This window comes from Prosopis cineraria, unplaced genomic scaffold (assembly GCF_029017545.1).
Source record: "Prosopis cineraria cultivar Desert tree isolate PC_DT_omini unplaced genomic scaffold, ASM2901754v1 PC2, whole genome shotgun sequence".
NCBI lineage: Eukaryota > Viridiplantae > Streptophyta > Magnoliopsida > Fabales > Fabaceae > Prosopis > Prosopis cineraria.
Window position 1 is genome coordinate 8,941,874 of NW_026555333.1, and position 51,942 is coordinate 8,993,815.

Here is a 51,942-nt window from a genome sequence, read left to right on the forward strand (position 1 = left end):
AAGCTAAATTAGAGTTAGCAACTATTAGTATCAAAGGAATTAAATGTTAAACATGACACCTTTGCTTTCATGGCAAGATGAGCCATGAGAGTGACTGTGGCATTACTCGTATTATTTTCCTCAATGGAACTAATTGTTGAATTGATGAGAAGCAGAGTGATGATACCTAAAAAGCCTTGCTAGTCGAGGGCTTTCCCTATAAACAAAAGTTTAAGTAACAATTAAAATCCTTAACAATGAAAGCATTAAAGGCTTGAAGAAGTTTTTCTAAAAAGTGTAACAACAAGAACTTTGAAAGTTGGAAAAATTTACCCCTTCATTGGCAAGGACAATTGCCATTATAGTAGTAGCCTTTATAACCTATGATAGAAGATTCCACATAAGACCCAAGAACTTTAAAAATTTTCTCTCTTGAAAGATAATTTACTAAAAAAATAAGAACTTTTTATTTTTTTTACTTGACTTTGATTTAAAAACAGTGCTGGGAGAAGGGAAAGGTATGGGATAGGATGAGTTTTAAACCTTTTTCTCTTCAAACTTGTTATAATAAAAAATGGTAAGTCTCTCATCAACTTTGCTTGTGGGAAAAGGCGATGGTTGAAAACTAAATAAGAGGAAATAGAAGTAGCGGAATTGAAAGAAGAGGAAGGGGAGAAGAAATCAACAATCAGTATGGTGAGAACCATTTGGTGGCGAGAAAGTGAAAAAATGTTCAGCTAGCGCTGAAGCTGCCTTGTTGAACCTTAGCTAGTGATTTTATGGTGGAAGTCAATTGTAAAACTCCTTACTTAAACTTGATTAATCTTTGCAAATTGAGGTAATCAAACTATAAAGATTGCCAAGTGGTGCAATTTTTAAAAATGGAGATCTTAAGTTTTCATAATTTAAAATATGCCCATAGACTTTTATCATTCATAAATTAGAGTTTAAGATAAATGTGGAAGCATATAATCCAAAATAAACATGTATTTGAAAAAGAAGTGAGGAAACATCAATTTTTAATTAAAACTGCATGTGCATCATGACATACTATAGATGCGTTATGACTTATCACCTTTGTGTCATGTGTCATGGTGAAATACACGAGTTTGACAGCATTTTGCTGTCAAATGACAACACTTGGGATGAATTTCTAATGCTCCCTAAATCTTTGTTTGACATTTAACCGAGGTGATCTAGGTATTAATAAATAGCTTTTTTCTAGCTCTATCTCATGGCACTAACTTCACAATTAAATTATTTTTTAATTAAAAGTTAGACACCTTTTTTACAAATATCACTCTCTTTTTACATAAACACATAACTAGGGTGCCTAAACCATGACACAAGTGCCAAAAGCCTACACTAATTTTTAGACCACACTCAATGATCTATTTCAGACTTACACAACACACACAGTTGAATAATCACACCTAAATGAAAATTTCCATGCTCAACCTCCTTAATTCAAAAAAAACATAAAGGGGAGATAATTTTGCATAATTCTATAAAACAATCATCAATGTCCACCATATATATAAAGCCCTACTTTTACTAATGTTTTAGCTCTATTTAACATTACATCCTGTGACATCCCAATTTTAATCCCCTGATTTATTAAACCTAATTAGGGTAATTAAGTTAGTTAAAGTGGTGTGTGGTAAGGGAGGTCTAATAATCATATTTAATTATATTTCAACCCTAATTGTAGGTTCGATATTAAGATGGGCCACCTGGGCATCAAAAGGAGAAGAAAAATGAAGAGTGATGTTGCTATGCCACACGTCGCGGTGTGAAGATTGTCCACCATGGCACACAAACACTTCTAATATAAGGGAGGATCTTTTTGTGCCATGAATTATGGCACATTGTGCGTCTGCCACAGAACATGGCCATTTTCTATAGATATCAATTATGAAAATGAGACAAAAAAAGAATGAAGAGAAAAGAAAAAATAGAGAGATATGTTAATGCTCTGTTAGGGTTTGCTTGTAGATGACATTGGGAGTATTTTGAATGCTAAAAACACCTAAAGTAAATATCACACTCATTAATTTCCCCACTTCTTCCACATTTATAAGTTTATAATTAGGGTTTGATAGTGAAAGTGGATTTTTGGTCCATATGAGTTATAGGTTTGAATTTATTGACTCAAATGGAGTTAATGAGAGTAGATTAGAGTATCTAAATCTAGGTATAATGAGTTTTGGTGTCTTAAATTATTGGGCACCATTAATATTTAAACATCTCATTTATTATAGGTGGTCGAAAGATTGTGATGCCATTAGTGAGAATTTAATGGTTCATTAATGTTATTGAGAATTAAAGATAATAATTAAACCTAAAAGATAGGCTCAAATTCTTGTGGAGTGAATGTTGGGCAATTTAGAAGTAGAAATTGAGGGTTTAATGCTTGAGATGGTAATGTTAATGAAATTCAATTTGGTTAATTGTAATATTGGGCTCTTGGTCACCTATTAGATTAGAAATTCAAGCTTAGAAGCTAGTAAATTAAGGGATAAACTTTTAACCTCTCAAAGGTTTGAGATAACCGGGAGAAACCCTACTTTAGGTAGTTATATGTTAATTGATTATAAATTTATTTCTAATCATAAATGTTGCATGCATAAATTGATTCTTAACGTGAAAGCATGTATTAGCTTCAATAGGTATATGAAAATTTGAATGTGCATAATGCTATTTTTGGTTTTAAATACAAATGTAAAATCAAAATGGTTTTCAGACTATGAACCTGCATATGCCTTTAGAAAATAAATAGGATGATTGTGTGAGATAGATGTGTGTTAATGAGAAATGGATTTTGAGATAAGTAAGAATAATGTTGAGAAAATGATGAGAATACATACTTAAGTAGTGTATAGTCGTGAACTTAACATCATTGTTGTCATAATGAGTGAACAAAAATGAAAATGTGAAGATGAGTGAGTATTGATTATGACATGATCAGTGGTGGGAGTTCACCTAGCGATTAGGAGTAGAGAAAAATCCATATGATATTTAGGCTATCCTCTGGTGTACGGGGTATAGCATTATCCCACAGTTTGTCGAGAGACTGTCTCATAGTTTGTCTAGGGACTAGAACCTAACTATCTTCACCGATTCAATGAGGAGAATAGTCTAGGGTGTGAGACACTCCAGGGATTCGAGAATGGGAGAAGCTGTGGTCCAAGAGTAAGTCATGTGATCTAAGGCCAGGTTACACCTTACGATTGGTGAGTTTAGGTAGTCTAATCATATGGACGGAGCCCTATTCAGTATTATAGCCCACGATTTTAGTCTGAAAAAATAAGAAGGATATGAGGTTAGTTGATTATTGCTTGAGTAAGCATATGACGTGTCACACGTGTTAAGTTATGGCAAGTTAGCGTAAATAATGGGTCAAGGTCACATATCTAAGAATATGGTGACAATGCACCTAGTATATGTAAGTTAAAGAAATTATTAAATAATAAATGACAAGTTGTGATATGTGTGAACATGTTTTACTTACCTGGTTTCTTATGCATGTACTTGTTTTATAATTGATATATAATTACATAGGGTAGGCTCTACCTTAGTTACTGAGTGGCTAAACTCACTCCTTTCATTTAACACTTTTCAGGCTCTAGCTCTGATGCTAAGAAGGAGAAGGCTAAAGAGGCTAGGAATTAGCATATTTCTTTTTGTATGCCTCTAGCTTAGTTTATTTTGTGTAATAGTATATGTTTGCCAATTCTATGATGTATGTCATCACACTTGCATTATTTTATTGTTGGAAATGTTAGATTTATATTTTGGGCCCTGAATCTTTGTATATGTTGATATATATATTTGTTAATAGGGCTAAAATACTAGTACAAGTGTAGAAATAGACATTTGAACATATTTTGATTGTTTTAGGTGTAAAGTAATGCCAATTTACCTCCTTCTCTATTTTTAGTGAATAAGGGTTGAGGAGTAAATTTCTATTATACTGTGGTTTTAATGTGTGTGACATGTTGTACTAGTAGTCCTGAGTACAATGGACATGGTTCAGGTGTTAGGAAAGGCTTTTGGCATATGTTGAAGGTTTTGGACACTCATTTTGTGTGAAAGTTGTGAAAAGTGGTTAAAATATATTTGAGTGTTCAACTTTTTAGTGTGAATTTTTTTGAAAGTGAAACCCATACCACTAGTTAGCTTATGTAAAGAGCTTTCTATAGACATCTAGATCACATCATTCGGATGTTGGATGGAGAATCAGAGTGCATCAAAAGTTCCTTAATTCTATGTCAAATAATAGCAGAATCAATTGAATTTTCATGCAACATGCCACGGCACATGGTGCACAAGCCACGGCACAGCGTGCACGAGCCGCGACGCATTACCTTGTAACACAGCACAAGTTCTATTTTTCAACCATTTTGACTCCTTTCACTCCTTTGAGGTATCCCATGCCTCTGATATGAAGGATTTTGACTTATTTAAACTCATTATTATTTATAAAACTTGGGATCCCTTATTTTTAAATTAAATCTTGGTAATCACTCTTTGGGTCAATCCTTTGATTACTATGAGTTTTATTAGTTAATTGTGTTTAGTAAAGTGAGAATATTACACATCCTCATCACCAACAACCCAGGGCATGAAATACATTCAATTCATTAAGATATGAGTACAAATAGTTTAAATGGATTATGATATCCTAATTAGCAAATGAAAAATCCAAATACCCATAAAGGTAAATCTAAAGGCCTACTGATAGGTTTTACATAGGATCCTAGGCCTTTGGTCATTATCCTCGATCCTAATTCTATGAGCTAGGCCCTGTAATATTGAAGAGGAAGGGATAAGTATAATTACTTAGTAACCAATGTAAATTTAGTCTATACAATTATATATCAATTAATTATAGTTGTAAATGGAAATAACTTCACAAGCATCATATGTATATATTTCAAATATAGCCTCAGTCATAAAACTAACAATCATGTGACCCAGCATAATCATATATTATCACATATATTTTAAAAATACATATCTTGAGGTCGTAATAATAACAATTATGTGATCAAAAATATAAATGCATGATCAATACCAATCTTATACCCTCTTGATATCTCTGATATAAAATTGGTGGTTATTTAGTAGCTACGTTCACAACTCAGACTAACCTAGCCTTTCACTCATGAGAAGTTATTGGGACAGGGTAAACCCACTCACTTGTGATTCACAATTTTTTCCAATATTAACAACCATGAAGTGTCGTGCCTCTAATATAACCTTAGATTCGAGCCCCTCAAAGAATAAGTGGGACAATCCCCAATCAATTATAGAACAATGGCTACCTCTCAATTTCAACAGCCAGCACTAAGGCAAGCTTCAGATTCCAATAATAGGTTGCCAACACTACGTGAATTTATCAACTTACTCCTCTCTCTATAGGAAAACTTCCCCTTAATGATCATGCTTTGCATATATTAACACATAGTATGCATAAATATAAACAATCATTACTTATAGTGAATGATCTTCATCACACTTCACGTAACTTAATATGCCCAACGTCATATTCTTTAATTTTCATAGATACATGCTTACTTAATGGCATTCTCATATATATATATATATATATATGAACAACACACAATCTATTACTTTACCAACTTTGTATCAAACAAGTTTAGAAACACTAATAAATTTCAAATTAATCTCTCTAACATATCATTAATTAAAACACAAAAGCATAAACTAAATTTTTTTAGTTACCTTAAACCTTTGAAAGGTCAAAAGTTTACCCCTAAAAACATAAATTTCTAAAGCTCTTCAGAAGTTTGAATGGTGCCAAGTTAATTAATCTACAATCCAATCACAAAAATATTTTCATGCTTAATCAACCTTTCAAACTTACATACAATGCAATTCTCCCATTTTTCAATGTACCCATTAAGTCCATTATATTTCCTTAACTCACATTACCATTAATAAGCCATTAAAGCTCTATTACTAACATTTCAACTCCTCTAACCACCATCATAAATGCAATTTTTAGATATCAATGGAATTTATCAACCAACAACTCATAAAACCATTAATGCTAGGTTTAAATAACCTAAACAATTCTCAATAACTTTATTTAAGTCAATTAGTTTAGACCTATAGCTTATATGGATTGAAAATCACTATTTTAACTCAACCCTAACTCTTAAACTAGAAAACATAGAGGAGGAAGAGAGGGCATAAGGGACTTACCTTTGATGTCAGGAGGCTCCAAAATATTTCTAAACCTCTAATATAGCAAGCCCTAACAGAGCATAAGATGTGCTCCTTATTCTCTCCTTTCTTCCTCTTTGTTTTTGAGTTTTGATGCAGAGTCATTTATAAAAAAATTGATCATGCACCATGATGCATAGCACAGAAAGGCCATCCCTCGTTGCTTGCCCTCTATATGCCATAGCGGATATGCTTCAAACCATGACATGTGGCATAGAGACTTCCTTTTGATGCTTGAATGACCTGACTTCACTTTATACTTATGCTAAGGGCTGAAATCACATCCCAATGCGTAATATCCCAATTTAAATTTTAGTAGTTAATTTGTATTGATAAAAATTTTGAAAAATATTTAGAGGTAAGCAAATTAGTAGAAAATGATTATTAAATCTAATTTAGGATATAATTCTAAATTAAAAAAATTAATTAATTAATTAAAAAATATATTATTAAATTATTATTATTATTAAAAAAAAAGAGAAAGGTATGAATAAAAAAAAGGGAAAAAGAAGTGAACTTTCGGTGCTCTCCCGGTGCAATGATTATGTTTATATAATAAAAAAAAAAGAAAGAAGAGAGAGGAAAGAGGAAATAAAAAAAATTGTGGGACCCACATTCATTTTTAAAAAGCCACCGTTCTCTTCTCATTTTCCTTCATTTCCTTCCTCTTTTGTGTGCGATCAGAGAGAGCATCTGTGAGCGTAAGTCGTCAGTGCGAAAGATCTGAATTTTTAAGATAAGAGTTTTTAATAGGATATTTAGGGTGTGATTTCAAGCTTTTCAAGATTAAGTATGTGTTCTAAAAATTTTTCTTAGTCATCCTTCCTCTTTGATTTCTGATTTTGTGGTGGTAGAAAATTTAAGATCTGGAAAAGGAATGAATTTATGTTGAATAAATATGGTTTTTGAGGTTGTTAGTAGTATAATAAATATTCTAGAGTATAAATTTGTTAATGATCTTTGAATTTGTGGCTTAAGGATCAAATCCTAGACTAGATTTTTATTAAATTTGAAAATATATGTTGAATTATTGAGGTTTAAATGATTATTTGGGATGAGAAATGAATTATTATGGCTATAGAATTATGATTCTAAGCTTGAGACTCAATTTTCAATTTTTGGGTATTTTAGGTAAATAAAAAGAAAATTTTGATAATAGAAATTAGTTTAGAAGTTGATTTTTAGATTATTAATGTTTATTGATGAGTAAAAGAGGAGTTAAAAATTTTACTTAATAGTATTAACTCTAGATTTGTATTAAGATTGAGATTAGGAATTATGTTATATTTTTAATTCTATTATTAGAATTATTTTATTAGTTTCAAAAATTAAAACTAATATTTATAAATAATATGTTATTTGTAGATTGTGTTGTTAGTGAAGATTGTAGTGGGAGAGAAATTGTAAGGAATAATTTATTGAAAAAGCCACGAGGTAACCATACTTTTAATTTATGATTTGTGTTACTTCATGTTAATTGGATGATTATTGAGAAAATTATAAATTTTGTAATATTGTATAATTGTGTAATATTATTATGAATTTGTTTGATTATTGTGGGAGGTGTTGGGAGACTTGCTATTGTTGTTGTATTTATGTGCCACGTGGTACGCCCCTATTGGAGCTCAATAGGTGGCTTGTAAGGGCTCGGGCTAATGTACCTTTGGCCAGGTAATTTAGCACCGAGTGAGGGCTACGGCTTGAGGTAAATGGAGGGATATAAGGATGGTTGTTTGTGTGTATTGTAATATTTCTTATATTTTGTTAGAATTATATTATTTTTGGTTCCCACTTAATAAGCACACACTTAACTCTTTGTACACACTATCATAAATTGGTATTGGTTATTGGGGCTTTTGAGTCTCATTATGTGGTTAACAATTTTCAGGAGAAGAGCCACGAGTGACACGTGGAGGAGTCCCAGAGGCTTAGTGGCATAGATCCACTGTCTCTTTTGGGTATTTGATTTATGATTTATAATGTGTTATATTGCCAATATTAGAGCTTTTTGTTTATTGACAATTATATGAATATATAAATGTAATTATGCCTTTCAAACTATTTATATTTTTGGTACAATTTGGATGATTGTAATTTTAATATTTGGTTTACTTTGGACTTGTTAAAATGACATGATTATGAGGCCAAATAACTGGCTTGTTTTGAAAATTGACTAAATTAGTTATTTTACTTGTTGGGAGTATAAGGATGGACAAATGTGATTTAGCCTAATGGCATGTGGGAGGTAAAAATTTAGCTGAAATGTTATATTGTGCGAATTGAAGTCAATTATAAAATATTTTTATATTGAAATTATTGATATAAAATGTGTTGGGTGGCTGTAACCCAACTATGGTTGAGTTAAATTATTTAAAAAAAAATTGGTGTGTTACACAACGCACTTATTAGATCTCTCTAACCACATATCATATTAATTCATTTAATTATCTTAATTAAACTTAGTTAATTAGGTTTAAATTTTTTAGGATGTTACATTGATACCATCTCAACTCATGAGACAAGGTAGCACTGTTGATCAAAAAGTTGCTAACAATGATATCGGCAATGCAACAATGACTTGAATAGAGGGGCACAACCAAAGGGAGATGCAAACGCACTGAGGAGTGGATAGGCCATGAGGGCATTTTAGTCAAATGAGAAAGTAGTTAAATGAATAAAATAATAATCTTGATCCTTCAATGACATTTGGTCCTTGGAACCAATTTTCATTTTAACCTAGTCTTTTTAACCAATTTTGCCAACAATATTTCGCATCATTTTTATTAAAATGGATAGGTAGATATTACATCTTATTTAGTGACTAAATTCTTAGTATCATCTTCCATTAAAAAAAAAAAAAAAGGTTAATCCGTAGACTTTGGTCAGCAAACGGGGACCATCTTAGAAATTAGATTTGTTGAAAGTTTGACTTGTGAAAAAGAATGCAGAATACGCAAACTTTATTATGGGTAAATTATCTTTTAATAAAGAAATTTAAATCATATTTATGTAAATTTAAAGTCTTTAAATTTCTAAAATTTTACTGCAATTCATGAACACTAATTTGATATTAAATTTATGAAAAAAAATGATAAAATTATTCTTAATTTAAATTAATATTAAAACGTCACTACTTCACTTATTTATTGTATTACTTCACTTATTAATTTACTTACTAAATGTTATTAAATGTCCAAGTTAACTTATTTTTATTTTAAGTGTTTAAATTATTGTAAGATAACTTATTGATTCTTATACTGTATATTCATTTACTTAAGGATTATTATTCATTGTGCTATTTCATTTATCATTATCAGACTTTCGCTTAATTTTATTTTAGAAAAAAGAATAAATAAATTAAAAAAATTAATAATATTTCATAAGTAAATAAATAAGTGAAATGTGGTAATGAATAAATGAAATAAGAGAATTTCAATATTAGGACCAATTATATATATATATATATATATTAAATTTAATATTAAATTAATACTTCTGAACGGTGATGAAATTTAAAAAATTTGTGAACTTTAAATTTAAATGAATACAATTCGTTTATTGAAATTCTACCTTTCGAAAATCCGTTGTCTGGGTCAATTGTCAAAATTGAAAAGCAAAACCCTTGACTATGTCCGAACCAAATTGCGACCATATGATTCCCCATTCCACACGCTAACTAGACAAGAACAGAAATTAAACAACTATCGCCCAAAGTCAGTGTCCACCCTTACCCGTGTAATGGAATTAAAATGAGAAAAAAAAATGTAAATATAAATATAATTGAAAGTAAAACAAACCCAATCAACAGGCAGCCTCCAAGAGATCAGAGCTCCTCAAGCTCTTGTTGGACCTCAATTTGCTGTTGTCTCTCTTCCTCTGGTTTTGATAATCTCTGATAAAAAAAGCTTGAGGAGAGACAAACCCTTCGACCTTGCTGCCTGATTTCCATGGAGGTCTACGACAGATCTAGGCCTTACGGAAATGGGCAAACGATGCAGATAGAGAGCTACTATGGACCACCTGGACCTTATGCTATAAGGAGCTACAGCACTTCTTATGCACAAACGCAGATGGGTTCTATTCATAGGGACTTGAAGTTGAAGAAGGGCAAGAGCATTTCTGGGTCTTCTTTTTCCAAGTCCTGGAGCTTCAAGGACCCTGAGCTTCAGAGGAAGAAAAGGGTTGCTAGCTACAAGATGTACTCTGTTGAAGGGAAGGTCAAAGGTTCACTGAGGAAGAGCTTCAGGTGGCTTAAGGATAGGTACTCGCGGGTGATCTATGGCTGGTGGTGAGTTGCTGGGTTCAATTCTCTGAATTTTCGTCTGTATCTGAATTCATGTTCACAAGTTTGAATTTTGTGCCGGTGAGGAGAATTCTAGACTTAAGGGTTATGATCAGTTTTATTTTCTGTAAGTTGGAATGCTACTTTGTCGGGTCCTGATCCTTCTCAAGGGTGATCGAATTATAGATATTTCCTTCTTTCTTCAACGCTTATCAAGCTTTGTTTATGTACTAATTAATTAATAATGCAAAGAAAAAAGCTTTAGTCGTGAAGAGATTTTTATGTTTTATTTCCATGCCGTTTCGCCTCTTTCTTTCTGCTTCATGTTTGTAAGAGGTGAGACAGCACTTGACAAGCTATATGAGAGTTCTTTGCTTTCGTGATTCTGGTTGTTCAAGGTAATTCAATTAATTGATGATATTCCATGTTTCACAAGTTTTAAACTAGAAGCAAATATGCATGCCCTTTGCATTGATGGCACCAGAGCACCTCCATGGATGTTACTATTGCCTCGTGATTGTTGGCGATATGGATCTTTAACATTAGCCATGCATATCCTGTGTGTCCAGAAATCTCCATAGGGTGTTTTGACTTTTGAGGTAGTTTCAGTCTTGATAGACATAATCTGTCTTCTTGCCATAGACTTCTTGGGCATAAATTTCTGATAAACTTGTGAACCTAAGCTGAACAGAGGTCATCTCTTGGGATCTTATTGAAGAGTGACGCATGACTTATTTGGTTTCAATGAAGGCGTTTATGGTGTTCTTTGAGTGATCACAAAACTCTCACCAAACAATAAGCTCAAGCTAAACCAACACCACCATTGATTACAGAACTAGCTGTGCCACTGCTAGGGCTTCCTTCGCACTTGCTCTATGTTGACAGCTATATCTGTGTAGTGTGAATTATTTTTTGTGGAATTCCAGATCAATTTTTCACAAAGTGAGGACATGCAATGATTCTTCGGCTCCAGACTGTCCTGTTATCTGTATAAGCATTTTGCCGTTGCCCTCGCTTTGTTGCAGAAAGAGTGCAACGCCTAATAATTATTGAAATAACTCACGCGCCAGCTCATACGGACGGACCACAAGCCAATATGCTCAACACTGCTTTTCATCGTATTTTGCCTCTTCTTCTTCGTCTTGATGCTTCAATTAATAGCTGTCAGTAATGAATGGAATGCTTCACTTACGTTTCAAGCATTTATCAGAGTTTCTTCCGTCTTGGAGGCAAATGTAACGCCACCCAAAAAATTTTGCTGTAAAGCTTGGGGGCTTGGCTTATTATAGATATACTCCGTCCATCCTCATATATAACGTATTTTTAAAAAATTTATTTTATTTTAAAATATAAGAGGTGACAATGATATTTTTAAATAATTAAATAATTTTACCCTTATTTTAAAAAATAAAATAAATAAATAATTATATATTTTTTTAACCACCGTCATGATATTAATTATAATATTATTAGGGGTAAAATTAAAAAATTATTATATTTTTATGTGAGTTTAACTAAATAACAAATATTTATTGGTGTGCAAAATTCAATTAAAAATATTTTATATATAAGAATGAAAGGAGCAGTATGCATATTTTGTTTGATTAGTGAGGTTGCACTTAGAGCAACATTTCTCTCAATAACAATGTCATAACATAATGCGGAAACCGGGGCACCAAGGGAGGGGGGCCAATTTTACAGTATGCATTGACTCAAGGCCTATTTAGCTTATCTTCCAAAAGTACATTCAAATTATATTTAAAATATATTTTTATCAAATTTAATAAATAGTTAGATTTCCTAAATTACTTTTAATAGATGTAAACTGAAATTCAAGAGAGCATTAAGTTATTTGATTTTTTATTAATAACAACAATAACAATAAGCTTTTATCCCATTAAGTGAGGTTGGCTACATAGAATGTAAGACGTCATTGTGCTATATCATTTACCAAATTTTTAAAAATATTATTAATTGAGAAATCACGTTTAACAATTTTCAAAAGTATTTTTTTAGGCCTTCCTCTACCCCTCTTAACAAGGCTTAAAGTCATAATCTTCTCACTGGTGCCTCTCGTAGTCTTTTTTTTACATGTTCAAATCATCTCAAACGATTTTCTACCATTTTTTTCTTCAATAGGTGCTACCCTCACTTTTTCGCTTACGTGCTTATTTTAAATTTTATCTTTACGTGTATGTCTGCACATCCATCATAAATTTATAAGATAACAGATTATTTATATAAAATTTAAAAAATATCATCTATGTAAATATCAATATATTAACTTTGAAATTTTTCAATAATATTTTCCAAAAATTCAAGAAAAAAGCTTTGCAAAGAATATATAAAATTTTACGCTTTTATGATTTAAAAAATGATTATGATAAAAATTAAATGAAATTAATAAATTATTTAGATTTTCATCTACCATTGTCTATAGAGATACTTTTTTTGTGCTATTTATAAGTCATTTTAAACAAGTTTTATCATAATCAAAGAAAATCTTAAAACTCATTAATTTTGTCTAAAAATTTAATAACTTTTTAATTTTACTCCTATTAAATATACATTCTTTAATATTATACTCTCTCTATTATTTAATGAAAAGTAAAAGAGAAAATTTATGATAAAAATTTAATGATATGATTTGTAAATAGAGCTAAAAAAAATTTTGTTCTCCACTCAATAAATAGAACCATAAGGAATAATAAGAGATAAATGAAAGTAACTAATGTTGAAGAAGAAGAGATTTGTTTTTATTAAGTGAAAAGAGAACGCAAGCATGTAGGGATTAGCGAGGGACTTGGTTTTTTGCTCATCACTAGGACGAGCATTGATGCTTATTCTATAATGAGGTCTGGATCATTTAAATTTTTAAATTTAAAGTATCATTATATATTTTTATTTTATATTTATTAAAATAAAAATTATAAAATAATTTTAACAATTTTTTTATTTTTATCTAATTTAGATTTAATTTGGAGGATCTAATTTAATATTAAATTTTTTATAATTGATATATATTAACTATCTATATGTACTCTGTGTAGTTCATAGTAAAAAATTTGAACTATACAGATTAGATTTAATTTGAACTATACATAGTATATTTAAATAATCAATGTATATTAATTATAAAAATTTTAATATTAAATTAGATCTTTTAAATTAAATTTAAATTATATTAAAAATTAAAAATTTATTTAAAATATTTTACAATTTTTGTAAAAAATTTTAATAAATATATTATATAATAATACTTTACATTTGGATTAGATCTCATCACAGGAACGAGAACGATGAGCAAGAAACCAGTCCCCTTCGAGGGAGTAAGGAATGCACAATGGAGAGATTAATGGTAATAGCGAAAAACTAAAAAATTGAGGGGCCCAAGAAGTAAATTTCTCCTTTTGAAAGCCACCTCATTAACATGGAAAAGAAATTTTTTTTTTAAAAAAATAACTCGTTACTCGCCAGCTTTCTTTCTCGGTCTCGTGATTAATTAGAATATTAGATGGTAGATACTCTTTCTTTTCAAGACTCCAATTTAAAAATAAAATATCTTTCAATATGCTAATATGAAGTTAGTCATCTGTTATAACTTATACGACACTAAATAAAGCAGGTAAAGAAACACTAAATAAAAATTACCGGGTAGATTAAACACAATAATATACCCCAGTCAAAAGGCAATTGTGGCTGCGAGTTAATTTGTGCGAAATCTTTCGTCTTTGTTGTTGGACTCGCGCTTGGACCGGAGCGGCGGGGAGAGGATGTGGGAATCAATTTTTCTAACGGTGATTGCGACCGCCGGCAACAACATCGGTAAGATCCTTCAGAAGAAAGGCACCATCATTCTTCCTCCGCTCTCTTTCAAGCTCAAGGCATGTCTTCCTTCATGTCCTTATTTCTTCTTTCGTTTTGTTTTCCTGTCGGGTGTTCTACTGTGTCATTACCATTATGATTTGGTTCCATTTCAATATTGTGTTTTTTTCCCCCAACAAGAAATAATGCGAAGGAAATAGTTACTGTGAAATTTAGATTTTTGTTAGCTAAATCTAGTCGCGGTCAATTCGCCTTTATTTGGAGCTTACACTTGCGAGGTTGGATGTATTTTTAATAATGGAATAGGATATGCATGTATTTTTGCATCATAGTAGATGCATGCGATTGTGTCTGCAATGCTTCATTGAAGCGAACTTGAGCGAGAATCTGGATTATTTTTTTCAATTCCGATATCCCACTTTCAATTCAAGCATTACATAGCTAAGAAGTGATCGTTCGGCTGCCGGTCAATATTGCTATTAACTCTTCGACGATTGTGTTTACAGGTCATAAGGGCGTATGCTTCAAACAAAACATGGGTGATAGGTTTCCTCATGGATATATTTGGGGCGATCTTGATGTTAAGGGCATTGTCTCTGGCTCCTGTAAGTGCTTTAGTTCATATCCTAAAGGAAAAAATGGTGGGAAAAGATTATAGCTTTTTACCCCGCTCCTTAGATGTATGTTCCTGTGACTTCTGTTTCAATTCTTTTACAATTATGGTAGAGATTTTAAGACGAATGTCACTGACTATAATTATAAGGCTGGGTCTGTATATGCAATAAAAGAGTTGAATTGAAACTTTCACCTTGGTATTATGCTTTAAAGTGGTATAGTGCTATAATATGATGCATTAAAGGGCTGTTTAGCATAATAGTATCTTACACTCATTTTACTTTTATATAGATAGTCTTTGAGGTTCTTATGATTTTTGTTGATATGAGATGACAAAAACTGGTGGGCAGTATATGCCTACAGGCATCTTAGTTACTACTTACTAGTGTACCAAGCACGTCTTGGATGGATTTTGATCTCCAAGATGTTACAAAAATTATAAACGTAACAACTCCTTTAAAGGATTCCTTGTAACATGCTTTTCCTGCACTTTTCTAGATTTTAGACCTTGGTAATTTTGTTGGTTTTCCTCCTCATATAGGTCTCTGTAATCCAACCAGTTTCTGGCTGTGGACTTGCAATTCTTTCAATCTTTTCTCATTTTTATCTCAAGGAAGTCATGAATGTTATTGACTGGATGGGCATTACCTTGGCGGGTTTTGGCACAATAGGTAATGCAAGTTTTTTTATGCCCAAGAGCGTTAAGTTATCCACTTCTGATTCCTGGGGAAAAACAATGGACAGGATTCTGGGGTAATAAGTAAAATAATCTGAGTTCTAGACTTATTGGTGTTTACATGTGTGTTAATAATTAATGGGAGAAAATTTTGAGTAGTTGACCATATTATGATAAGAGCTTTGAATTATCTAACTGTTCATAACTACTTATCAGACAGAATTTGGGTCAATGTGTGACAAAGTTACTTTAATTGTTTAATTTGCCTATATACTTACAGAGATATTCTTGTTTGTGTGAGAATGGAATGGGTTGATATGTCCTGGATTTTTCTTCGATTCCATTATCTGATTGTTATTCCAAAAGAAACTCAATAGGTGTGTGCTCAAATATTACACAATGATGGTATGTAGTTTGTTTATAACATTCAGGCTATGATTTATGTATTACCCATTTGATCACTAATATGTGCTTTCAGTGGTGGATGAGTGCTCGAATATTATTGAATGACCATTATTTAGTCTGTTGCTGCATTCAATCTGGAAAAGTTTCATGGTATCAGTCTATGATTTATGTATTAATCTGACTCTATCCAATATGTGCTTTCATCAGTGAATGACTACTCAGACATTATAAATGAGTAATATGTAGTCTTTCACTACATTTAATTTATCAAACTGTCATGGTATCAGTCTATAGTTTATATATTAGTGCAACCTTATCCTTCTCTAACTATTATGCGGTTTCCTTTGTTTAGGAGTTGGTGCTGGAGGTGAGGAGCAAGAGGCTGCTGCCTTATCTGTTTTTCATATACCTGTGCTGGCATTCGTAGTTTTCATCTTGTTTGTAGGTACCCTGTTCTCGCACCAACTTATTTTACTTTATATCAGAGATGTTGAGTATGTGTACTTAAGTTTTCCATGTATTATTTGTAACTTAATTTTGCGATAACAAGCATGTGAGACAATAGGCATTATTAAAGAAACAATGGTCAATCATTCTCAACTGAGTTTCTCTCCCAAAAAGAAGGAAAAAAAAATATTTACTGAGTCTATAATGGCTGATGCTCGAAAGTGCATTGTTATGCTTAATGGGATCACTGACAAATGATCAGTGCATGAAGTAATATCTATTTATAATTATAATATGTGACTTGGATTGGCAAAAACCTCATTTTGAAATTTGAAGTGTTGATACATTTTTCCTATGCTTGAATCCATGTATAAGATATATTCAAAACTTAAAAATTTGGAAATTCATGGATCCATTAATTTCCAATTTTCTCTTGAAGCCGATAGTAAAATATTTCTTGTGTGTTTTGGAATGCATCAAGTACATTAAGCAGCATTGTTCCTTCCTTCTCATTAACCTGGTAGAATGATTACGATATTCGTTATGATGCTTTTGTTGTAGTAAATTTTATAGACTTGATTGGCGTTTATTTAAAAATACAATGAACTCTTGATCTGCTCATACAGGTTCTTCTCAATGGATGGGTTCTTATGTGCAAACGTCATAGGAGAGAACAGGAGATGGTATTTATGTTTTACTCATGTTGGCACGTTTTCAAATTTACATGTTCATTTTCATTTATGAGACCCTCTTTTCATTGTTTTATTGAAGTATCTGTCTTCTATTGGTCTCGCTTAACACTTTCAAATGATACAGATGGAATATGATGTTGTTGAGGAAGTCATTTATGGCTTGGAATCTGGAATTTTGTTTGGGTACTCCATGCTTCCCTTAAATACCATCTAGCATGTCTGTGTTTTCTATTCTTGTCTGAATGTGCTCTTCATATATCTTTAGTTCCAACTTTTAGCATGAGGATGAAATTATGTAAAAAATCACATATAAGTGGTGTTATCTTTGTCAATATTAATTGTGTTACCTTTGTAAAAAATCCTATAACCTAGATCATGGAGTTGGAAAGCCCAAGGTGTTGATAGACCCAGCATCAAGGTCCCATACTTTTGTTGTGAGATACATGGCATTGGGCCCTAACATTTCTCTGCACTTTGCATCCCTGCTCATATAGGCTGCACTTGTGCCCACTTTCAAGCCTTGGGTTGCCACACAATATTGGCAGCACCACCTATGCTATTAAATTGGAAGGCTTTGATATCAAATGATGAAAACCTCTGGCAGAACTATACCTCAAAAGCTAACTCATGAAATTGAAGAGCATGGTCCCTTTAAACTTCACACTAGAAGTTCATACTTCTGACGTGAAACTCAAGTCTCAAGCCTTGCAGTTAGGTCATAACATAATTCATGATATTCTTTTATTGTCTATGACTAGAATCATTTGAACTTGAATATGTAATACTCTCTCTCTCTCTCTCTCTCTCTCAGTGTTGTGTGGGTGACATCATATGGCTTCTTTTAACAGTGTTAATATGTCACTGCAGGATAGCATCTGTAATGTCAAAGATGGGGTTTTTATTTCTGGAGCAGGGTTTTCACAAACTGTTAGTCCCTGTTTGCATCTTGATCAGTGTTTGTTGTAGTGGTACTGGATTTTTTTACCAGGTATTAAGACTTATCTATAGTTCATGGGTGAAAAACCCTAGACTGGTTAGTGAAGTTGGTCAGACTGGCACTTAAGCAACTAGTTTGGTTGAGACCCCCCAAACTATCATCGTACAAATTATTACATTAAGGGAAATAACATAAGCTTAGCACTCGGGCATAGAGCATTACAAAAGAGAAAGTGGCCCAGCCACTATGCCAATTTGTGTTCCTCTTATAAGAGGTGCCACTATATATGCTTATTGTACAATCTTCTTTATATATTGATTCAGTGATTTCTAAAATGAAATATTATTTTGCTCATAATTTGTTGATATAACTAGAATTTCACCCCATGCATTCCACAGGAAGTTAATATTCCAAGGAGTTCACATTTTAGAAATCATATCAGGGTGATTTATTTGTTAAATTGTAAATTAGTTTTTATATAATTATGAAATCATTTAGTTCACGTGACAATTTAACAAGCTGAATCGATCTTTCTATCGTCTGTCAATGTTTTCAAGTATATGTCTGGCCTGGTTTTTGGAAAATTTATGCACTATCATGCCTTTTAAGCTAGGGGTGCATCTGATCCAGGAAAAAAAGCAAGGGAAGGTTTTTTTTTTTTTTTTTTGGGGGGGGGTGTTAAGGATGATGGTGGGGGAGTTTCAGGGGAACGGGCTGTAAATTTGTCCAGGTCTTCTGCTGCTTCCAATTGCCTGCGTGATAAGTTCTATAATATTTATCTTCTCCATTATGCAGACAAGCGGTCTAAAGCATGGGCGCGCTATTATAGTTTCTACATGCGCTGCTGTAGCATCTATTTTGACTGGTGTAGTTGCTGGGATGCTTGCTCTGGGTGAGCGACTCCCTTCTGCTCCCAAAGCTCGCCTTTTGCTTCTGCTTGGATGGTAATATAGGATGGTCGGCTATTATTTTGTGCCTCTGCTACTTTCTTTTCTTTTTAATTTCAGTTGTTCTTTTTATTACATGTAATAAATGGAAATTGTTTGCGTCATAGGACATAGAAAGAACCCCACCACAAGAAGCTTGAAAATAAATGTGAACTAATGGGTTTCATCTTGTTTTTATCTGATCCATTGTGAGAAGTTTAATACTCATACATTCCTTGCTTTCAATAGTTCCCAATGTAAAGCAGTGCCATTCTATTGCAAGATAGAACTTCAGGAGATACAAGGCATACAATATTTAATCTTCATACATTCCTTGCTGTCAGAGGTTCCCAATGTAAAGAAGTGCCCTTCTATCACAAGATAGAGCTACGGAAGATATATGTTGCATAGTTGTATGTGACAAATAGTTATTGTCTTCCATGTTTTCATCTAACTTGATTTTACTAAAGTCAATCTTTTGGGATTGAATTAACAAGAAAGTATAAGATTTATCATACTCAGTGCAAAAGCTTGATTTTAATTAGGGTTTCTTTCTTTCTTTTTGGTGGGGCGCGCCCTGATATTGAGCTCATGGCAATTGCTTTGATATCATGTTGAGGGTTGTTTCCCTCAAATTCAAGAAGGATCCTGAATAATTTTATCATTAAGATCTCTAAATATTCTTTACCTTGTTTTGCTCAGCATTCCAGCAAGATAACATGAGTCCAAGAGATCATTAATTCTGTTTGATTGGATTGCATGTTGTACTTGTTTTTCAGATGAGACGGAAATCTTCGGGGTCATGTCAGAGTTTAATTTATCCACAATATTTTGCTGCAGGTTGCTCATTATTGTGGGGGTGATTTTGCTTGTTGGTTCCAGACGGCTAATCAGACTCCTTCCGTCACGTTCGAGACGCTTTATGAGAAGTGGTGCTGATAAGAGTTATAGTACTGGCCCTAGAAGATCTGGGAGTTCCTCTATTAGGGAACCAAGCCCGAGTGCTGTGATTCAAGCAGCAACGTTAAATCATTTACTGTCATCATCTTCCAAAGAAAAAGCTTGATCTGACATGCACCAGAAAGTCATCCTTATCTCATCCACAATGATTAAGATGTAATCTGACCTTCCCGTTATGATTAGGGTGTATATGTACAGTATGATGCTGCTTCATCAGGGGGTATGAATATTTTGGAATCATTCCTTCTGATATATTATGGACACATTGTTTGCTTAATTTGCTCTGCGCCCCCCTTGTATAAACAATGTCTAAGCTACCTTTCATTTTTCAATATTGTATGATTGTATATGACAGGATGTACCACGGATGAAATTTGGCTTACATGGAAGCCACCTACAATTCAAAGCGCTTGTTTTTTCAGGTAACACGTGGCATACAATAACAAGCACTTCATTTCTATGCACTAATGCGGCCACGATATTCTCTCCAGACAGGAGTGGTAATGGGGAGTATTTCCTTCTCTATGGGCTGGAAGAATTGACGTTAAGAGATGGGCTGGGAAATTGTCTAGCGAGGGTGATGGGACTCCAATCTTGATTTCCTCAGTGTAAAGCGTCGGTTACTAATGCTTTTGGTTGTAGTTGTTGGCACTTGGCACCAAACACCTTAAGATCATAAGTCGTGGAATATCTGGGATGAACCCAAAAAAAAAAAAAGGCCCTTTTCTCTCTCTTGGTTCTCGTGCCTCATTGTTTTAGATTCTCATCTACGACCAAGGTCACTGGAAATTACCTTCGGACAGGCCTAACGATGAGTCGCCTCTAGATTCTAAGAAAAAGAAATTGGAAAATAAATCTGAAACCCCTACAGAGGATGTTCTCATGGACACCACCATGACTGAAGCTGGGGAGACTACCACTAAATCAACCTCTTAAAAACAAGAAGAATCCAACAAGAACGAAGCCAAGTGTAAGTCAGAGTCACCTTTGATCTCCTATCGAGATTCCCTGCTTGGATACAATAGGGTAGCAAATTGGGGGGGGGGGGGGTTGGAGAGAGTTCAAGATGAAGATTTAATTTTTGACGATAAGGAAATCTCGTAATCTCTTCTTGAACCTTCTAAAGAGATTTAGCAGCTGAAGTATCTCTGCCCCGAGGTACCCATCGCCTAGGAGAATTTAATGACTGGAACAAACCATGGAATAGAGCTCTTATCATCATTGTGCTTCGGCGAAGGTTCAATGTCTATGAACTTAAAATTTACCTCAGTCCTATTTGAGGATTCCAAAGCTTTGAGATCATCGACCTACCGAACAACTATTTCGTGGTTAGATTTAAGGATATAGAGCAAGAACTTGTTCACTAGAGGAAGGTCCTATATGAAGGCCACTAGGTGGTTAAGCAACACTGAGTCTTGGTCCAATGCTGGAGCCCTTACTTTGATCCCTTCAGCAATACTCTTGGTCACATTGCCACCTGGGTTAGAATCCCTAACATTCCCATGCACTGCTGCAACATATACTTCATCTCTAGGTTGGGTGAGTGGATTGGAAAACCCCTTAAGATGGACTTGAAAACCCTTGCTGACTTCACTTTTAAGGATGCTTAAATTGAGAGAGGGAACTTCCCCAGGTTGTGCGTTGAACTTAATCTTTAAAAGAAACTAGTACCGAGAGTCATTGCTGCCAACTCTATCTTCAATGTCTCCTATGAAAGCCTGAATCTAATATGCTTCACATGTGGACGTTATGGGCACATAAGAGAAAATTGCCCTTGGATATACAAAACTAACGAGCACCAAGCAAATCCTTTCTCAAGCTTGCCAAAGAAAACTTTGATGAAGAAAACCTTAGACACCGAATAGATTTGTGGCACATGGATGCTTCAAAACAACTATGGCAAGACCTCATGATTTTAAATATGATTAGACTATAATCCTTTTGCACAGCTTTGCAGTGGCCTCGTATTCAAAAAAAAAAAACAACTATGGCAAGCCTCAATACATGAGAAGGGAAAGATTGACAGGAAAAAAAAAACCAGGCACACGAGAAACAAGGGGTGGCTCACTCTATCATCTTGATATCAAACTGTAGACAATTTAGAGAAAGAGGTTGAACTGCCAAAAAATCAGCAAGAGGGCAAAAAGTTGTCTGACAACATTGAGATGGAGCACGAGAACGATCTCATCGTAATAAAAGATAAGGGAAAAGTCCCCTAAAAAGCTCAGCCCTCGAATAGTGGGGTGAGGAAAAAGCACCAAGAATAGTTAAAGCAAATTTATAGACCCATAGGTAAAGAGAATATTAAACCAGCTGGACCATCTAAACCTAGCCAATCTCACAATATTGGGGCGAACAAGAAAGAAATGGGTGCTAAGCCTAATAATTCAGCACAAGAAGGAAAAGGCCAACATAAGAAAATGGCCTAGAGAACTCACCAAATTGTGAGTGGGAAGCTCAACCGTATGGAGCAATCCAAGATTAGCCCAAATACTGTGGATCCAAAAAACATTAACAGCTCCTCATCAACTTTGATGAATTTAGATCACAACTCTCCTTACTCTCCCGAAATAGCGACAGAAGGCTCATTTGTCTTACACCTCTTTAAACCCCCAGATATCACGCCTTCCTCAGAGATGCAAATCGAACCAGTCTCCAACAAAAGTCAACAGGTTACAGCAAGTATGCCCAAGGTTGTATCGGATGATTTCATTGATGACCCGCTTGATTAAGATGGTTTTCTTTTACCTTCCTTATGAGTGTTTTTCTAATGACAATTGCATCAAGGAATTGCCGTGGTGCTGGCAGCAAGGCTTTCCCCAGTACTATTAAAGAAGTTGTTTCCTCTCATCATATCAATGTTCTCTGTCTCCTTGAACACAGGATTAGTGTTGATCGTGCTAATCGAGCAATTAGAAGTTTAGTTTTAATAGTTGGCTTAGAGTTGAGGCCATTGGCTTTGCTGAAAGAATTTGGATCTTTTAGAATGATGATATTACCAAGGTTAATTACATATGTTCCACAACCCAACTTCTTCACTGCAAATTTTGTGACCTGAATACTGGTGATTGTTTTCTCTCTTCTTTCATTTCTGCTAAAATATGTGCTGTGAAAAGGAAAATGCTTTGGGAATATATTAAAGTTATTGCTAATCTCACAGATGAAGCTTGACTTTTAATAGGTGACTTCAATACCTTCCTGGGATCCTTCTAACAAAATTGGAGGCTGCTTACCTTTAAATTAGGCCATAATTGATTTCTTTGATTGCATATCTGGCAACATTGTCATGGAAGTCCCTCTGGTTTGTGACAAATTCACCTGGGAAAAACAAGGTGTTAAAGAGCGACTTGACTAGTCTTTTTGCATTTCTCTCAAGGAAGAGTCACACCTTAACTCCAAGATTTACCATTATCTAAGGTACAATTCTAACCAGACTTCTTGTTGTTAACAATAGTCCTCCCTCCAACCTCACTGCTTGCGAGGAGATTGTTTCATTCTTCTATAATGCAGCTTGGTCTCTTGAAAGCACTTTCTCAATCATTGTGAAAGATGCATGGGACAAGAAGGAATGGCTTGATGGTGTTACTCACTTTAGTGAACCTGCTTCCAGTTGGAATCATAATGTGGTAGGCAACATTCCTAAAAATAGAAAAGCCCTCCTGCACCGCCTTGATGGCATTGACAAAAAAGCTCTGAACATGATCATGATGGCCTCTTCAAACTTCAAAAAAAAAAAAAACAAAAAATCTTTGGTCAAATTATCAAAAGCTATGTGCCGAAAAAGGAGATGATTTGGTTTAAAAAAATCTAGATGTAAATGGCTCCAATAAGGAGACCGAAACACCAATAGGAAGAAAAAGCACCATTAGTGCCCTTCAAAATGAGACGAAAGAGTGGGTTCATGATAGTGATACCCTTAAACATATGGTGAGCGACTTCTTCAGGAATATTTACCTTAAAGATCCTAATGTTCCTAGTTTTATCAACTGGCCCAATATGTTCCCTCCTATCCTTGAAAATGATCTTAGACACATACACAAATAAATCCCTAACATTGAGATAAAAAATGTGGTTTTTGACATGGATGCTTTCAAAGCTCCTAGCCCTGATGGCATTCAGGCCTACTTCTTCCAATCTCAATGGGCTTACAAGTTTGTGATGTGATCAAGAATGCCTTTCTTACCCTGATTCTATAAAATACCTCAATCACATCAACATTGCAGTCATACCTAAAGTTGATCACCTAGTGTCTTTGAAGTAGTTCTGCCCAATCTCTCTTTGCAATGTGAGTTTCAAAATCATCACTAAGATTCTTGCCAATAGACTTATAGGTGCTCTCAATCTTCTTGTTAAACTCAATCAATGTAGCTTTATTAAAAAAAGACAGAGTTGTGACAATATCATTATTGCTCAAGAGATCATCTACTCAATAAGAAATAAGAAGAGAATCAAAGGCTTTGTGGCTATCAAGGTAGATATGGAAAAGGTTTTCGATAGAATTGATTGGAGTCTCATAGAACAAACCCTTACTGATATTAGTCTTAATAGGGAATTTGTTAAGATCACTTTGTCTTGTATCTCCTCAGCTTCCATCCCTCCAGAGAAGATAGGCAAGGTGACCCCCTGAGGCCCTACGTGTCTGTTCTCTAGATGGAAAGATTAGGTCATTTAATCCAATGTGAAGTCAACAATAACAACTGGAAACCTTTCAAAGTTGGTGTTAGGGGCCCCAAAATCTCACACCTATCCTTTGTTAAAGCTTCCACTCGGCAAAATAGATGTCATTAAGGATACCATGACTAATTTTTGCTCAGGCTCTAGACATTGCATTGACATTGCTAAATATAAAGCTTTTTTCTTGAAAAATGTCAATCTCCATTATACCGAGGAGCCAAGTAATATGTTAGGCATTAGTATTACTACAGATCTTGGTAAATACCTCAATGTTCCTCTATTGCATGAAAGAGCAAATAACCGAACCTGTCATCCCATTCTCCAAAAAGTTCTTGGGAAACTCTCTACTTGAAAAAGTAAATATATGTCTCTTGCTGGTAGAGCTGTGTTAATTAATTCTGTTCTTACTGCCATTCCCAGCTACACTATGCAGTCCACTCTCCTTCCTAAAGGAATTATTAATGAAATTGAAAAAGTCAATAGAATTTCTACCAGAAGCAAGGTAAGGATTGTAGAAAAATGCATCTCATTGCTTGCGACACTTTTAAGCTTGATAATAAAGAGGGTGGTTTTAGTTTTAAAGACCTACATAAACAAGATAAAGCTTTCATGATGAAACTTTGCTGGGGTCTTTTAGCCAAACCTGATTCCCTTTGGGTGTAAGTTCTTAAGGCTAAATATAATTGTGGTACTGGTCTTTGCCCTTTTGTCATGAAAAAAAGAAACTCATCCCCTATCTGGAATGGCATATCTTCCATCTGGGAACATTTTTACATTGTTGTAGGAAGGAAAATTTGCAATGGTAAAAGCACTAAGTTCTGGTGGCATTATAGACCCCTCTTAATACTTCCCTTATCAATAATGCTGATAAAAATCACCATGTGCTTGATCTCACTGCCACTGTGGCTAATTTTGTCCTTAGCAATGGTGACTGGAATATTCATGAATGGCTTGAATTCCTTCCTTCCTCTTTAGGTCATTCAAAAAATTACAATAATTGAGACCCCCAGTGATAATCATGATGATCGTTTTACTTGGAGAAAATCCTCTAATGAGAATTTCAGTGTTAAATCTACGTATCTCTTTCTTCAAAATCTGAGGTCTCTTCCTACATATCCTTTCTAAAGGAAATTGTGCGAGTGGCCTATTCCTAAGAAAATTAAACACTTCTTTTGGCAAGTTTACTATGAGAGACTCCCTAAAAATATCTTGAGAGTTTTAAGAGGTCTTTCACTGTGTGCAGACTGCCCTTTTGAGTGTAACAATAAGGAAACTATTATACAAATTCTTTGAGATTGTGAGGTTGCTCAACAAGTGTGGTCTTCCGTTACTAACCCTTTATATCTGCAACATTTTTTCTCTTCTAATCTGCAACTTTGGCTAAGGATGAATTCACAAAAAAATCTGGGCTCTAACACAAACAATGCTCATTCCTGGATACGCGCTTTTTGTACCATCTGCTGGCTGCTTTGGAAAAACAGATGAATGGGCATTATGGAAGGACAAAGAGTCGAAGCAACGGAGACCCTCTACAACGCCCAATATCATCTTGCAGAGCGGTTGGAATTGTAGATTCAAGCACAAGATCTTCCAAAATGTTGACATGGTTGAAGAAATCTAGAAACCTCCTGACAGTGTTCTGCTGAGGCTGGACGTGGATGGCCTAGTCAATCAACATGGTTTTGCGACATGTGGAGGAGTTATTAGGGGCTCAAACAATAATTGGATATTGGGATTTCCAAAAAAAAAAAATGCTTGGGTTTTGCCCTCCCACTGCTGCTGAATTCTTTGCCATTGACTTAGGTCTAAAGCTGTGCAAACAACTTCGGATGGATAAAATACATTGCCACACTGACTCATTGGAAGCCTGGATCATCCCCTACACTATGAGATCCGTTGCGCCCAAGATCTAGTCTACTCCAACTGAGAATTGAGGATTATACACTCCCCGAGAAACAGTCTCCAAGTGGCTGACTACTTAGCCAAGAACTCTCATCATCTTACTGCTGATTTTAATATTTTGTATGAACCCTCTGTTGGGTGCTCGTCCATGTATTGGGCTGACAAACATCTCATTACTTTCTAATCTGTATTTTCTCAGGCCTTGAGCCTGTCTTTAAAAAAAAAAAAAAACCAAAAGAATATGTGGGATGAATAATTTAACAGGTGTCAACATGCTTAGAATGGAACGATGGAGTGAAGAAGGCTGTTTCCCATTCTTCTTTCGTCAGTGTTGCCTCTCAGTCCTTGTCTCTGTAGCCTATTTTAAAAAGTATTATTCATCTTCCTGGGAGAATGACAATCTCAGAGGACCCTACCAGTTCGAACCCGTGCCCAAATCTTTGGGCCAAAGCATAAAACCATGAGACACGAGTGAGCCAGAAGCAATTCCTCTTCATTTCCCATAAAGATGCAGGGAGCTGTAGGGACATTTCCTAAAACTTTACAAGATTAAAGTAACGTTTTACCTCTACCAAAAAGAGATTAAAATTTTGCCCCGCAAAAGTAATTTTTTTCTAAAGACAACAGAACTTTTTATTTTATGCACATCTTCAATATATTAAACATTCAAATAAAAGTAGTATTATTGATTCATATATATACTAGATTGAATAACTCAAAAAGAGCTTCTAAATCCAGAAGTATCAAGACTCGTTTGGTTTCTATTCTCAAAAAATTTAAAAACTTGTTTGGATAAGTATTTTAAATCTAATTGTTTTTAAAATTGTTCTTTTTTTTTTCAAAAAAAAATAAAAATATATTAAAGCCATTTAATTTTTTTTTTTTATTTTCAAAATACATTACCTTTAATTATTAAAAACTTTAATTATTTTGATCAATAATTATCAGAAGCTATCATTATTGATTGTCGGTGACCATCACTATTAACCAATTTTTTTTATTTTAAAACTTTTTTTGAATTAATACAATTAAATAGATTTTTTACTCTATTTTTAAAAAATTAAAAATTACATTACAAAACAATTTTTTAAGGGGGGAAAAAGAGAACAGAAACCAAACATGCTCTCAATCGTCTCCATTTCAGTTCTCAAATTCTTGGCAGGGAAAATTTTGTTCCTACTATTTAATCTTCAAGGAGAAGAAAATCATTCGTGCCACCCTTTTCAATGCGGAGGTAGATTCTCTCCCTTATAAAGGAGAGAAATAGAAAAATTAGTACATATCCAAACCGTTAAATTAAATTTAAAAATTTAAATTTAATAATTTTTAAAATATAAATTTAATTTAAACAGTTTAAATTTATAGTGAATAGATAATGAAAAGAAACCTGCCCCTTTCAATGCATTGATTCCCTGTAGATCTCAAAAATTATAAAAAAATCAGCCTCGATAATGCAACGAGAACTAAAGAAACTACTTCCTTATTTTTATATATAAAATATTTTTTAAAAATTTATTTTATTTTTAAATATAAGAGGTGGTAATAATATTTTTAAATAATTAAATAATTTTATCTTTATTTTAAAAAATAAAATATATCATTAATTGTATATTTTTTTATCAGTTTCATGATATAAATTATAATATTATTAAGAGTAAAATTAAAAAAAAATATTATATTTTTATATAAGTTTAATTAAGTAATAAATTTTTATTTATATGTAAAATTTTATATAAAAAAATGAGGGGAGTATTTGAAATGTATGAATCTGCGAGATTTAAGAAACTTTTATTTTTTTATATTTTTGTTGTTGTTGTTGGGGCCCCGACCAAAAGGACTCGAGAAACGTTGAAAGCCGAAGACTGATTCGGAGCAATAAAGTAAGTGGGGACCCCCACCCCTCATGTCACTCAAAAATGAACAGTTGATTACCTCCTGGTGTACAGTTGTGGTCTTGTCAAGAGGACAGAGAACAAACAATTATTATCTGCAAAGAAAGCATAAGGGAGACTGGAGAGCATCCCCCTCCCTCCATTGCTCACCGTGCCGGTCCACTATGACAAAGACATCACACCACCACAGAGAGAGACATCATCGCACTTGTGACCAATTGCAAGGGGCCACTTTCTCCATCCCTAATTCCCTTCTTCCCAAAATGCGCTTCTTTATTGGTACCTATCACAGTGGAAGAGCTCAGCAATGGCTCCTCGCGAGGAAATCACTGGACCACTTTCTCCATCCCCCGGGGAAGTGTTCTTCCTTCAAATCAGAACCCCATTTCATACTAATCCTAAATTATAAAATATTTTTAATAACATTATTATTATTATATATATATATAGATATAGATATATATATATATATATAAGATTAAAAGTTATTAGAGAATATTACATGTCTATTTTTAAATTTATTGCAATTTTATAATTCAAAATGTCTTTCTTATGATTTTGTACTCTAAAGATAAATTTACGGTTAGATTCGGGAGGATTTATTATTTTTTTATATATATAAAATATATTACTTAGGTTTAGAATTAGACGCAAGATGAATTATTAATTTTAATACATATATAAAAATTATTTTTTACCTATTTAAAATTTAAATATGATCATATTTAAATTTAAATTAATATCTATCTATTTAAAATTTTCAACCACCATAAAAATATGCCGAAACTCTATGTTCATATGATCGAGTGTGTATATATATTGGAATTTAAATTTAAATTAATATCTATTTATTTTTAATATTTTAAAAAAAGGAATCTGTGTGAGTATTTAAATCTATCATCATGAGTTTTAAATTTCAATTTGTTTAAATAAAAGGATTAATTTAAATTTAAAAATTCAAATTAAATAACAAAGATTAATTTAATTTTTAAATTTTAAGTTAGATTAGCTTAAATTTCCAAATATGGTGATTAGATTAGATTGTCAATTTAAATTCAAATTTCTCTCCAACACAATCTAAATTCTCATTAGCTTTCATTAATTCTAGTATCATTCATGAGACTATTATGCAAATAGTGTATGAAAAATATATTTCAATGGCCCTCGTGTATTTTCATCACTAATATTTACTTTGTCTTTTATTTATTTACAGCAAGTCTATCATAACATTTCATTCCATTGTGGCACTACCGTTGGTATGTAGGTTTCATGCTAATCAAGCCATCAACATGCCCAGTCAAGGGTAGTTAATCATAGTTTGAGTAATTCATCCCTAAAGAATGTTTAGTCTAAATTTATCAAACAGATTAAATATTTAGGATGTCAAGTAAGTTTTTGTGACTATGATATTATATGAAAATAATGTCAATTTCACTTGTACATATTATGAACTAGCTTGTGTTTGTGCTTCCTTTTTATAAGGCAATCAAATTGCCGTAGCTGTTTGAAAGCTCTTTATCAAATATTTTGATAATAAATAGCAATAGGTGAAGATATGAAGTTTTAAAGTTTGGTGTTTAAAGTGATAAATTAATGGCTCCAAATTTATGTATATATTAATATTAATCGTTGTCCCATACTCTAGTTTTTAAATGGTTATTTTGTTTAGACTTCTTAATTTGAATTTGAATTTTATTGATAATTCATATTTAAAATTTCGTCCAATACTAGTCTAGATATGTGCTTCCTTCTTGCAATTTTATATTTTAAGATACCTTTTTTATAATTTTGTATTTCAGGAGTCAATCTTGGATCTTGATTTGTGATTAAATTAATATTTTAATAATTTATACACATAAACTAAAGGAGTAGTTATAACATGTACATCTTCTAAATATAATATATTATTTTGTCTGCCTTTAACTAAATTTAAATATAAATTTATTTATTTGAAAATGTTGTTATGGACTCATACACGAATACTATGAAATGTCATGTTTTGAATCTTAAAGATATTATTTAAAATTTTAAACAAACACAACAACATCTCACATAATATATTTAAAAAAAACATTTTTCAAGAAAAAGTCTTAAACAAATGGGCCCTAAAATAATTAAAAACTTATGTTTTTAAATTTTGATTATTTTTAAAGTTTAAACAGACATTATAAAATTGGGCCAAATAAAAAACAAACATCATAAAAGCTTATAAAATAAATTTTTGTTCATAAAGTAAGTTAAAACAAACAGGCCATCTTTAAACAGAAATCTATTTTATAAACATTTTATTAAAAAAACATATATTATTTTATGTTTGGAAACAATAATAAAAATTTCATATTAGTTAGTTATTTTTAGACTATGTAATCAATTTATCTCATTTAATCATAGTGTTTACATAAAATTAAAAATAATATTAGCTTTGGTGACTTTTTCTCTGATTCTAAACTTCAAAATATCTTTCATATGATTCAGAAGTTAAGGATGGTTGTTGGTTCCTGGGTTGGTCCAAGATAATATTTTTAATTCTTAAATATATAAATTAAAAGAGTGTTTTTAAATGATGTATAACTTTTGATATTTAATTTTCTAATTTTGAAGAAAAGATCTAACTTATTAAAAATCCATTTGATTTTTTGAGTATATAACATAAATTAAAACTCAATTTGGATTTGAATCAAAATAATTAAATTTACTTGAAAATATATAAAAATTAATATCTTATTTGTAAATACATGATTAATTTAATTGAGATAAAAATCATATTAATATAATGATCACACTTGATATTGGTTTGCAAAAATTCTTATATTAAAATTAGTATGTTGTCGAATTAATGAACAATTGTACTTGAACTACGTTAAAATCTGCATTTGAATTTAAATATAATTTAGTTTTGGTATTGGTAACTCTTGACATATTAATCTAAATGAGATAAAAATTAAACACGTAAATAAATATATGATTGACAATTTTAATTCAAATGTAATGTTTAAATAATTTTCTTTATATTTACTGATAAAATAACAGTATTAATTAATTTAATAATTTTTAATTTTATAATTTTAGTTAATTACTCAGTATTTGGTGATGAAACTCAAATGCATAATCGGATAAGTTAAATGTGAAAAAAAAATCAACTAATTAACGGTGTAAAAAACTATCAGAGTTTCATATCTTCAAAAAATTAATTTTTCAAAATTAATCATACCTTCCATAAAGTGTTTAAAATTTTCAAAATACTATAATTTGAGTATGATAAGTTGATAATATCAATCATTATATTTAAAATAAAACGTGAACTATGTGTATACTTATGCTAATAAGGATGTAGAAGCCAAACATGAAGATGTCAAGATTGTACATTAATCTCTAATGACAAAAATAACAAATGATTTCTAGCTCATGAGGCTTCAATTAATCATTTTAATATTATCTATTTTGATAGGCCACTAACAGACTGTAAAAGTCTTTTGGCTTTTGATATGATATGATTTTATATTTTTGATCTTTTTACATAATTTTACCGTAGTCTTGTGTTAAAAAAAATGAGTATGTTGGATAAATAATGTATAATATATTGTGGGAGGGGGTTCTCTCAACTTTCTTTAGTTTCCACTCCTTATATTTATCATTGGACCATATTTAAATGATTAAAATTTAATATATTAAAAAATATTATCATATAAAATAAAAATGTATAAATAAATTTAAACTATTAAATAAATAAAAATATTTCTATTACTATATTAAATAATTAAGATACTATATACATAAATAAAAATTTAGAAATGTAAAGGATGAAAGGTAAAAAAATATATAAAATATTTTTTAAAAAAGTCTACATCAATGTTTTAAAAATTAGATTGAATGACAAGTCAGAAAGGCTAGCATATCGGGATTCTCATAATTTTAATCCTTAAATTAATGGTTAAACCATCAACATAATAATCAAGTAGAAATAATATTTATGTACACGAACCAACACATAGACATATAAGCAATAAAACATCAAAAATACTAACAGCATTCTTCCAATTTTAAGTTGTTCAACCATAACATATTAAGTTTCAATTCTATAGACTAATAGTTTATATTTTTGTTTTTAAAGTTTTTGATAGATGCTTAAAAGATATATTTTAAAGTTAAGCATCTCATTAGTTGCCGATTTTCTCTTTAACTAGAAATATTTGATTTTTGGCAAAAAAAATGTAAGAGCATTTATTAATGTTCTTCAGGATTTTGCTGACTATATTAATTCAAGTGATGATGAGACTTTTAGGCTTGAGCTATATTATTTATGAAGCCTTCTTAGGCTCAATGCTAACCCTGAGGGTTTTAGGCTCTTTTAATTATTTTTAAAATTTTTTATAATAAATATTTAAAGATAAAACAAATTAAACCATAAGTAATTAAATATTAACCAATTAAAGTATTAGATCATCGTTCAAATTTCCAAAATCAAACTAAATAAGTATTTTTTAAATATCAATGAAACAATAATATCTAAAAAGTAGCATCATGATGCTCATCATCATCTTTGCCACTATCATCTTTAATGTCAACAATATTTGATCGTGTTTCAATATGAATGGGTTCTTTGGTGGCAAAAATATCAAATTTTTTTTTTAATTGATGCTAGAGTTATTTTTCATTTTTTTCAACATATCTACCCTTTTTTTAATTCAAATCCTCTCTCTCCTCATTTATTAATATTAATGAATTATTATATATAGGCTTAAATGGGTTGACACTCCATTTGAGTCCGTGAAAAATGGCCAGTTTAAATCAAATTACCCATTAACACACATATTTAAATGGGTTTGGAGGTGTTTTTCTGATTCTAGATATGTGGATATTGAGATCCTGACTAATTTGTTATTGGATTTTTTCAAATGACCTAATAAAATCCATTCTTGATTCCACATTTCCATATTTATATAACAATATGTGTAATTCTTTATATTTTAGGGACAAAGCTATATTAGCTTCTACATATGTTGACTATGGTTGAAGAAGTAAATAGGTATATATTGTCCATGCCCCCTGAGAATAAAGTTGCATATTTGAGTTTTGATAATATCATGAAAAATGATGAAAATATGAATTCACTTGGATACCTTTACTTTGCAAATTTTCTAAACTTAATTTCAATGTCAAGCCTCCCAGATCATGAAATAAAGCTTGAAATAGATGTCCCAATTATTTTAATACAAAAAATCAATAAGTTTATGAAGTTGTGCAATGATATATATCTAATAGTTACATGAATTGAAAAACATAGTTTTGTGACCCAAGAAATGTTTAGGTCAAATGAAGGAATGAAAATATATACTGTGTGTTGTTATATATTCATCTAATTCCCTATTGCTACTTATTAAGAGTAGGTAGTTTTTCATCATGTCCTTTTCCATGACCATTAATAAAACAAAAGTCAAAGTCTATGTCATGTTATATCATACCTACCATGTCATGTTTTCATTCACAATCAATTATATGTTATTATTTTTTGTGTTTGAAGTATGAAATGTTTAAAAAATATGGAATCTTGATAAGGATATATGGTCACTCTCTACCCTTAGAATTTCAAATGTTGTTTGTAGTGAAATCTTTGACAATTTAATATTAAAAAATTATAATTTTTCTTACTTTACATTTTATCTATTTACAACATATATTTTTATTTTTTTATACTTTACTTATTCATAATTGACATTAGGAGCCTGTTTGTTTCTACTTATTTTTATAAAAAATAACATATTTTTGTTAAAATAATATATTTTTTGAGTTTTTATTATACTTGTTTAAAATTTTAAAAATAATCAAAATATGAAAAAAAGCATATTTTTAATTATTTTAAGAAGTTGCTTTTAATAATTTCTAAAAATAACCTAATGCAATAGATGAGAGAAAATGTTTTAAAAATGCAGAATATACAAAGATATCATAAAATTTTAAAATAATTAAATAATAAATTATTTTTATAAAATAGAAACCAAGGAGGATATTATAAAAACTAAAAATAACAAACTAATAATAAATTTTTTATTATTGTAACTAAATATAAAATAATGTATGCTTTTTATAAGATTCTTTCAATATATATATATTTTTATAAAATCTCTAAAATATCTAAAAATTACTTACTTTTAAATTTTAAACAAGCAGACCTATTATTAATGATAGCTAAACACCCCCAATACATACAGAACATACAATATGGAGAATGTGTTCATAAAATATTTTGATGTGAAAATTTGTCATAAATGATAAACATGCCACTTATTAAAAAACAACTAATGTACATGATCCATGCATTGCACAGATACTTCATTAGTTTAACATATCAAAATATGAAACATTTTAACAAAAATAAAATTTTATTAATAATATTTTTTAATATTATTTTTTTATATATTCTCTCTTTAATTTTTCTTATAAATAAAATACTAAATGAAAAATATTTTTGAAAAAATAATGATAAAATTCTCTAAATTATATAAATGATAATTTGATATTTTAAAATACTATATTTTTATTAAAAATTTTAAGTAATAAATTTTAAATTAAAAAATCATTTTCCTTCAATTCCTCTAATCTCATGCACTTGCCTCGTACTGTTGGCTGCGAATAACAAGGTGAGAAACCAATTCAAATATGAGCAGCGAATTACCACACAAGTGTCAAAAATGACATGGGATGGGACCATTATATGCATCCTGCAACAGCGGGAAAGCTTCAAAATTCAACTTGTTCTCAGCCACAGCTTTGGATATTGCCAGTCAAATATCCCTTTCCGGCTTCCAAATCGATGTGAGGCTAGAGGTTGTGTCTCAACCGGGCATGGAATAAATTCAACTCATCAAGACAGAGAAAAATAGAAATTTCACCAGTTTGATGATTCAGCCCCCTGTCTATTCAATTACTTTTCGCAGTTGCTACAACAGCATTCCAACACAACCACTCGTTAAACAAAAGCATTTACTCGTTCGGGTTACATTATGTCTAAAGTCAAACTTCTATACTTTCATTTAGTCCATAGCTCCCCTCTCCACCAATCATTTTTCAAATCGAACGTAGAAACATTCAAAAAACCGTGTTTCAGAGATTCGCTTCTCCTAATCTCTGTTGATTTCTCGCAAGTGTGAGACAGTTTCAACCAGTGCTTGACTCCATAAGTAAAGGAAGGCTGCTCCGATTAGGATAAAATTCCTAGTAAACCGGATACTGAATGTACTTAAAAAAGTCGTCCTGATTTACCACAGTACGAAAATAACCATTCATCTGTAACCGCCAGAAAGTCTCGTGTCCATAAATAATAAACGAGAACCACCATTCTAGTGTCCCCAAAAGAGGTCTATTATAAACATTATGAAAATAACCAAAAATGACTATTCTGTGGCCCATAAGAGGTCAATTATGAACTATAAAGCCATTTGTAGTTGCCTGGACTGGAAGTCGTCGGGTCCACCAAAATTCTAATAGTGGAGCCGCCCACCCACCACGCACGACTGAGCAGGAAATGCTTAGAGTCTCTCTTTCCATTTCTAAGTACCTTTGCCCATTAATAAGTGGTAACAAACAGATATGACTACCAAACAGTGATTTGATTGACTAATGGACGAAGAAAAGAATGGTGCAAAGCAGAACTGCTGAAACACTATCATTCCATTCACAAAGAACCACATAATACACAGTAACGAACAACGTCCAGCCCCATCTACAGACTCTTGTAAACATATCAAATGATGAAGAATCAAATCGGAAATCAATTTAAATGGAAAAGCTATCATCAATAGAAGTATCATTCTTCATTTTCTTGTCCCGCATAAGTACCTAGTTGCTCCAGCTGCCAGCTCTCATGAGAGGCGACATGATCATGTGAAGGAATGTAATGCTGCAAAAAGGTTAATTATTTCAGCATGCAGAGATTTAAAGAAAACAGCACTTTGAACTTGTTATTGGAATGTCTAGTAAGCCTACATATATGGCGCATGTTCACATGTGCCAGAGCAACAGCAAAATTCTTTTCAGCAGTTGCAACACAGAAGTTTTATTTGTGTCGAGAGAAATATAAACATGCATGAGACCTGCTCTATTGCCATAATTTCAAATAAGATGTCCAGCACAAAGTCTTATCCAAGTTTACTGACTTTGGCTTTTATTTTAGGAATCAAATAGGAACCCTTAAATTGATCTATTGACTGCATCCCTGTAGCAGGCCACCTATAATTTTAATGAATTACCAGCACCCACAACTTTTACTCATCAATCTGGTTAAAGCAATCTACCATTCAACTCCAGAATAAAGCAATACACAAATTTGAGTGCAAAATTTTCATGTAGATAATTTGTAATGTTTCCTTCCACATAATTGAGGGTGGGAATTAAGATAGTTGTGGTTAGACCTCCATCTTCGTCACAAGTTCCTTGGCTGTAGGAGCAGAGATAATTATATTTCGAGCACCAGGCTTAATGAAGCCTTCTTCAACACCATTGTCAAATAAGGCAAGCAAACAGTTATAGTAACCATCAACATTCAGTAGACCAACCTGTACAAAATGATACATAGTTAACATTTTTTATTAGTAGGCTAAGGATTTTATCTTATACTGGAACATTCCAAGTTACCGGCTTTTTATGAATCCCCAGTTGGGCCCAAGTTATCATCTCCAACAGCTCTTCCATGGTTCCATACCCTCCTAATTGTGAAGAAAAAGGAGGAGAATGGAGAGAGGACAACTATAAGTGTCAATTTATACAGTAAAAAGGCAATAAAAAAATTACAGTAATCCTATAAAAAAAAAAATTAGGGAATAAGATCAAATAATGACTCTAAAGAAATTTACATGAAGCAAGCGATACAACCATCAATTATTTATCTAAATTATTGATGTGAGCTTTTCTGGTAAGTGGTAACTACCGGGGAGAGCAATAAATGCATCAGCCTCTCGAGCCATTGCAGCTTTTCGCTCATGCATATCTGAAACAATTCTCACTTCTCCTACTGTTTCGCCAGATATCTGTCCAAATGATCCATAGCAACATACTAATTATAATCATTATAATTTTTTCTTCTATTGAGAGCAGATAGAACATTCTTTTCATGATAAAGAGATCATAATCATGAAGGTTGTAAATTACTAAATTTCTCCCTGAACCAGTCCCACTATGAGGAGCATGAAATGCAATGCAAACGGCTCATTTATTCAGACTTAAAACCGGGGTTACCAAATCATCACAAACTCACAATATAAATTGCAAGAAGTAAACGGAAAATCAATTTATTTGAAAGTTACAACTAAATGAATAAGTTAGGCAGCTAGGAGCACAAAATACAAATACCTCAATAGGCATAAGAGCTTTTGGAATTATCCTGCATGTAAAGAAGGAAAAAGAACGGTGACACGCTAATCAATAACACCCAGCTTACAGCAAATGACAAGAGTATCCGCAATAAACCCTAGGAAGAATGTTGTTTTAGGCTTGCATACCCAAGGACACGGCAGCCTCCATCATACACTCTCCGAGATATTAAGCCCATCAGCCCAACGCTTCCTCCACCATAAACCAAGTCTATCTTCCTCTTCACCTGTAATTCCCACCATAAAAACACGCTTAATGATTATCAGAATCTCCAAGTTCTGTGCAAAGGCACCATGATCGAACACACTCGTTGGTTATCAAAGTAGCATTTCTCGACTACAAGGTATTTAATTGTTGTTTGCTAAAGAAAACGAGTTAAATAAAACATTGAAGACCTGAGTTTCAAAACGTCGAACGCCCGGTAAAGAGAACAGCCAGCAGAAGATGAAATATCAGTAATCAAGGATTGAGGGGATATAATGGAAGAGTGCTTAAAAAGACGAGTGACACTGACCAGTTCATTGCCCAATTCAATCGTAGCGTCGCTGAAGACTTCCCTATTGCCGGAGTTGCTACCGCAGAAGACACAGACCCTCTTGAACTTGCTCCTCAGGGATCTTTCCTCCATTCAAAATGGGAGATTTCTTTGTCTGTTTTCGTGTTTTAAATTAAATCCCAAACATTCAGAAGAACAAAGCAAGACAAAAAGGTCGCTCTTACACGGATTATATTTACTTTTATTATTTAAACAGTCTACAAAAGCAAGAGAGATTCTTTGAACTTTGAAGGGCAGGCCGGGGTACTCTAGCAAATGACGCATAAAGCGTTTCATCGGAGAAGATAAATTGATAAGACCTTTTTATTATTATTTTTTTATTTTTTTTTTAGGTGAAGAAAACACGGGAAGCCCACATGCTCTATATCCTTTACGTTCTAACGTCTAATTGTCGGCTTCGTAAGTCTGGGTCGATTCACCAACAACTACGCCTTTTTATATATCTTATTTAAATTAAATTTAAAGGTAATTATTTAATTCTTTTACATCTAAATACCGAATTTATGTTCTCGTCCAAAAAAAATACTGAATTTATGTTGAATATAGTAGGTAGATAAGATATCTATTTTTCATTATTTTTTCACCGAAAAAACATAGCTTCTGTCATGAATGCTAAAATTAAAATATTATGTAAATATTAATTATGTCAGATTTTTTAAAATATTTTTGTTATTATAATATCTTTTTAGTTATTATTATTCTGTATATTTTTATTTTATTTAATTGATGATGTTTACGAATAGAAAGCATCTCAATTGTTTTCTACACATTAAAATGAAAAAGCTTTCCAATATACTTTTCTCTCTTTTCTCCTCTTTCAATCTTTATTTTCATAATTCATTATCAATACAACCGCTCTATTTTTAGCATAGGCAGTTGGGTGCCTTATATATCGTGAACATTTCGGATGACACACTCAATCAAATATTAAGTAAATCTCTATCATTCAAGCACTCTTGTTATTTTGTGTTATTCATTTATTGAGTTCTTTTTTTTTTTGGCTCAATTGCTTTCTTCCTCGTTCAATTAATCAAATAATTACATGTTGCATATCACATCTAGAAGTATGAGGTACAATTTAATTTTAGATTATCTACACGTAACATATAGCAGATCCTGAAGTTATTCATATATAATATAAAGCAAATCTTAAAGTTACTCATATCGAAATATAAGTTAAATCTTAAAGATATCCACATACAAAATAAATTATAAAAATAATTTACATTCAAAATACCTATTATTTTATATATCTCTCTTCAATATTGTTGCAATAAGATGATTAGTAGCCATGTTATTTTAATTATGTGACCAGATGGCTTGAAATCACATCACTTTAAATTTTCAATATTTTTTGAATAATCAATTTATGGTCAAAATAAATTATATAGCCAAAAGCCATATTTAATTTTGTAATTATATGACTTCGATGCCATATTTGATATTATGAGTACATGGCAAGAAGCTTATTTAATTTTATAATTACTTAACTAGAAGCCATGTTTCATTTTATGATTATATAGCTAGAAGCCATAATTGATCTCGTTATTATATGGCTAGAAGAAGGCATCTTAATTTTGATCATGACTATTCTGTAAAAAAATAATTTTACAACCCCAATGATTAATATAAATTTTGTGAAATTTTAATATGCATCTTGATTATTAACTTGATTCGTTTAATTACTTTAACTCGAAGGCTAATAGTTAAAAAAAATTTCTAAGCTTAAAAATTATTTTTTATAATCTTAAAAATTATAGTCAATGAATTTATGTTATGAAAAATTAATAGTAGCCTTTTAAATTTAAAATGCGTACAAGAAATTGTTATAATGGCCTATAGCCATATAAACAGGACATTTATTAACCATTGAATTTGAAAAATGCCAATGTCAGTTATTATAAAAGACCATGATGTGTCAAGAAAATGTTCATGAATGATTATAAAAAGCCATTATGATAATAAATTTATGAAATTATGCATTTGATATAACTTGTCTGAGAAATTATGTATGATTGCTTTACTAAACCTATTTAGGAAAAAAATTAATTAATTATGTATATGTATTATATAAGTCTAGTTTGAATCATGCGAATTGACCTTTAAGAGGTTATTTATTTGTAGAATCATGTGTATGTCAAAATTGTTTTGTTACTCCTATAAAATATACATCAAGAGGAAAATGTGTTTATATCCAAAAGATATAAATAGAGAAAATGCTTCAAAATATTTTATGAAGATAATGATTCATATAGCCTAGCTGTGAGAAATATCAACTCGCAGAGGCATTAACAACAATAATATTCAAGAATTGATACACAAATTATTGAAACAATGATTCAAAAAGGCTCAATAATAGTGAGTGATATCGTTATTAAGGAAAGTAAAAATTATGCTTTACTTTTTTTCCTTAAAGTTTTGTTCCATTAGATTTTTTTGTTAAGATTTTTAATGAGACAGCTTCAATAGATATGAAGATATTGTATATTTTTTTTTCACTAAGTTTTTGTCTCATTAAGTTTTTTTTAATAAGATTTTAATGAGGCACACTATTTCCACATCCATGTATTATGAATATTAGGATGTTATGTGAATGTCCACGATCTCAAATTTTTCAATATCTTTTAGTTATAATAATATCTTTTAATTATTATTATCCTGTATATTTTATTTAATTTAATTGATATGTTTGTATCTGTGAATAAAAGGCACCTTAGTTATATTATGTATTAAAATAAGAAAGCTCTTAATTATCTTATTCTCTTAATTATAGTTTTCTCCCTTTCCCCCTCCTTCCAATCTTTATTTTCATAACACCTCCCTTTTTCTCTCTTTATTCTACATTTTTCAAAGAACTATTTTTATACTTTGACAATAACAACATTTTATTAAGAGAATTTGAATTAAGGACCACCATAGAGACTTAGTTTCAGGTGATTTTTTTTTTTGAAATTTCAATTCAATTCAGAGGAGAAAAATTAAACCAATTTCAACGGTGAAAAGATCAAAATATCCTTAACTTATTGTGTAAAATCATTAGTTATTAATTTTGTTGTTGCACTTGTTAATTTATCAATATTATTTATAAATTATATTCGTTTATCAAACAATCAGTAACATTAATTATTAATTTGCTAACTTTATTTGTTAATTTACTAACATCAATTATAAATTATTGATAGGCCTTATAATTTACTAACATCAATTTTAAATTACTGATAAGTCTTATAATTTACAACTAATATTAGTAAATTAACAAGTAAAGTTAACAAATTAATAATTAATATTACTGATTGTCAAATAAACGAATATAATTTATAAGTGATATTGGTAAATTAACAACTAGTGATTCTGCATAATAAATAAAAATTATTTTATTTTTTCACCATTAGAATTAATTAGTTTGACTTTTCTCCCTTAAAATGAGTTAAAATTTTAAAATTTTTTTGGACTCATTTAAAATTAAGTCTTTATAGTGGTCCGTAACTAAAATTCTCTCTATTTTATTAAAATGTCCTTTTTCTTTATATTTATTTGACCAACGATATCTTCCTGCATATGCTTTTATGATAAAGGGTGTATTGAATATAAATTTGACATATATAAAAATAATAAAACTACTATATCTAAAAAATTGAATTCATGATATGTTACCCAAGAAAAATAAATGACGTTAATGGATAAATTTTAAAAATATATTTTGTTAATAAATCAATGATATTCTTGAAGATAATTTCACTGTGGCTTCATTAAGAATGTAAAGAATTTGAATTTGGTGAGTATACTTACTACACAGTATCATCAGAGTTGTTAAAATTCAAATCAATGATTATGATTTATAAATTTATACTTCACTTGAGATTAATGAATAAGTAAGTTTATCTGAACACTTGATTTGAATTTTGATGGCTTAGATGATATAGGTATTCATGCCTACATTAAGTACAGTTATCAAATTTAAATTCAAAAACAATATTATTGTGTAATCTGAAGATTAAAAGTAATTTATTTTTACATTTTAGCTGTTCATTAAATCGAGGGATTCGGGGACTGACGCATTAGTTGAGATTGAGATCTTTGAATCATTGATCTGGTAGAAATTTCAAGTGTTTTTTTTTTTTGGGCCACAAGATCTTTCAAGTTTAAGACAATATTTTACGCACCCGGGTTTAAAAAACAGATTTTACCTATGTATTACTGCACGAGGAAGACAACATTTGAAAGGAAAAGGGCACACTTTATAGGACATGCAATAACTTGGATTCAAATTGTATATATAATGATGGTTCGGCCAACTCTCATGAGAATGGAATAGTCACACCATCACTACTAAAAAAAAAAAACTCATATATGTATGTATATATGTATATCAAAAACTGTTATATAAATAAAGCGGGATTATTAGCATAAAGTGATTATATAGCTGTTATTTCAAGTTTTCAACTAACCATTGTATGGTATTTTTGTCTATGTAGAGGTTAAAATGAAAAAATATTAAATAATCTTGTTTTTTAAAAATTATTTTTACCCAAAGCCTATATAACAGGCTTTTCAAAGTAATTACTATACACTTTGTGGAACTATACAGCAGTTAAGTAACCGTTGTGTAGGATTATTGTTTTAACATTTTTTAAACCTAATAATTATATAATGATTACATATAAATAACCATTATATAGACTATAGGGTTAAAATATAAATCTATCCTTAAAGTTTTTCTGAGGATAGATTCAGTATCCTAAAATATTTAATGGCGTAATTTTACTCTAACATTTTTTAAAATAGTACAAATTTGCGTTGGACGAACGGTTTGACCATATTGACCATTTATTTTGACTTTTTGATTATTGCCCAGCTAGCCAGCCACGTGAGATTCCATGTCTGAAAGTGAATTTTTGTTGAAAAAAATGGCCATGTGTTCAATTGTTTACTCTTCCTTTCATGTCTTCATCGTCTTCCCAAGAATGAAAATAATGTAAACCAGAAAACACAAACCATAATGCCTACCATAAATGAACACACAAAATCAAACAAGAAAAGAAAATCTTTAAGGGGGCCAAGTTCAAACAGACAAAATCAAACCAAAAATTAAAACACAGTGCTAGGAATTGATAAATCTATAGAAGTTTGAAAAAAAAAATCATAATGCTAGGAATCGAATATAGGTACTGAAGATGGATAGTAACAATTATGAATCACTGTAAAAAAAATTGAAGAAGGTGAAGAACCTTTATTGATTTCATTAAAAATCAAAGAAGGCAAAACCTTTACTAGTTTCAACACCAACAAAACCAAAGCCAAGATCTTACAAAATAGTTCAATTTGCATAAGCAAAATCAAACCCACTGAAAAAAACAAAGCCAAAATTGAAGAAGGAAAAATCAAATGAGCACAAAACAATGAATGCGGGTATGTGACCCATCTTCAACCTAAATTGATGAAAGCAAGGATGTGACTCATCTTCAACCTAGATCAATGAAATAAATGCCCGTAAAACCAAACACTAAGGCCATCCATGGTGTTAGTTATATAGTTTTATGTGAAAAATAATTTATTCCTCCTGGGGGATCCTCCCACCCAACTCATGATTATGTTACCATACATAATATAACATTATGCATATCTTATAGCTCATAGCACAATGTAAAATTCAAAAGCATGCATATAGCAATATAATCAATTGTTGCGAGCAAGCAACAATTTACCATCTCATCATAAAACTACTTAACATTATATAAACATTTTCAACACAATATGTTTTAATGAAAATCAAGGAAAACCATACTTGCATTTATTTTTCTAAAATAATAATCAAGTTTATATTCCAATAAATTTATATTAATTATGTTCACAAATCAACCTAAATCAATCTAACAAGCAATGGCATAACTCATAAAATTTGTTAGTTATCTCAGACTTTTGAAAATTTAAAGGTTACCCCTAATATAACTTGCTTCTCGAGCTAAATTCAAGCTAAAGAAAAATCCATGTGACAAAGTTAATTTATAATTAACAACAACCCACATTACTAAATTTCAAACAAAGTATCATTTTCAATTCTAAATTCAACACTTTGACAACCCAAATTTCCAAATACCAATCTAAACTCGTAACCAATGAGTTTATTAATTTTCATTAACTTCATTTAGTTAATTAGTTCTCAATAACTTAAATATCAATTAACATAACGCTTAAGAACTCAAATTTATCCTTAAAATGGCCAGGGTTCATCCAAAACCTTAACCCCAACCTCAAAACTTTATAAAATTGAAGAAACTAAGTTTATGTAAGTAAAATAAACCCCATTAATCTCATTAGGACTAATAGGTTATGATCCAATGCCCTAAGTCTGAAAATGTTTATCATCCAACCTCAAATCATGATCCAAAAACATGTAAAGGGGAGAGGAGAGGGATAAGACTTACTTAGATGAAACCAAGTGAGAAAGACCTCCAAATTGTCCTAAAGATGTTGCCTTAGCACAACCTTAAAGGTTCTTCCTTGCCTCTTTTCTATCTCCCTCTATTTTTTCTTCTTTTCTATAGCTTGTTAAAATATTCAACGATTCATCGCAACGAGGAGTGCATTCACCGTAGTGGATGACACATAATCGAGCCTTCCATTTTGTCTCATTTTTTGGGCCCAAATGGCCCAATCCGCCCCTCGATTCAATCCAAATGATATACCCACAATCATAAGGTCTACTAGCTATCACTAATCATTGTTAGCCCAATTATTACTTAATTATCCTCAATTAATTAACCTAATCTTGTAATTTAAATTTAGGATATTACAAAAACTCTTTATGTAAAAGTCATAATCCTAGATTATATATATATATATATATATAAAGTCATAAGCCCATCTTGGTTCATAAACTACCATATGTTGGTTCATGAACCAACTTAGTTTAATAATTAATATTAATTAAGAGTTATTTATAATAATTTTTTATGAACAGAAACATCTTTTTATATATAGAGTTTTCTTGAAATATATATATTTTTTAACAAGTGACAACTCTTAGTTACATAACCCTCCAAAGAGTTTTTAACTAGTGTTTAGAGAGACATGACTCTAGTAACTATATATATATATATATATATATCTTTTCAAATAACTCTTCATAATAATTCTTTAATTTATAAAGGCATAACTCTTTAATTTATAAAGATATGATATTTTTAAAAAGATATTTTTTCATTTTGAAAATATTCCAATAGAATTTTTCGTGGAGCCATTGATATTAATGCCAAAAAAGAACAATTTTTTAGTGGCAAAAAATTAAATGTTAAGTGTGCATTTGTGCAGGAGCATGTACAGGATGTTCACAGGCAATATGATTTTCTACAATACATGTTTCTATATTGCTTTTACGCGGAGACGCACGTAATTAACCATAGACCTTAAATTCAAATCAATGTTAATTACTAACTAATCTTTTCGGTTCAATCACGAGCCATTCCATTCATATATTTGAAAAGAAAGTACGTTACTCTTAAAGCACGTATGTGGATATTATTTTCAAGAGCAGTAATTAAAACTTGCTATGGTATCATAATCTAAGATACACATTTAACATTCTCTCATGCATTACATCACACGGAGTCCAGGTTGAAGCTCTCCCACGGGCCACATCACATCTGTGCGCTGTTTTTTCTAAAAGTGAACAAACTTTTCCAGTGGCAATCTCACCGCATGACTAAGATGAGGTGGTAGGGCACATACAACCCATTCTCTGCGCTTACCATCGAGAGGGCCGTAAATTTGAAGTCCTAGGGCACATTTTTAGCAAAGTCAAGTATGTATAATTGTCCCTTTCAAATACAAAAAATATTAATTCATTATCATATATCAATACAGAGATGAAAAGTTAATTAAAAGTGACATTGTAAAAGGGAGTTAGTGCAAAGTAATATGCTATAAATTGTTTTTTTTTTAATAAGAATATAATATAAATTAATATATTATGGATCTCATTGTTTTAAGTAGATGATGGTCTTGGCCCAATAATTAAAGTTGATTAAAAATTATTGAAGTTTTTTTAATTCAAGAAACAATCAATACTTTTTATTCCTTTTAATCTATAATTAAATTATATAACAATACAAATATCAAATACACACATGACATATATATACATTATTATTATTATTATTATTATTTAGGCCTAAGGCGGTAGCCTCATTGACCTTGAGGCTTACACGGCCTTGACATCAATCTCATGCAATGGTACGCGTTGATGATGAGGAACACTCCGAAGGGAAGACGAAGGAGAGGGTCCAGAGAGGACACATTAATTAGTTAATAAAGCACGAGATTCTTAAATTTAGGCGTTTTGAGGAACAATTGACAGCCCTGTGCCATCACCAAAAATAGCGAGAGCTACCATCTCCATTTTCTCCCTCTCCATTCCTGAATTCAAGCATCGTACGTACGTACGTAGTTCCCAATCACGTCAACGTCCCACCAAGAAAAAAAAAACACACACGCACGCACTCGCTTTTGATCCTTTTTCAAGTTCCATAAAAAACACCGTTGGAGCTTGGGGCCTCGGACGTCAAAACAAATCAACCCATACGCTAGCTCCTTCACGCACGCACAATGCAGTTTATCGACCATTAAACGAAGAGATTATCGAAGCAGAGGGAAACCCACAATTTCCCTGCAAAAGTCAAACGCATGTAATGGGAAGAATAATCCCGGATGATAATCTCTCGTTGTCGCTGACACTGCACCCTGTTCTTTATCTGTCGTTCTTAGCCGTAGGTGTGGTTGCCAGTGTCGCTATTATCACATCTCTATGCAGCATTCTCACATTCTGGAAAAAACCACCTTCAGAAGAAGCAAAAAGGCCACGGATTCGCCGGCAGTGGAGGCCACGGCAACCACGTCTCCGGAGCCTCGGGCGGAAGACACAAGGAACGATGACAAGACGGTCGTGAAGGAGCTGCCTCTGCCGCCCGGAATGCAGTATCAAGGCAATGAATCGCATGCTTCGGTGAAGATGAAAAGAGCAGCTTCAGAGAGAAAAATATCGTTCAATCTGAGCATAAAAATGCCGAGAACGTTGTCAGTAGCGAGAATGAGCAAGGATCATCTGAAGGAGGAGGCGATAAAGAAGATGAAGGGGGGGAAGCAAGAGGACTCAGTGTGGATGAAGACGATCATATTAGGGGGAAAGTGTCAGGTCCCTGAAGATCAGAGCGACGCAGTGATTTATGAACGTAAGGGGAAGAAAGTGGAGGCGTACCATCCCAAGACCAAGAGCTCCATGTCCTGTTCTAACATCACTTTCTTTGATCCCGATGATGCTGTGCAGGTCCCTCAACCCATAAATCAGGAAGAAAATCTCACCAAGTCTTGATTCAATTCACTCTTTCTTTTTGTCGTTGTCTGAGTTTCTGTTGTTATGGTTATTTAATTAGGACAGTTTGGTGCCTGATGAATGAATGTGACTATTTTGTGATTATCGATCATCAGAGAAGCCATCAATTTTCTCATTGTATGTCCTTCTATAGTCGTTTTAGAATCATTCCTGGGATTTAGATGTATTGTTCAATTTGAGGAAGAGAGATTATAAATGCTAGAAGGGGTTGATTTCATTATGAAGTGTTCCTTTAACAAAAGTCTCAGTTCAACTGATGATATAATCATGTGCTACAACTAACGGAATATATCACTGTTCTCTTTTGATCCCTATCTGCACCAGAATCCGCATGGTCATAAATATAATATTAATGAGGCCATGCTTGATTCCTGAAAACAAAAATGTAAAAGTCAAATAGACGTAAAGATATTAGCCGGGGGGAAAAAGACATGGATTCAAATGCCAGATCACTTACAGAACTCTCGCGATTTTTTTTTAAAACATGTTTTTAGTACTCCCTTGAGTACATGATATAACATTTTTTTGAATGAAGAGGGATGCATTAGCCAATACGGCAGTCTCAGTATGCAGTATGCAGCAACGTTCGATGCTTTAGCTAATAATAAACACAACAATTTGCCTCTCTAAATGTAAAACCTGAAGAAACATGGCCATTTTCTTTTTTTACATATAAAGGCAAGTTACAAACTTGAGAGAACTAGTGCCTACTAGGGCTTAGGACACAAACACGGCTGTCCTCATTAAGAGTTTCAAAACAGAAACTAGGAGTATCACACCAAAGTTGACGGTCTGTTTGTAAAGAGTGAGTATGGTTTAAGAGTTTGTCTGCACATTTGAGTGCTTCCCTATAGCAATGGTGTAGTTCAGTCTGATTGGAATTGATCCAAAGATCTTGTGCATGATGAATGAAGTCTACAAAAGGGTGATTGTGATCAACACCTCAATGAATGAGGTTACGAGCTTTGAGAGAATCAGTGAAAATGGAAACCTTACTCAAGTTTAGGTTCCTGTGGAGAAAAAGACCTTGGGCAACATCTTTAACTTCATCAATGGTGTTTCGGAGCGATGGCAGTCATTGTTAGAAGCCTAGAATGCATTCACCTTGGTGGTTGTGGATTATTGCTCCTACTGCACACTGGCCAAGGTCGGTGATAGAGGCATCCACATCCATTTTGAGCCAATGTTGTGCTAGGGGTAACTAGGAGGTCAATTATCTAGGTGTTTGATTGGTAGTGGCCACCTTATCCAGTAAAAGTCGTATCCTCCAGCAATTTGAGGCAATAGGCATTTCGAATATGTTGCACTGTTTGGTATCTACCTTTTGTGGCAGCAGAACATATGTTCTTCCAAAGAAGCGAGCATATATGGCCGAGTATTTTTATCCAAGGCCATTTTTGTATGTGTGTGGTTTCTCGCCTTATGCTTAGAATTTCAAGAGAGCTAAACTACAAAGATCCAACAAAAAAGTTGATAAAGAGTTAGTATGAACAAATAGCTACCAAACATCTTTGGCGATAGTGCAATTGTGAAGAATATGGAGTGTTGTTTTCTCACAAATGCACTTAGAAGGACATTGAGTATTATTGATAATTGTAACAGCCTCCTGGGTCACCACTGCCTCTCCAGGGTCTTTTCCAGGCGCTGGACAACACACATGTCACCACATGATTGCCGGCTTTTCCACTGGTGGTACAGTGGTTATTCCCTCACCCACCCTCATGGGGGTCTTTTGGAACCTCCCCAGACTCGAACCTCCAACCTCTACCACCTTAACGAAGTTGAGGCGAAGTCTGGTACCACTGAGTCAACTGGACTCAATGGTACCAGACTTCGCCTCAACTTCGTTAGGTGGTAGAGGTTGGAGGTTCGAGTCTGGGGAGGTTCCAAAAGACCCCGTGAGGGTGGGGTGAGGAATAACCACTGTACCACCAGTGGAAAAGCCGGCAATCATGTGGTGACATGTGTGTTGTCCAGCGCCTGGGAAAAGACCCTGGAGAGGCAGTGGTGACCCAGGAGGGCTGTTACATAAAAGGCGCCTTTTATGTAACAGCCCTCCTGGGTCACCACTGCCTCTCCAGGGTCTTTTCCCAGGCGCTGGAACAACACATGTCACCACATGATTGCCGGCTTTCCCACTGGTGGTACAGTGGTTATTCCTCACCCCACCCTCACGGGGGTCTTTTGGAACCTCCCCAGACTCGAACCTCCAACCTCTCCACCTTAACGAAGTTGAGGCGAAGTCTGGTACCATTGAGTCATACAATAATCCCTTAAGAAGCTTTAAGTTGATTTGTATGTAAACGCCCAATAAACAATGCCACAGAAATACTTTGATCCTTTTGGGAAGAGGGCCACTTCAAATCTTCCTCTAAATTTGCCCATATTACTCCCTAGTATCAGCTCTAGTTAAATTATAAGCAGCCTTAGTAGAAAAAATCCCATCATCGGCCGACCTCCATAAAAGGGAATCAAGTTGATTTCCATAAGATGGAGGGCGATTTAAGAAGACACTAATCATATAGGGGGAAAAGGAATTTTTCAAGCCAGCAATGTTCTAACTTCCATGGGGTAAGGTGAAGTTAGGAACAATGGCATTAAGATTAAAACTCTTAATTAATAATTCTTTAGACATGGGTAACAAGAGGTTTACAAATAGAGACCAGAAGTCAAACTAAAATTTAATATTTCTACTACCTTTAACACGATACTAAGACCTTTAAGAAGTTCTCTCAAACTTTACATATGGCACACCAAACATAAGAGGAATTTCTTTTAGGCTTAACAATAGGCATATTCCTTTAGCCACACTTGTATTTATCTTAAAGGCTTAGACCCACAATGATTGGATTGGCAAATGAGATCCAAGAAGGCTTCATTAAGAAGGCCAAATTCTGTGAGTGCAGGGTCTTTAGTACCCCAAAACGCCCTCATGTTTACTTTTCGTGATGTCATCCTAAGCAACAACATAAAGCTTTCTTTTGCCAAGGTAGCCATTCCATAAAAATCACTATTGCACTTCTCAACCTCCTTAATGATATATTTAGGGAGAAGGATGGATTGCGTGCTATAACTAAGGATGGCAGTGAGGAAAATTTGATGAGAATAGATCTTCCAACCATGCTAAGGTAGTAGTTACTTGTCTATATTGAAATCTTCCTTTTTGCTTTAGGAAAATCACAGCAAAGGTGTGTTCATTGACCCTATTATGAAGAGGGGAACTCCAAGGTATTTTTCAAGATCATTTGAAAGGCTAGTTCTATCTAAGGATATTACTAAGCTTAATGAATCTATTGATATGGATATTGGGGAACAAATAGCTTAGTTTTTTAGAGACTAATCTTGTGTCTTAAAGCAATACAAAACTTCCTTAAAACCTCCTGCATGACTTGCATATGTTTTTTGGATGCTTCTTTAAAGATGAAAAGGTTCATTAGCAAATAAAAGGTGAGAGAGCTTAGGGCAACTATTCGCAAGCTTAGGAGGTTTCCATTTCTTGCCTAATGCATTCAAAGGAAAAAAGGTGACCCAAACACTTCACATGTAAAAAATAACGATGTATGGGCTAAGGGATGTCCTGGTGAATAACCTCTCGTGGGATGAAATCTTTAGTTTCTTCACTCTTCCACAAGACATGCATAGAGACATCAGTGATGCAAATCATAACAAGATTGATTAGGATAGATTGAAGATTGACTTGTTGGAGCCCATTTTAATAAAGCCCCCCAATCAAGATGGTTAAAGGCCTTTCTCAAGGTCAACTTTTAATAGCAATGCAGCCCTATGTACCTTTCTTCTTTCTTATAAAGTGAATGGCTTCTTATGCCAAAATGATATTATCACAGCTTTAATGTTCTTAGATGAAGCTATACTATTATTGTTCACACCAAGAAATCCATGTAAGGCTAAAGTTTTATTAGCAACAATTTTGGTGACTATTTAAAGCTAACATTACATAAAGAGATTGGTCTCATATCCTTAAGGGTTGTTGAGTGGTCACTCTTTAGGATAGGACAATATTAACTTTATTAATATCTTTAACAAGCTTAAGGTTGTGAAAGACATCTTTGATATGAAAGCAGAGAGTCTCATCACCTTTTTTGTCCTAACAAGATTGGAAGAAGAAGTGGGCTTGAAGACTGTCAGGGCCTAAAGCCTTGAATGACCC

At 32.4% G+C, this 51,942-nt stretch overlaps 3 protein-coding genes and 1 long non-coding RNA gene across 7 annotated transcripts; 3 read left to right on the forward strand and 1 right to left on the reverse strand.

Annotated features, from left to right (window-relative positions):
- The first annotated feature begins 10,022 nt into the window (after nucleotides 1–10,022).
- Nucleotides 10,023–10,785, forward strand: LOC129303804 (uncharacterized). Its single transcript, XM_054943332.1, has one exon. It carries the CDS (start codon nucleotides 10,179–10,181, stop codon nucleotides 10,521–10,523), a length of 345 nt encoding a protein of 114 aa, XP_054799307.1. The 5' UTR covers nucleotides 10,023–10,178; the 3' UTR covers nucleotides 10,524–10,785.
- A 3,422-nt stretch (nucleotides 10,786–14,207) lies between these two features.
- LOC129303635 (probable magnesium transporter NIPA9) lies at nucleotides 14,208–20,345 on the forward strand. Of its 2 annotated transcripts, none has more exons than XM_054943069.1 (9): nucleotides 14,208–14,397; nucleotides 14,845–14,943; nucleotides 15,495–15,624; nucleotides 16,387–16,475; nucleotides 17,108–17,164; nucleotides 17,298–17,356; nucleotides 18,041–18,161; nucleotides 18,906–19,002; nucleotides 19,816–20,345. In XM_054943069.1, the coding sequence occupies exons 1-9, from the start codon at nucleotides 14,287–14,289 to the stop codon at nucleotides 20,100–20,102; spliced, it is 1,050 nt and encodes a 349-aa protein (XP_054799044.1). In that variant the 5' UTR covers nucleotides 14,208–14,286; the 3' UTR covers nucleotides 20,103–20,345. The 2 variants fall into 2 exon arrangements, with proteins under 2 accessions (XP_054799044.1, XP_054799047.1); XM_054943072.1 differs by having other exon boundaries at nucleotides 14,209–14,397; nucleotides 18,906–19,054; nucleotides 19,877–20,345.
- Nucleotides 20,346–21,064: 719 nt separating this feature from the next.
- LOC129303409 (uncharacterized) lies at nucleotides 21,065–26,828 on the forward strand. 3 transcript variants are annotated; one of them, XR_008591488.1, is made up of 3 exons: nucleotides 21,079–23,060; nucleotides 23,157–23,413; nucleotides 26,056–26,828. It is a non-coding gene; the product is annotated as an uncharacterized LOC129303409 (long non-coding RNA). The 3 variants fall into 3 exon arrangements; XR_008591486.1 differs by having other exon boundaries at nucleotides 21,123–23,060; nucleotides 23,178–23,413; XR_008591487.1 differs by having other exon boundaries at nucleotides 21,065–23,413.
- Nucleotides 26,829–36,002: 9,174 nt separating this feature from the next.
- Nucleotides 36,003–38,637, reverse strand: LOC129303217 (cytokinin riboside 5'-monophosphate phosphoribohydrolase LOG8-like). The gene is made up of 7 exons (XM_054942372.1): nucleotides 38,345–38,637; nucleotides 37,959–38,056; nucleotides 37,810–37,840; nucleotides 37,388–37,487; nucleotides 37,096–37,166; nucleotides 36,873–37,016; nucleotides 36,003–36,361 (listed from the first exon to the last, which is right to left on the reverse strand). Exons 1-7 carry the CDS (start codon nucleotides 38,456–38,458, stop codon nucleotides 36,269–36,271), a joined length of 651 nt encoding a protein of 216 aa, XP_054798347.1. The 5' UTR covers nucleotides 38,459–38,637; the 3' UTR covers nucleotides 36,003–36,268.
- Between the last annotated feature and the right edge of the window lie 13,305 nt (nucleotides 38,638–51,942).

What these genes read in the sequence shown, in the direction of transcription:
- LOC129303804 (XM_054943332.1), top strand. Translation starts at nt 10,179, where the DNA reads ATGGAGGTCTACGACAGATCTAGGCCTTACGGAAATGGGCAAACGATG.
- LOC129303635 (XM_054943069.1), top strand. Translation starts at nt 14,287, where the DNA reads ATGTGGGAATCAATTTTTCTAACGGTGATTGCGACCGCCGGCAACAAC. An exon ending in CGCTCTCTTTCAAGCTCAAG is followed by an intron (nt 14,398 to 14,844) that starts GCATGTCTTCCT and finishes TTGTGTTTACAG; the next exon opens with GTCATAAGGGCGTATGCTTC. An exon ending in ATAGGAGAGAACAGGAGATG is followed by an intron (nt 17,165 to 17,297) that starts GTATTTATGTTT and finishes CAAATGATACAG; the next exon opens with ATGGAATATGATGTTGTTGA.
- LOC129303217 (XM_054942372.1), bottom strand. Translation starts at nt 38,458, where the DNA reads ATGGAGGAAAGATCCCTGAGGAGCAAGTTCAAGAGGGTCTGTGTCTTC. An exon ending in TTGAATTGGGCAATGAACTG is followed by an intron (nt 38,057 to 38,344) that starts GTCAGTGTCACT and finishes TGGGAATTACAG; the next exon opens with GTGAAGAGGAAGATAGACTT. An exon ending in AAGCTCTTATGCCTATTGAG is followed by an intron (nt 37,488 to 37,809) that starts GTATTTGTATTT and finishes TCATTTGGACAG; the next exon opens with ATATCTGGCGAAACAGTAGG.